Source organism: Selaginella moellendorffii, unplaced genomic scaffold (genome assembly GCF_000143415.4).
Source record: "Selaginella moellendorffii unplaced genomic scaffold, v1.0 SELMOscaffold_46, whole genome shotgun sequence".
NCBI classification, from domain to species: domain Eukaryota; kingdom Viridiplantae; phylum Streptophyta; class Lycopodiopsida; order Selaginellales; family Selaginellaceae; genus Selaginella; species Selaginella moellendorffii.
Window position 1 is genome coordinate 402686 of NW_003314307.1, and position 66007 is coordinate 468692.

The window sequence follows — 66007 nt, forward strand, 5'->3', positions numbered from 1 at the left end:
GCTCCCACCACAGGGATCAAGTTCGACTACATACAAAGCACCCCTTGGCTCATATAGACTAAGATGTAGATGTTTATATTATAACCTGTGGAATCAATTATATTTGCAATAATTTTACTTGAAGTATGTTGAATCTGGATCACCAGTCATGTTTAGCGGGTAACTAGCGGCCCAGTGTTGAAACTCCTTCATCCGGCACCTCTGATCTGAGGGCGTCAACTGTGTCACCCAAGCCGGTATAAAGTCGGGTATGCAGGTTGTCTCTGCTGCGTAGTTTTGGAACTTTGTCAAGCGAGGGATTCGAAGCTCTTCATACCTGTTTGAAAGAACCTTGCGTTATAACTTCTGACCGTCGTGAGACTTCACACAACTTTACCTCATCACTGCTCGCTTGAGATCCTCCGGATTTCCAGCCGCGAGGGCGGGGGAGAGAAGCTCACAAAGCTGATGAGCGTCTTCGAAGGCTGTTCTTGCTCCTTGGGCGGGGCCCCAATGCATCGCATGAGCAGCTAAAAAGAGAGAAGAGATTCATGTAACTTCTCCACGCAAAACTTCATAAAAAAAAAAAAACTTACCATCGCCCATGAGCACCACCCTCTGATCCAGATTGCTCCAGCTCTCGAGTGGAATTCGGTCCTTGATTCTCCGCTGGAAGATCTGCCCCGCCTCGGTTGCTTCCACCGCGATTTTGAGCGGCTCCCACGCGGGAGACGAGCCCAGAAGCTTGTCAATCTCTTCCAGCACCCTCGCCTTGCCGGATTCATCGCAAAACCCCCCGCTAGATTCCTTCGCGGTGCTGCGATCCTCAACTCTAAACACCCACAGCGTGTAATCCTCGCCTAGAGCAGCAAGAACAGTGTCAACTTCCGTACAAGAGCTAGATCATCCAGACCGGAGGACCGTACCGGCGTCGACGAGGTAGCATAGCGATGGGCCGCTCCGGATGAGTGCGATCTGGTCTCGATCGTGCACCGAAAATCTCCCAGGATTGTGGACGAGCGCATTCCAATTAATGAGGTGGAGATCCCGTGGACGATCGGCAGGATACATCGCTCGCCTCACCGCCGAGTTGATTCCATCGGCACCCACCACGAACTTGGCACGGATTATCGTGGCCTCACCGCCGCATTGGAATCGCAGCGCCACGGACTGATCGTCCAGGAAGTAGTCGAGGAGCACGTGAGAGCAGTGAATGTACCGAGCTGGGACGCGCGAGGCGAGGATGGATCTGGCGCTGCGCCATTTCACGACGTAGAGCTCGTCCTTGCCATAGCTCGTCACCAGGGTTTTGTCACCGGCGCCATTGCGCGATCCACACAACGTGGCCTTGGTCGTCTTGGTGAGGCTCGCAACCGACTTGATCGCCGCAGAGAGGCCGACAATGATCCCATCCAAGGCGCGGCTGGCTGCGCATCAATTCCATCGGGGAAAGATTGAGCGAGGAGATCTAGAAGAGATTTGGGGAGTATACCATTGGGGCCGAGGCTGACCGCCGTGGCTGTGTCCGCGATGAGGTTTGGGGATTTCTCGAACACGTGAGCTTGGATTCCTCGAGAATGTAGGCCCGCTGCGAGAGCAAGGCCGCCCAGCCCCGCGCCAACGATGGCCACTTCCATCACCGGCTTATCCATGCTCGAAGAACTGCCAGGAGAGGGCTTCGTACTTGGGACTTGTTCTTGTTAACACCGGGGTCGTGGGCTCGAACCCATGTTGGCCGAAGCTTGATTTGAGATATATCCGTTTCAAAACTATTTACTTAGTTTTTAGTTTTCCTCGCTTCAATAGCAATAGTGCCATCTTGACTCTAACCTAAAGTGTTGAAGGATAGCTCTTAATATCCAGAAGAAAGAACTTTGCAAAAATATTGTACATACCTTTTTTACACTCTTTGAAGTTCTATTGGACAACTTATCATAGTAGAAACTGATTCAGGGATCTATTATTAAGCCCACACCATAATTGATACTTGTAATCTAAAATTACTTTAGTAGAGAGAAGAAAATAAACACATTCACTCATACTTATATATTGATTGGTGGCTCTCACCTTGCTTGCTGTATCTTAGTGTCAAGAGCTTTTAGAGCAACATTGGATTTTCCAGAAACTATTCTCCGTCGTCATTGTGTGCTGACAAATGTGCAAGTTGAGCAAGCATTGGGATAGATTGAATGGTTGATACTTCTAATTTAAGAGTGGGTAGCATTATTTATTTGGATATCTTATGTAGCTCATAAAACTTTGTTTTAGCCACATGTGTCGCGAATGTGACTTCGGGTATTGAAAGTTACCTGTCGACTAGTCCTTACGGACACTCTTACCTTACTGCCACGATAGCAGGAGGTCAGTATTGCTGGTCCCTTTTATGGTCTTCACTCAAGCTAGTTGAGAAATTGGTCATCACGTGTGCACTTGACTAGATGAGCATAAAGATGGAATTCCTACGTGCTATTTTTCAAGCATACTTGACCTGGTTAGAGAAACTCATTCGTTGACTTACATTTGCTAGTGTTGAGAACCCTCGCGATATTGAGATTGGTCCCTCAATATCGCTAGATGATACCTTACCGTGTCTACTAAACACCCTCGCTATCATGCCCTTTGTGTTAGTCTCATTTCGGTCCCAAATGCTATTTATGGAAAGTATCCAAATTTGCTCATTTGGCATATCTACGGAATGTAAAGATCATCCTGAACACAATGGTGTTTGTCCTATGTCTAAATTCGCAATCTAGGGACATTCCATATTTAATAAGTTTCAAGCTTGTCCTAGAGACTAACTCTTGATACTAAGGGAGGCTTGGGGTGAAAGCCCAAAGTGTGTGTCCCTCAAGGGGGGGGATGTGGGGGGTTTTAAATGTATAGTAGGGATAATGGGTAGGTCAGGCATGGCTAACTAATCTGAGGCATAGTCTAGCTCCCACTTGCGTGCCTGTCCTTGTTCTGTGTCCGGCTTGGGTCTTAGTTGGTGGAATACCCATATCCTCACGTTAGACCACCGGTATGCCGAAATAGCGCCAGACTCCGTTTGGCTCCGTTTTGCATGCTGGTCCTAGCATTGGGATGTTGGTTACTTTAGGACTGTTCCAAGTCGCTCCGGGCTCCTATCCCTTCGCTCCTTGGGCTGTATGCTCGGGAGTTGCTCCGTGGTTTGGTTCCATCACTCCTTGGCTCCATGCTTGGGAGTTTGGCACCGTTGCCCAAGGCCCTGAGCCTCGGGTTCCTATAGACACGTGGCATGGACACGTGGCATGTGACACGTGGCATCTGTCACGTGGCACAAAGAGGGTTTAGGTTCTGCTTTGTGGTGTTATCCTATGGTAAATCACCATAGGATAAAGGGTCAAAACCATGTGCGCTACATTTGGTATCAGAGGATGAGTCTCAGCGAGTACTATTCAATGAGATTGGGCAACTAGTCTCGTTGCATACGCAGAGATGAAAATGATGATCCGAGTGGGTACACGTTTGGGTGCAAAGGCTTCGCAATTGTCCCTTAGGTATGGTTTTTGTTACTTTTTTGTACCATATTCTGTGAGCTTGAGCTTGGGCTCACAAGAGAGATTGAGTTGTTCCGTTTGCACGAGTTTGAGCTTGGACTCGTGAGTGAGGCATATTAGCAACTCAAGGTTACACTTTGAGTTGGCAGAATTAATGTTAGCCTATCTGTGGTTCCATGAGTTGTTCTTTGTACCGTGGGTGAAAGCAAACCTCCCTAGGTTTGCTATGAGTGGCAAATAAGCTGGTCTATAGCTGTTTAGCACGGCACTGGTGGAACCTTTCTAGGGATGGTTACAAGTGGATCAATCAAGACTGTAGGGATGAGTCAATTGATTCAAGTAATTGTTGCCGTGCTCTCTCATAAACTTTTCTTGGATTGGACTGAAGGCAGTGTGAAAGCAAGTTTGAGGTTTAGTCAAGATAAGACCGAAAAGAGAGTTGTCAGGGACGAAGGATCAAACACGTAAATCATTTTTTCTTGGAGAGATGATTTGCAACGAGGTGTTAACTCATTGCTCATGTTCACAATATGCAATCGAGAGTCTCTACCTTGGTGCATCTTGGAGATGATGGTCTTACAAATGGTGAGTTGTGGGATGGATAGTGGTGAAACACTATACCATTTTGTCTAGACTTGGTATTGGAAGACTTGAGTTACAATGCTCAATTCTTTTCCCGGGAACCTTGCTATTGCTTCTTGAGTAGCTTGGTGTTGGATTAAGTTTTGAGTTTAGTCGGATAGCGAGTGGCATGAGCTTGTCTGTGTTGTGAACACAAGTTAATGGTATTGGATGTTGTAAATCTCTATCAGTGGAGTGTGGCATTTATGTTGCATTTTGTCGAGTTAAGTTGGCACTTGATATTTCATGTAAACCTTTGAAGTAATGACATTGGCATTGCTCGTGGTGTTACTTAATTGATGATCAAGTCATTGTGATACTTATATCATATCCATGTGATAATGAGCAATGTGTTTACGAAGTTGCTTGGTTAACAATGATCAACCCCAAAAATGGTTGATGGTGAAGCTAGTCTACTTGCACGAAGTAGCATTGTAGTAGCTTTGACTAAATTCTCAATGGTGGTTCATTATGCTAAGCTTAAGTTGGTTCCTTGTTTCCTTGAGGGTTTGCCCATTATGGTGTTGGAAAAGGGTTGTAGCATTCATTTGCTATAGCCTATCAATTGATCCGTTAGCACTGGGAGTAAATTATTAGATGGAGAAAATGTGTAGTTGAGGCATTGACATCGCTAGCACTTGTGTTAGTGGAAGTGGCATTGTTGATTCAAGTGATGAGGATTTTCCTTAGAGCTTGATTTTCATGTCATTTTTCTTGTTAGTGTTTTAGCTTCACATTAGATCTTGAAGGTGGTTGAAGAAAAGTGTTAAGTGCAATATGGATATCCGAAGATGTGATCTTCGTGATCAAGCCTTGAATGTTCACTTTGCATTTTGCGGATGTCGGAGTTGGATATCGGAAGTATGGGCAAAAAGATGTTCGAGGCTTAAGCATACTATGGGTCATGAGAATTTGTGTTAAGGTGAACCTTTGTGAAGTTGTTAGTAGGAGGAAGTTGGTTGAGTCTTGGAAGTTTGTATTCCTAGACCGAAAGTCATTCTTTCTCTAGGATTGGAAAATTTTCCACAAATTTTCTTAGACTTTTCCAATGGCTGATCTGTTGATCACTTTGCCCGAAAACCATTCCGTTTTCGTAAGCCAGTACAAACTAGTGAAGAGGTTGAGTTAACTTTGGTTAGCTTAAACCTTAGTAAGTAGTTTGTATGATGCAACCCGAAAGAGATGCTAACTTTTGAGGCTAAGGCAATTGAGTTGAATAGAGTCTAGAGTTGAAGTAGAAAAGTGGCCGTTGCACTTTTCTAAAAAGGGTGACCCTTGTACCTTTCTTCTGTAGTGTTATGCTTGGTGGCAGGTTGCACTTTGCATTTCATTAGACTTTATGAAAGTAATGAGCTCTCACTAATCTTGACTTGGTCTTGGTGGCCCTGCACCTTAGCTAAGGATGGTGATGTCCAACTTAGTTGTTTGCGGTTGAGATGTTAGTACCTGTACTATAGCTTTGTCTATAAGGAGGTTGTGTACTGATATGAGTCCATTTCATGGTCTTCACTTGAGTTTCGACTTAGTGTTGGTCATGTATAGCTAGCCTTTTCAAGGCATGCTCAGAGCTATTAGCTAAACATGTTGGTGAGCTTATTATAGTTGAGTTGGATTCAAGTGGTCATTTAGTTTGTACTTGTCTATGAACCTTTATCTCGTGCTTGGGGTATTATGTTTATATTGGACAAGTATATAACTTGATGGCATGAGTTTAGTATTTGGGTCTTATGAAGGCAAGTTGAAAGAGTGATTGTTAATTGCTTTGCGACTAGTGATTACTTGTAGACTTTGTCAAAGACCATTGACACTTGCTTCACTCGATGATGATTTAGTAGTGATGGGTTTGCCTTATAGGATGGTGTTGCAGAGGATCGTGTCGTTAGACTTACATGGGTTTTCCATGTTGGTATGTCGACTCTACCTCTGGTGATATTATTTGGTTGCATTTAGTTCGTGGTGTTAGATTTCATTAAGTCTTGGATGTGGTGAGAATCACTCCTTGATGATGTGTTATCTGTAACTGAGTATTGTTGGAGGATTAGTCTCAGATACTAAATATAGTATCTTTGACTTTGGTTAGCTTGGTTGCAAGAGAGTTTTGAGTGGTGATTCACTCGTGCTTTCTTTTAGCTTTGTTATGGTGTTGATGACATTGAAGTGATGCCTTGTCGTTAACAATATTGATGTTGAGATTCAAGTGAAATGAGATATCTCTCTCTCGGATTGATATTGCATTTCATTAGTCTTGATAAAGATAGTATTGATGATTTGGCTATAGCTTTGTGTTATTAGCATTCCTGCATTGCTAGTTAGCAACTATATTGACGTTCAATGAACTGAGTGGTAAGTTTGAGTTAATTGTGTTCTAAACGAGATTATTTAGTAAAGGTTGAACTTTGAGCTTTTCCTTGAAAAGTGATTTAGTCATGGACTATACTAGCTTTACAAAAAGATGAGTTAATGATCAATATTGGAATGTTTGAATCCTTGTTGGATTTAAGTTATGATATATTGATCATTGATGATTCTTCTTGTGCTTGTTATGAAGTGAGTTACGTCTTGCTATAGATGGATTCATGGAGAATCGTTTGATGATCACTTGTTGAGCAGAGCTTCATTATGCTTGGTTTTTGGATTGATGCAAATCTGCTCTTCATTAGCATTGCATTCTAAAGTTTAGCTTATGGATGTGTTGAGGAGGATATTATGGATTATACCATGATTTTCTTCTTAGCATTGAAGTTAGTTCATGCGAGACTCGTGATCATTGCTAGGCATGACTTGGCTATAGACTTCTTTGAGCTTTTGGTTCTTTGAATTTATGCTCATTGTTCCATTTGTTAGAAGTTGTTAGGGAAGGCATTTTAGCTCATTAGCTTCAATGTTGAAGTTAATATTTGCATATGGCAATCATTGGTGATGATTGACTATCATCTAGGATAGTTGATTATCCTTATCAAAAAGTTTTGCTTGATTGTTGTTGATATAGAATGATTCACTATTCTTCAGGGTAGTGGATTCCTTCTTTAATGATGATTATGCATATCTCTTTTTGATGGGATGATTGTTAATCTTTCATGATGGTTCATTATTCTCTTTGATGGCTTTTGACTTTTTGCAATACCACATGTTCTTTGTGGTTTGCTCTGGATTGGTCTCTTGGGTTTGAGACATCGATAGGATGTTGCTAACACTTGCTAGAGCAACTCTGGTTCCTTGGTATTGTTGACCAAGGTCTATTCAGATTGGCTAGTGTGATAGTTGGCATGAACGAGTGTTTGTTAGCCATGGAACATTCATTCTATTCTGTTGATTATTGCTTGAGTTCACTTTGATAGATTCGGATGTTATTTCCTTCGGGTGATACATTTGCGAGCATTTTACTTACCAGTCGATGATCCTTTATGTGCTATGTGTTATCTTTAGTAAGTTATTTGGCATATTATCTGCCATCTTCGGTAGTTAGATTTCATCATTGAGTTTCCTTGATGATATACTAGCTATTGAATTTTGTTGGATGGTGCATTCTGTGTTTACCAATTTTGATGATCTTGGTGGTTCCTATCTACTATAATACTGGTTTATCGAATGATAACTTACTTGGAATACTTTTGTGTTCTACTCTAAGATTTCATCATTGGTAATTAAGTCTCTAAGATATCATTGTCTCTGACTTTGATATTGTCCATCTATTGATCTTTGAGTTTGGGCCAGTATAGGCAGACTGGCTTCGGCACTTCGTGTGCATGGTGAAATCTCTAGTCATGGGGTAGCTACTGTCGACTGGTCACATAACCCGCCTCTCTGTTGATGTTCTTTATTCCATTAAAAAGGGCATGACCGTGTAAACAACTCTAATTGCCTGTTTACAGTAGTCTATCTAAACCTTACCGACAGGTTTGGTTTTTTTGCTCAGGAGGGTTGGGGCCTTTGGCTTCTCTCTCTATGTCCCTGCGGGCAGGGGCGTATCACACTTTTGTAAGTTGGGTGACTCCCAGAGCAGCAAGGGTGGCTAACTCCGTTGGTCATTTCCTTGTCGGCGACGGCCGGAAGGTGTCTGAGCTGGTAGCGCATCCGTGTTAGACAAAGAGGTTACCCCTAACTCATTTAAGTTGGTGCATTTTTCACATAGTGTGAGTACCGTGAACTTTTTTTGGAGTTGTTTCCTTGGTGGTATTCTAGACTCGAGTATGCATCAACGAGGACGTCGATCTTCCCTAGGGGGAGAGTGTCGCGAATGTGACTTCAGGTATCAAAAGTTACCTTTCGACCAATCCTTACGGACACTCTTACCTTACTGCCACGATGGCAGAAGGTCGGTATTGTTGGTCCCTTTTATGGTCTCCACTCAAGCTAGTTGAGAAACTGGTCATCACATGTGCACTTGATTAGATGAGCATAAGGACGGAATTCCTACGTGCTATTTTTCAAGCATACTTGACCTGGTTAGAGAAACTCATTTGTTGACTTGCACTTGTTAGTGTTGGGAACCCCCACGATATTGAGATTGGTCCCTCAATATCGCTAGATGATACCTTACCATGTCTGCCAAACACCCTCGCTATCATGCCCTTTGTGTTGGTCTCATTTCGGTCCCAAATACTATTTATGGAAAGTGTCCAGATTTGTTCATTTGGCATATCTACGGAATGTAGAGATCATCCTAAACACAATGGTGTTTATCCCATGTCCAAATTCGCAATCTAGGGATATTCCATATTTAGTAAGTTTCGAGCTTGTCCCAGAGACTTAACTCCTGATACTAAGGGAGGCTTGGGGTGAAAGCCCAAAGCGTGTGTTCCTCGAGGGGGGGGGGGGGGGGGGCCTTTGGGGGGTTCCAAATGTATAGTAGGGATAGTGGGTAGGTCGGGCATGGCCGACCAACCTAAGGCATAGTATAGTTTTTGCTTGCATGCCTATCCTTGTTTTGCGTCCGGCTTGGGTCTAAGCCCAAGTTCCATTCCATGCTAGTTGGTGGAGTACCCATATCCTCATATTAGGCCACTGGTATGCCGAAATAGCGCCAGACTCCGTTTGGCTCTGTTTTGCATGCTGGTCCTAGCATTGGGATGTTGGTTACTCTGGGACTGTTCCAAGTCGCTCCGGGCTCCTATCCCTTCACTCCTTGGGCTGTATGCTCGGGAGTTGCTCCGTAGTTCGGTTCCATCATTCATTGGCTCCATGCTTGGGAGTTTGGTACGATTCCTTCGTTCAGTGGCCTAAGGCCCTGAACCTCGGGTTCCTATAGACACGTGGCATCTGTCACGTGGCACAAAGAGGGTTTAGGTTCCGCTTCATGGTGTTATCCTATGGTAAATCACCATAGGATAAAGGGTCAAAACCACGTGCGCTACAACATGGTTGAGGCATTTTAACGGTAGAAGGTAAAAGAAGTACTTATAAGGTTTATGTTGGGTTTGGTATTTCAAAATGTTATCCCAAAGTTTTGGACTATAGAAAGATAAAAGAGTGGTCTTTTTGCTTGGTGATTGTAGTGGGATGAGATTTAGATATATTATCACTGTTATGGATCTTTAGAACTTTGGGAGATAAATAAGGATAAAATAATCATTAAGGGCTCTCTCATTAAGTAATTACCTTTTTTTCAATTGGTTTAAGGGGAAAACAATAAGGTGCATTACAATGACGAAAGATATGTTTACATGGTAAAGAAGTCCTAGAGATTAATGGGATTTAGTAGTTGGGCTTTTGGGCCTTAAACTAATAGTGGTGTTGGCGAACACTACCATGAATAAAGAAAGCTTTAATAAGGATCAAAAGAGGGATATTAAAGGATGGTGTTTCTCATATCTTAAAGCATTTTAAAAATGTTAAATTGTGGTTATAGAATGACCACTTATGAATAGATGGCTTAATCTTGAAAAGATAGGACTATGTTGTATAAGACAAGGGTGAATGGATAGCCTTAGCATAAAGGCAATAATGATACCTTTGAGTGTTGAAAGTGAGACTAGGTGAACTGGAGGAGTATAGGCTAAAGTCTTTTGTAGTCCATCTATGCATTCAACAACAACACACCATCGGCCAATTAGCCTAGTGAGATGAGATAGCCACAGCATTAGCAACATTACAAGGTCAAGGCTAATTGTGCCTTCACTCACAAAACCATGAGTCAGTCAAGTGAGCTAGCAGTTTGAAGCTTTATGGAAGAGTTTGCTCAACACATCAAAGGAACAGACAAGTAGCTAGTCGACAAGCCAATGAAACTAGTAGAAGATGAAGAAACAACAAAATATTATATGTAGATCTTGAGTTACTTCAAAACAATCAGTAAGAAAGTGGGTGGAGTCATGGGCCAATAAAATCATCAATGCTATATAATCCAAGAATTCAAAAGTGCAATCCTAGCTTTCACATCCACCGATGTAGAATGCATCAACCACCAAGACTAGCATATTGTAATGCTTAACTAGGAAAATTATATTATACATCAAGAACTTGACAATCTACATTGAAGCGTTGAGCTTTTCACTATGAAGACTAAGCTTAGCAACCTAGAGTAGGATTTGGAAAATCCGACTGCCTGAGGATAGGCAGTAGTTTTGTGGTGGAGTGATGAAAAGGTAAATGTTTTATCTTGTGTATCATCCCAGATAGAACAAAAGAAGAAAGCTTAAGCAAAATGAAGTTATGTCTAAGCTTAGACATCCAAAAAAGAAAAACCTAACCTAGGCAATATTTGTCATAGACAAGTGAGAAGCAATTAGAAATGGTTATAAAATCATGTAATATATAAATAACACTTAAACGTGTTGGAAAACAACTCTCACTCACTGTTGTATGCATTTGCATTGAATTAACTATCTTTTCTTTTGCCTATAATTGTTTGTGCAAAATAGAGTTGAAAAAGTGATATATACTTATCATTACTCATGCATTTGGGGTTCAAGTCTAAATTTTATTTTATTCTCTTCCCAATCTTCTTCTCTTCTTTTTCTTTCCTACGTTTTTAGCTTTGTTTGTCACTGTTTTATAGGTAGAGGTAAGAATGTGAGTAAAGACAAGAAAAGCTTTAATGAGTTTATGCTTGGGCTTATGAGTGAGGCATATTAGCAACTCAAGATTACACTTTGAGTTGGCAAGATTAATGTTAGTCTATTAGCGATTATCATGAGTGGTTCCATATACCATAAGTAAAAAATAAACCTCTTCTAGGTTTGCTATGGATGGTGAATAAATAAATTAGTGGATCCTCTTAGGCATGATTATAAGTGGATCAATCAAGATTGTAGGGATTAACCTATTAAATCAAGTAGTCATTGCCACACTTTTTCATAAATTTTTCTTAGATTGAATTGAAGGCAGTGCAAAAGCAAATTTAAGGTTTGGTCAAAGTAGAGTTTAAAAAGAGAGTTGTTAGAGATGAAGGATCAAACATATAAATCATTTTCTCTTTTTAGAGAGATGATTTGTAATAAAGTGTGAACTCATTGCTCATATTTATATTATGCAATCAAGAGTCCCTACCTTAATATATATTAATCATGATGGTCTTAGAAGTGGTGAGTCATGGGATGGATACTAGTGGAGCATTAAACTATTTTGTTTAGGCTTGCTATTGAAAACTTGGGTTATAATGCTTAATTCTTTTTTGGGGAACCTTGCTATTGCTTTTTGAGTAGCTCAATGTTAAATTAGTTTTGAGTTTGGTCACAGAGAGTATAACATGAGCTTGCTTATGTTGTGAATAAAGTTGGTAGTGTTTGGTGTTGTAAATCTGTATTATTAGGGTATAACATTTATGTTGTATTTTGTTAAATAAAGTTGGCATTTGATACTCACATAAACTTTTGAAGTAATAATATAGGCTTGCTCATAATGTTACTTGATTGATGATCAAAATATTGAGATTTTTATATCATATTCATGAGATAATGAGCAATATGTTTACGAAATTGATAGTAAACTATTAGGGCTAAGGCAATTGAGTTGGATAGAGTTTAAAACTTCTTCAAAACATACTTAGAGTTGTTGGCTAGATGTATTAACTAGCTTATTATTGTACGATTGGATTCGAGTGGTTATTTAGTTTGTGCTTGTCCATATTCCATATTTTGTACATGAGGTATTATGTTCATGTTGGAAAAGTATATGAGTTAATAGCATGAATTTAGTGTTTTGGTCTTGTGAAAGGTAAATTGAAAAGTGATTGTTGGTTGCTTTGTGACTAATGATTTCTTGTAGACTTTATCAAAGACTTTTGATTTTTTTTTTGCTCGATAAAGATTTATTAATGTTGAGCTTACTTTACTAGATGGTGTTACAGAGGATTGTGTCATTAAACTTCTATGGTTTTTCTATGTTAGCATATTGATTCCATCTCTGTTGATATCATTTAGTTGCATTTAGTCTATGGTGATAGATTTCATTAAGTTTTAGATGTGGTGAATCACTTTTTGATGATATGTTATCTTTAACTAAGTTTTGTTGAAAGTTTAGTCTCGGATACTAAGTAAGATATATTCAACTTTGGTTAGCTTGGTTACTAAAAAATTTTGAGTGGTGATTCACTCTATTTTGGTGTTAATTATAATGAAATGATGCCTTGTTGTTAATATTGTTCATGTTGAGACTTAAGTGAAATGAGATGTCTCTTTATAAAATTGATATTAAGTTTTATTAGTCTTGATGCAGATAGTGTTAATAATTTAGCTGTAATTTTATATTATTGGCATTTGTGCATTTGCTAGTTAGCAACTTTGATAGTATTCAAATGAGTTGAGTAACAAGTTGAGTTAGTTGTGTTCTAGATGAAATTTTTTAGTAGTGATTGAGCTTTGAGGTTTTCCTTGAAAAGTGATTTAATTGTGAATTATGCTAACTTTATGAGAGGAAAAGTTAGTGATTGATATTAAAGATGTTAGTTTTTTATTGGATTTGAGTTAGGATATATTAATTATTAATGATTCTTTTTACACTTGTTATAAAGTGAGTTATGTCTTGGTATAAATGGATTCATAGAGAATTAGTTTGGTGGTCACTTGTTGAGTATAGCTTTTTTGTGCTTGGCTTTTGGATTGATATAGAAATGCTTTTCACTAACTTTGCATTATAAAATTTAGCTTTTAGATATGTTAAAAAGGATATTGTGGCTTTTACTATAATTTTTTCTTTAGAATTGACATTAATACAAAACTTTTGATCATTATTAAGTGAAATTTAGTTATAAACTTCTTCGAGCTATTGGTTTCTTGAATTTTCATGCTCATTATTTCATTTGTTAAGAGTTGTTAAGGAAGGCATTCTGGCTTATTAGCTTCCACATCTAGCAATTATTGATGATGAATAATTATCATCTTGGGATAGTTGATTATTCTTGCTTTGAATTTATTTATTTTATTGTTGTTGGTAGTGAATGACCTGTTGTTCTTCAGAATGGTAAATTCTTTCTTCAACAATGATTATATATCTCTTTATTGATTGAATAATTGATAGTTTTTCATGATAGTTAGTTGTTTTTTTTTATAGCTTTTGGCTTTCCGTAATATCACATGTTCTTTATGGTTTATTTTAGATTGGTTTATTAGGTTTAAAACATCGATAGGATGCTTGCTTACTAATGCTTACCTAAGCAATTTAAATTCTTTCATATTATTGACAGGATTTATTCAAATTGGTTAGTGTGATACTTGGTATTAATGTTGTGTTTGTTTACTTTGTAACATTTATTCTATTCTGCTAATTTATTTCTGCTAATACTTTTATATGTACATACATTTATTCTATATGTATGTATATATATATGCTTGAAAGCTTTTGCCTTGGGACTGAATTTGGTCTACCCCTTCTTATAGGGGTTTAAACCCTAATCAATATATTTATTCCTATACTTTGAGCACTTATACTAATATTTATATATAATTATAAGAAGTAAGATACTTCTAAAGCATAAGAAGAATTATCAATAAGGAATTATTCATCTAAACCTTAAGGTTTTCTTTCTAATACTCTAGTATTTACTTAGTTATTTTAATGAATATATATAGTAGAGTATAAGTCTGAATGAAATTTGTGCTTTATGCTAGAACTTTTTTTTTTGAGGGGGTAAGAGAATATATAAAAAGAATTGACTGAGTTCAATCTTCTTTTTTATGAAAGGGACCAACCTTTTATATACAATAGCAGACAAAGAGGTTGTGAGTTTAAGTTAATGTAAATGTTGAAGGCTGACTAGAGATAAAATATGTCATTTACTTATTTCAGTTGAAAGTTATGGTAAGTTCAAGTATTTAACAACTACACAGAAGGTTGTAACTAATTCATCACAACTCCATAATTGGCTAATGTTTTTTCCAACTATGCATAAGTTATTGGTGCCATAGGAGTTTCAAGAACATGAAGTATTAGGTGCCATGGGAATTTCAAGTTTTTGCAGTGGTGTGCAATAAAGTAAAAGCTCTAAATGGTCCACTAATCATTAAGCTTTGTCCATCTTCTGGAAGGGAGAATGGTCTCATGTCTACGTATGTCAAAAATCTATAATAATAAGAACAAAGAACCCAGACCCCCGCAGCCGTCCGATCCCAGGCCCAGGGCAGCCTCAGAAGCCATGGTCCTCGGAAAGGGGAGGCCACCCCAGGCCCGGGCCAGGTTCGGTGGCCATGGTTAGCGGGAATATCAGCTCAATGTTGTGGCAGCCAATGGGCGGGATGCACGTGTGGCCGGGAAAGGAAGAGGGCGTGGTGACAGGTGTTATGCCATGCACTCCTAGGGCTCCATGGCTGCTCTGCTGGGACACAGTTGTGTGGGCGTTTCCATGAGAGTCTGTGCATGGTAAGTAACAGAGGCGAGTAGAATGGTAGTTGAATCCAGGCTCCTCTTGGGATCAACTCAGGACTGTGAGAGGCAAATTGGCTCATCTCCAACTCAGCAAAGCTTTGATCCCTGTTCGCCACTACCTCACGAGCTCTTTGGCCTACAGGAAAGCAATTATCAAGGACACTCCCTCTTCATCCCCAGATTCTCTCGAGGAATCCCTTGCTGCTGGGCCTGGTGAGGGATTGTTGTTTCAGCACATGCTCGGGATCAACTTTGTTTGTAAGAACCAGGTGTTTTGAGTTGACGTAGGGCTGTCGAGTGGCTGCGCCAGCCAATACTGCTCCTGAAGTTTTGGAAATCTGACACAGCATTGATGTCTGGGTTCTCTCAAAAGAGAAGGAGAAGCAGAAGGTGCCACCGCAAGCATCACCTGGTTTAGCTTCATTTTTAGATCGAGGTAAGACATAAGTTTGAATATCTTTGTATTCTATGATGTGTAGCAACTGTTGGGAAAGGATGGGAAAGCTGGCATCAATCGGTTTGTTGCGGTAGCCCATGGATAAAACTGTAGTCCATGGATACATTATAGTCAGCATTCCAGAATCAATCCTAAGATAAATTTGTTTAGTATGACCATGTTAAACTAACAAAGTTCACCTACATTGTCTGGAGTTCAGTCAAGCCTGCAAATGATGGAACTGGCTGAGGAGAAAAGGAGTTGTTTCCAACGCTTCTATTATGCATACACACATGCATCAGGTCAATTCCAAGTTAAGAAGAAATATTACATTAGTTGGAGAGCTTTCAACCCGCTTAGATCAGGTAACGTTCCAGTAAAAGCGTCATCATTGATGTGTCTATAAATGAAACAAAACTTGAGTGCAAAGTAGTTACCATATTAGCTATTTACATTTCAAAGAGGGTTGATATCCGCCCCAAACTGCTCGGCAGTGATCCAGCAAATCGATTTTTGTCAAATCTCCTGAAAATACACTATTACACGAGATCGTATTCTAGCCATCAATGACTTACATGATGGTCAGCTTGGAAAAGTTTCCAATTTCATCGGGAACTTCTCCAGAGAAGCCGTTATCGTCCAGTAACCTGAAGGACAACAGGTCCAAAAACCTCCAAGAAAATGAGAAAGATACATAGACGTGCTTGAGTTCAGGTAAGAAACATATTTCTGGTGCGTCCACCTCTTTGTAAACCACCCAGCATTTGCTGGGCAAGTACTTGTATCATATAAAATTCTAAACTATCTATGTTCTTCTATGTAAATCCTACAATTTTCTCTCAGAAAATTTAAGGAATACAAGCTCTGCAAGAATACCATCTAGGACACTGCTTAGATTCTAAGTCGAAGATCGAAACAAAGAACACTATAACAGCATTTTACCAAGACCATTCGCGTTTGGAGTTCACGGCCTTGACACTGGTTGCAACGAGCGGCATGCCGCCAAAGAGTGTCGTGAAATAGTTGAGGCATCTTGATCTTTTGTGGTTGTGATCCGTCAAGCTGCTGATTCCAGAAGAACCAATCTCCACAACGCGGCCTGGAGCAAGCAATCACTTACAAATCCATAGCAAAGCATCCTGTGATCTCGCACCTTTCACCCAAATTGGAGGACCACCCGTTGCGTTTGCCACGAGAAAAGACATCGCAATGTCTTCGCAGTTCCTGCGAGTTGATCATCCATCAAAGTCGCACAAGTGAAGAAGAGCCAGGAAAACGAACCTCTCGTTGGCGACGTAGTTACGGATGATCCGAGGCATCTGGTGCGTGTAAAGCTCCAGATACTTTTTGTGAAAGAACGCGACCTTGGAAAGAACCATGCTGTATGATCCAGTCCACCAAACAGTCCACCACCCTCCATACTTGTAAGTAGTTTGCGCTGGATTTTGGCTCTAGAGAAAAACCAAGGAAAATGTGAGAAACTGTTGAAAGATTTTGTTTTTCCTTCCCAGTACCTTGGATTGTACCCAGTGCATTCGTGGAACAAAGCCGACCATGGTGTCTCGAGCACTGAGCCAAACGTGAAAGCAAACGCCATGGTGCCGCAAGAAACAAGGACGTCATCGTCCACGGAGAAGACGGCGTCGGTGGTGAGGCCTTTAATCGGTTTAAACCTGTTGTTGAGATTGTCTTCCCGGTTGATGTCAAAGTGGAGCTCTGGAGCTCGGGAGCTCCGGCGGTTCTTGGCGATGGAATCCAGCAGAGCCAAATGCAGCTCGCTGCTGGGCATCTCCGGCTCGCTCCACACAACTCGAAACGCGTCAATCCCCTTGCAAGTCGAGTAGTGCGCTACCGATTTCTTGAGCAAATCGTTCCTCTTCCAGGTGTTGATGAGCACCGTGTAGCGCCGCCTGGACCAAAGCGTGGATGTGTAGCCAAGAACATAACCGAGAAAGAAATCTCTGTTACCTCATGCGATCTTGACACTCTGTCGTTCCGTGCCTCCATCCCATCAAAGAAGACGCCCGGCGCGCGAGCAGCGCCGTGGACAAGAGAATCGCGACGAGCACAAGCAGCTTGATGTGATACGACGAGTGGCCGGAGAAGAAAATCCGCCATCGCTGGAGCAGCAACCGATGCTGATCCCTCTGCCCCTTCATTCGAGCCAAGAAACCCTCAGAGATCGACGATTCAAGCGCCGCCTCGCCTCATAGCGACCGCGACAGCCCTGGAGCTCGCAATGCCATACCCTAGATCGATCCAGCAGCGCTCCGCCAGAATCTCCCGGGCCAACGGGAGAATCCATGCCTCTTCTCTGTCTAACTGAATATTCCTCTGTGGATACGCAGGATCGTAACGGTTTTTACCGGTTTTACATTTTATTTTAACTCTAGGGTTTAGGGTATGGCGGAGCTCCGGCATCGCGCGCACAAGAAGGTGATCTCTGATCAGCAGCGGCGCCGCGATGTGGCGCTCGATCGGCAGAAACAGCAGCGCCGCGATCTCCAGCTGCATTTCCGGCAGCTCGCGACGGCATTGGAGGATCAGCGCGTTGTGGAGGAGGAGGAGCACGAATGGGGTCTCGCAGAGGGGGCGAGATTACAGGGGAAAGACGCCAAGAAATGGTTCTCTGGGCAATTCATGCTTCCGGAGTGGCTGATTGACATACCCCTAGGCCTCAAAAGTGACTGGTAAGAACAAAATTTCTAGCTTGCGAAAATTCCTCTCACTGCTGCTTCTTTCTTCGGTGGAGGTATGTCATGGCTAGACCAGCAGGAAAGCGGTGTATCGTCGTGTCCTCTAGAGGGACTACAGTTAGTAGGCTTCGCAATGGACGAGTCTTACACTCTTTTCCTTCGGCTCTGCCAAGTGGCGCTAAAGTTTCGAGTGGTCCCATTCAAGGAAGTTCTTCGTTCACAATTCTGGACTGCATTTTCCATGAGGTAGACTTTGTGAAAAGACTTCCTTTGTTTGTTGATCTTATCCGTGCAGGCCGATGAAACGTACTATGTTCTCGACATCATGTGTTGGCGTGGGTATTCGCTGTACGACTGTAACACGGAATTCAGACTCTTTTGGAGAGATTCCAAAATCGTAGAGACGGACGCGCTCAAGCCGCCTTCAACTCATCACCGTTATCGCTTCAGCTTGCTTCCTGTTTACGAATGTAACGCAAAAGGTTTGGAAGCTGCCTACAGGGAAGAACAGACTTTCTTAAGAGATGGAATTCTTTTTTATAACAGGTTGCAGACAGGTGTTTTTACGTTTCTCCTTCTAATACAATGCGTGTTCTGGACAGGCATGCGCATTACACAGTGGGATACACACCGTTAGCGTTGCTTTGGAAGGATTCTCAGTGCAGCCAATATTTGCTCGACACTGATGCCAAAGGCGAGGTTCCATCCCTTCAACAGGTTGGTACTACGGCGTTTTCTTCCTGGGACCAGCAAGCTAATGTTTTTTTTTTCCTCTTTTTTCGTGAAAAGGTAGTCCTCGAACTCAAATCTGATGGCACTGTTGGTACGAGTGATGATCCTTCTGTCATACTGGGGACCATGCCAAGACAAGTCCTTGAACAGGTTAGTTTAGCAGGTTATGGCTTTGGAATCTCTACAACCTCTATATAATCTCTACAAACTTCTATTCTCGTTCAGAATCCTACATTTCTGAAACCGGGGACATTACTTCGCTTTGCAATTGGAACGGACGGCTTGAAAATTGTCGACGGGAAGCCTTTTGCAGCAGACATTAATTACCAAGGACCTGCGAATAAATATCGCCCCTGTGCTGATAGCTGCACCAAGGTTTAATCTTGCACAGTTCTTGTTTTATGATGTCCTAATGTCTCCTTTTCCTTTTGCCTTTGCAGATTCTTTTCCAGTATGCTGCTCGGCACTCACCGATCAACATATCGGACATAGTGGCAGCTATAGAAAACCAGGACGTGGAGATGCAATGACGTCGTCAAAATAGGTGAGGCTATCTTGTTTTCTCCTTTAAAAGAACGTTTTTGCAATCCAAATCTTAAAGTGATGAGACTTAACAGGCTTCTTGGAGACTGCTCGTTCGTATTGCAGTCCGGAGATTGTCAAGTTCGTTGAAATGAGCTTTATGTTTATCAGGTATTTTTGATGTTTAGGTGGGATCCTGATGCTAAAATTGAGCGCTTTAGATCGGATTAAAGCCAAGAAAAGGAAGCGATCGTTCAAAGTCCTAAAAAGAAATGGTTGTATAGCTTGACTTGAGCAGTGCCCGAAATCTTATCCCGATCCAACGGTGGGCAAGACGACCATATCCACAATCTTTTCCTTTCCACGGCTTTGGATCCACGTGGCAGCAAGGCTGGTTCTTGTGGCCGGCATTCCACTCGAGGGGATTTCCGCACGTGACATGGCTGATATTTTGGCTCTCTTTTTTCCATCCAAGCGTATAGAATAATCACGACCCATTTGCTGTGGATAAGTAAATGCCATGTCAGCAATATCGGTCATGAACCCCCGTCGTTTTTTAGATTTCCTGCTACTTTATTTTATTTGCCGTGCCACAATGCATGGCTGGCCGGCTGCCACGTTGCGTCGCTTTATCTTTTACTTTTCTCGTACGCTTTGGTGAGTAATTGGGTCATATGACATGGCCGTACAAAATATCATGATATTTGCGTCACTAGCAGGGCCCTTTTGCTAAAGTGCCAAGGTATGTGAGCCAAGCATTCAAAAAACTTTACTTCATGTTGTGGGCGAGCAAATGCCACGTGGTTAATGTGGTTATTACCTTTATCGAATGGAATTCGATAGCTTAAATTAACTTAGTAATTTCATAACAGCAGTTAGTTAAGGCGCGCAAACTAACGACGAGTGGGAAAGCGGGGTTAAGGGTAGTAGGGCTTTGCTTTTTGGAAGGAGGAAACGAAGCTTTTTCATCGTCGGCACCACAAGGGGCAAAATGCGAGCTGCGCGGGACGAGTCGAGCATCGAGGAGCAGATCCTATCGTCGGAAGACCAGGTTTGCTCGATTTTCCACAGACCCAATGTGTAGATTTGAGCTTGGGGAGATCGTTTTCCCCCTTTTCATCCCTCTGAGAATCAAACTCTCTTTTTTCCCCTTTTTAGGTGCAAACAAATCACAGCGACGAGAGCTCGCAGTTGGATGATCTGGGAAGCTCTTCCGGAAGCTGTGAAGAGGACAAGCCGGATGGAGGGGGGAATCGCCGTGGCGACCAATTTCTCCTAGATCGCCCGGCGCCGGCGACGAAGAAGAAGAGAATCTCCAAAGAAGGAGAGACCAAAGATCGCGAACGAGAAGAAGAAGCGAACAGAGGAGAGAATGGCAATGGTGGCGAGAGAGACGAAAGCGAAGAAGACGGAGAGAGGAAGATCCAGAATTTGTCACAAGTACCACGAAGTGGAGAAGATCACCACCACCACCACCACCACCAGCAGAATCCCTTCCAGCACGAAGAGCAGCAGCAGCATCACAACTGTTCCAAGCCGGTGTTGAAGAAACCGGACAAGCTTGTGCCGTGCCCGCGCTGCAGCAGCATGGACACCAAGTTCTGCTACTTCAACAATTACAACGTGAACCAGCCCCGCCACTTCTGCAAGAACTGCCAGCGCTACTGGACCGCCGGAGGGACGCTGAGGAACGTCCCGGTGGGAGCCGGGCGGAGGAAGAGCAAGCACTCGTCCTCCTCCGCTTCCTCTCACCACCATTCTCATCCTCACCCTCATAGCAGTGACAATTCCTCCTGGAACACCACCAGCACAAACAATCACAACCACAGTCACTGTCACAACCAAAGTCGCTCCATGAACCACTCCCAGGAACAACACCAACATCTCCAAGATCGTCACCATCACCAGCAGCAGCAGCAAGAGAAGCAGCAAAAGCAGCAGCAGCAGCTCAAGAGGGATCTCGCGTCGGAACTCAAGCAGCGAGCTGGATCGCGGATGCGGCTACCACCCGTGATCCCTCAGGACCAGATGTGCCACTTTCCAACGCCCGCGGAGACGAGCCCCTCGGGGAGCAGCATACTCACATCGCTCAACTCTCCGGGTGGTCCGGGCAGCATCGGCTCCATCTTCAACATGCACCTGGCTGCGGCCGCGGCCGCAGCAGCCGCCGCAGCAGCCGCCGCAGCGACAGCAGCGGACAACCCGAACTCGCCCGACGCAGCAGGCAGCCCGGCCGGGAACTCGTCGTCGGTGTCGAGCAGGATGAATGCCTGGGTGGCGGATTCATCTGAAGCAGCTCTGACTCAAGCTGCATCGGACGTCAAGGAAACCAACAGAAACGGTCCAGGTGCAGGTGCAAGTTCAGGTCTAGGATGCGGTGGTGCAGCTTGTGTCGGAAATGGTGGTGGCGGATACAACATGTTCAGCTCCGCAACTCCGGCTTGCTTCCCGTGGATTCCATTCGGCAACAACGCGAGCAACGCCGAAGGTGGCGGCAATCCGGCCGAAGTTGCGAGCTGGCTGAGCAACGTCTGGGCCGCCAACTTTCCGGCCTGGGCTCCGTTCGCGGCAGCGCTTTGGGCTGGCGGAGGAGGCCCCGCTTCTTCTGCTTCTCCGATGGGATGGAATGTCCCGTGGGCGGCGGCGGCGGCTGCTGCGTTTGCGGCAGCGGCGGCGGCCGCCACCTCCACCACCACCAGCGCCGCCGCCACCCCCACGAACTGTTCGTTGAACTCCGCAAACGCGACTGTTCTTGGGAAGCACCCGAGGGATGGCAGCGGAGGGCGATCGCTCTGGGCTCCTAAGACGCTGCGGATCGATGATCCTGGAGAGGCGGCCAAGAGCTCAATCTGGGCGACTCTGGGGCTGGAGAAATCGGCGGCGGTCTCTCCGAGTGGTGGCGGCGGCGGCGGCGGTGGGAGGACTTGTGGATCTTCCGGCGGCGGCATTGTTTTCAAGTCGTTTCACAAAGGCAAGGAAGGCAGCGAAGACAAGGCGCACGCAAACCCGGCGGCGCTGTCGAGGTCTCTCAGCTTTCACGAAAGGAACTAAAAGAAGAAACGAAGAACAAAAAATGGCCACCACCGGCGGCGCCACCTTTTGTACAGAGAAAGCGAAAGTGTAACTTAACTATATACAGGCTTTTTTCCTAATGGTGAAGTTCTCTTGTTCGTACGGACTTGTACAAAATGTTCCGTTTACATTTTGAAAATTGTCCATCGAATATTCGTTCCACGGCTTTAGGGCTTGAGGTCTAGGCTTGGCAGGAGCGCGAGAATCTCGGCGGAGGTATGAGAAGGGAATGCGAGTGTGAGCGTAGAGTGCCCGGGATTTTGCGATGACAAGGAGGAATTCAGTAGCCGGGGCCGTGGGGAGGGGTATGGAGGAGGATCCGGGCAAGCTCGTCGCGCAGATCCTGGGGAATCAGGTCCGGGTGAGCAAATCCGTGGCCAAAACCCTACTCTCCAAGAGCTCGGGCGATGGCGCGATCGCGTTGGCGGAGGCGCTTCTTAGGGGCATAGTGCAGGGATTACGGTGTCTCGAGGCAGGCTTTGATGCTGGGCCACGAGAGGCCGATTGCTTCAAGACGCCATCGCCTCCCAGGAGGAAAAGAAAGAGACAGGAAGAATTGGCTGGGCACAGGGAAGAGGAACGAGGGATTCCTTCTAGTCGGCAGCGGGTTATGGCAGGATTGAGAGGCTGTGTTCTTCTCTTGCAAGCTGGGCTCTCGCAGTGCAAGAAATTCTTTCATCCGGCTCGGCTACTTCCAGTGGTTCAAGGCCTTCACGAGAAACTAGTTGTGCTGGAGGATGACCCCGAGCTCCAGGACGCCATCTCCGAGCTCTGCGAGTTGTGGTGGCGAGAAGGATTTGATGGAAAGGAGTCGCTCATTGCACAGTCCCTGCCATTTCTCATGTCAAGATCGCTCACTTCCAACCGCAAAGTGGATGTTCATCGCGTGTATGCTGTGAGGGAGGCTTTCTTTCTCTTTGACTTCCTCGACGGCAGTATAGAGGATCTGAGGCACTTGCTCATCCGGTCGGTGGTCACTCCAGCGTTTCTGCGCTCCGCAGAGGGTCGACGTTTCATCTCTTTCCTGTTTGGACTCAATCCTCAGCTCGTCAAAGAACTCAACGCGCTCATGCATTCGCAGATCCCGTTTGGGAGGAAGTCGATACTGGAGGCCTATGGAGACATTTTATATCGGGCTTGGAAGGGAGCGGCCGGAGAGATCTTGGTGGAAATCGAGAAGTCGTGCTTACAGGTGCTTGTGGAAGGAGCGATATATGCGGCTAGCAAGACTTTGAGCTCGGCTTGCAGAAAAGTGTTAGAAGGATTCATTTCACAGAGGGCGGAAGCTGGTGTCGAGGGAATGCTCTTTCGCCTTCAAGAGCCACTGCTTTTCCGTTCTCTACAAGTAAGTTTGGTTGCTTCTCATTCTGGCGTGATCTAGCGCATTCGTCTCCTAGGTGGCGAATTCCAACGTCAGGCGCAATGCTATTCTTTTATTGATTGACATGTTCCCTCTTCAACATCCCGAGGCGTCCAAGGAGGAAAAAGAAGCATTGATCGAGAGGCAGTTTGCACTTATAGAGAAACTTCTGCTGGATCCTTGCCCTGACGTACGAAGTGTTACTGTCGAAGGTGCGTGCAGAATTTTACGTTTATTCTGGGAAATCATACCTGCAGCAAATACCGCCAAGCTCCTCACCAAAATCGTGAATGATATTCCAAGTGATCAGAGCAGCAGCAGTGCACGTCTAGCGGTTCTGGAAGGGGTGACTTATTTATTGGAGAATCCTCACAGTCATGATATACTAAAGATACTGCTGCCGCGACTCTCTCCTATGCTAAACGATCCCGCAGTTACAGTAAGAACAGCTGCCGTTGATCTTCTCTTGGCGGTCAAAGGTATACGAGGCATTCCTTTTCACAAGGTTCGTAATCAAATTTGTCATCAAAACTTAGAAACTGAATTTGAATCTCAGGTGGCGCGTTTGGACTCGCTTCTGTCTATGCTTGCGGATGACTGCGATACCGTTGCACGTCGACTTACGAGGCTGCTGATACCATCATACTTTCCGACCAAAGCTCGTATAGTTGAGGCATGCAACCGATGCTGCACACTCATAAAGCGTTCTCCATCGGCCGGTGCAAGATTTTGCTCTTACGCTTCAGCTGAAGGAGTCCCTGCCGAGTCACTTTTTGAGCTCCTGAAGTTCCTTTGTGGCCTAGCTCTACCGGATTCGGAGTTGGATCAAGAACATCGAGAAGGTGTACTACTTGCAGTATCAGAGCTGGGAATGAGCTTAGTCAGTTTGGGACAGTGGAAGATCGCGGTTGGATCCCATCTGACTGGACAGCTACTCATGTCTCTACTAGGAGTAGCGGCTACATCCCAAACACGGAGCTCCATCGTCAGGCTTGCCTCATCGCTTCCTGCCAAGGACATCCCAGAGCTTGCTAAGTACTGCGGGGACCTTGTTATAACTTCGGCAAAGGATCTCACCGTTTTGGACTCCTCCAACGAGATCAGGGCTGTCAACTCGTTTGTGCTTTCCTGGGGAGGTTTCGAAGATCTAGCCGGCTCCCTTGTAGACAAGCTTGCGAGGTTCCGTGAGAACACTTCACTACAAGAAAAGCCTGGCTCTTCCAGGAGAAACGCAAAGGCCAAAGCCAGCAGGGTGAAGACTAGAAGCAGTCCGAGACAGAAAAACTGCGACACACTTTTTACTGCTGCTGTTGGAGCGGCCTGGCACGTACAAATATTTCTGGCCGAAAGTGACACAAGGAAAGCGTTGCTAGCATACCGCGGTCTGCAGGATCTTATTTCTCGCCTGAGGCAGCTGGCGGAATACTGCATGAAAAATGTGGAGACGGTCACCAATCACCGACTGATATCGTCAGCGATTACTGCTTACGCAAATTTGACGATTCATATTTGCCTCGAGCGGAAGAAAGACGGGAACGTGAGGACCTCAACGGGAAGAAGGAAGAGACACCGGGTGGACGTATCCACCACAACTCCAGTATCAAATCCTTTGGTAAGTGCCTGCCTGCTAACATCTAATCCATCTTTGATTTGTATTGTAGGACGGCTTTGAAGACGTTTCGGAGGATTTGATTAACTTGGCACTGGAAATGCTTGACCGGCTGCAGACATTACAAGGTCTCTTTTTCTTCTTTGTTACTTTTATTTTATTCATCATTCATGTTTATCGTTTCAGGAAATATTGCTGTCTATCCGCTTCATGCAATGAAAATGGCATCGGCAACGTTGCGTTCGGTTTTAGAAGCTTTGAACCTTGGACTTTCAAGTAATGGAACTCTGCATTCCAAGACGATGCGCCTGGCTTGCTCAATTTTTACGACAATCCAAGCAGTGGTCAGAGGCGGAGCAGCAGCAGAAAACTTACAGGAAATACTACCTTGTCTCAAGGCTTCGGCATCATATACAGGAAAGCTTCTTTTCCTGTGTAGAAGGGACAGGGGTCCACACTACGCTGAGGAACCAACGCTTGCTCATGACGTCCTGGATACTCTCGCCGTCATCGAGCAACACAACGTGGGAAGCTGCGTTTCACTTTTACCGGCTCTAAGGCAGTGGATTCCAGATATCGTTGCTGCAGTTTCAGAGAAGGTGGACTCGTCGGATACGGAAACTGTCCCCGCCTGGGTCAAGCATGTAGCTGCGGCATCGAATGAGGCTCCTGAAGGTTCCGAGGAAAATAACAGGACAAGAGACGATGGGAATCCCGACAACCAGGTTGGGAGTGTCGATCTGACGCAATCCATTCTGAAGGCTCTTCCGAAAGCCAGTAGAGAAGTACAGGAAGCCTTCGTTTGCCTTCTAGCACGACATACAGTCTCGTGCTTCGAAGGCAGTGATTACGACGAAGGCGTTGGATTAGTGCATCTAATATGTCGGAGGATATTGCGCTCCAAGGCCAGCTTGAGCGGCTCACTCCAGGACGATTTCACAAGGGTTTACAACAGGCTCTCGTCTATGGATGACGAGAGATTTCAAGCGACAATATTGCTTGTGAAGGAGGTTCTATTGCCATGCGAAAAGTAATGGCATGTAGCATACTGTCTTACCATTTACACTGACCTCGAGAAGGCGAGTCGATGGTGAATTGGCTCCATATACTCAGGTAATGCTCAAAACTAGCTTTCGTTGTTATTCACTTACACAAACTTGGCTATTGCATGCAGAACAAACCAACAGACTTCTTTTATGTTAAAGCTGTACATCAACTTCATTTTTTGCTCTCAGTAATAGTTGAATCTCTGCGTTCCACTGTGCATACTGAACTTTGGACCGCCATCCTGGTGACGGACTCTGTAGTGTCCCGGTCCGGGCCCGTTGTTCCTTCGGTCGTAGTCTTTGTCGAGCTTCCTTCCAATCGAAAAAGAAGGTGCGTTTCTAGCCGTCGCTTTGTTTTGACCGTATTCTCCCGGTCCTGGGGTCCCGTTCTTTGGACCACCACCTTTTCTGTGCAGGATGCTGAAGGCCGGGCCTCCCGAAAGTCTCGGCGAGTAAGACCCGGGACCGGGTCCAACAAAACGAGGAGCTTTCAGAGGTCTGTATCCCATGGTGTATGCTGGCGTCGTCCGAGGCCGAGTATGCTCGTAACTTCCAGGTCCGGGTGTTGGCTTTCCATTTCCTCCTCTTCTCTTACCTCCAATGGTGTATGAAGGACTGTTGGAGCGCTGCTCCGCGTTGTAGTGCCCGGGCCCGGGATTAAGGTTCCTCATCCTGGAACTCGCTCGCCCGAGCATCGTATACGCCGGCTGCCTGTGAAGAGCTTGAGACAAGCCGGACTCAACTTGATACTGTCCAGGGCCGGGGCTTCTCTCGACTTTGTCTGCCTTCCGGTAAGCCATGGTATACGCTGGTCCTTGAATTCCTTCGGTGGGTCTGTATGCTCCAGGTCCAGGATTCTTGTTCAAGACGGCCTTTCCAGTCCGATAACCCATGGTATAGCAGGGACTTTTCGGCCTGTTATTGGGACTGTAAGCTCCAGGCCCAGGGTTATCCGCCCAGCCGTGAGGATGCCTCTTGCCGGAAATGGTGTACGAGGGGCCAGTCATGCTGCCTGGAAGACTATACTGTCCGGGGCCGGGGCTGATTCCACGGGGGAAATTTATCTTCCGCGAGCTCATAGTGTAGGCGGGCTCATTGGGATGAGTAACGAGGTGCTCCATGTTGTAAGTTCCAGGGCCGGGCACAGCGATCTTCTCCCGGTCGACAGTGGAGATTTTGGCATGGATGGAGTAGGATGGACTGGATCGGCCAGTGTCTGGGTAGTATGCTCCAGGTCCCGGGCTCTCCAAGTTGGGCAGTCCGGTGTGGGGCTTGGGAGCGATGGTGAAGGCCGGTGGCGTGGGTGTCACGGGGCGGACGCTGAGATTGTAGGCTCCCGGGCCGGGAGTCTTCTCCTTGCGCAGCATCTCTTACGCTTGGTGGTGATATCGTCTCAGACAGAGAGTGGTGGACTCGAGAGAAGAGGGTGCCTTCGGCCGAAAAGAATGCTGTGCTTGGTAGTTGGGCTCGGGTTTCAGCTGAAATGCCAGCTGGCAGTCCATGTCAGGGTAGTTAATTTTCATCTACCAGGTCATCATGGTAAACAAAGGATACGGACTCAGGACAAAAGCAGGGCGACACAGCAAATAAATAAACAATTTAGAGCAACATTATATGATTGCAATTTAAGACATTATTGAAAAACAAAGTACTTTTATGCTTCTTTGATAATGAGAATATAATATGGAAATACATCGTCTAACCATTGAAGATAATGGATACTTGATCCTACATTAATAACCTTAAAACAATTATTTGGAGAACTATTCATTTGTTATGATTCATGAATTAAAAATTGGTATATAAAAAGACATAAAACAAAAATTATTATATTCATTCCTTATAGATGTTTGAAAGCACTACATATGTTGCTCCATGTCCTGGATCCCTGGCGAGAACATGCTCTGCTGCCATAGCTCCATCCTTGTGGCTTCTACATGCCGCAAGCAAGCACACCCATTCGCGAGCAGTGGGAACAAAGGGCATGATTCGAATGAGATCTTTTGCCTCATGCAAGAATGATGCTCGAGCCAGCATGTCAATCAAGCAGCAATAGTGCTCCTTTGTTGGATCCACGCCAAAATCCATCCCCGTCGACAGAAACAATCTCCGTCCTTGGAAGAGATCGCCGTCATGGCTGAATGAAATCAAAACCGAGAGAATGCTCGTTGCATCGGGGAGATGTTCGAGTTTCATGGCGTGGAATGCATCGATCGCTGAGGAGTGATCGCCGCTGCGAGCCAATCCGGAGAGAACCGCACCCCAGGACACGAGATTTCGCTCTGGAATCCCATCAAAGAGCTTCTTGGCGGCGATCATCAGGCCCTGGCGGGTGTAAGCAAAGAGGAGAGAGTTCCAGGTGATGATATTTCTCTCTGGAATGCAATCGAACAAGAACCTGGCGTGATCGATGGATTCGGCGCCACTGGCAGCGGCATAGGCGACGAGCAGAGCACTCCATGACAAAGAATTCCTCTCCGGCATCGCATCGAAGATCTTCTTCGCCTCATCCGTGAAACCCTGGCTTGCAAACGCCGAGACGATCGCGTTGAGCGTCACGATATCCCTCTCGGGCATCGCGTCGAGCACCGCAAGGGCACCTTGAATTTTCCCGCCCTGCGAATATGCCGTGAGCATGGAGTTTGAAGATACCAGATTCCACTCCGGCATCGCACGAAAAGCCAGCTCGGCACTCCGTACGTCTCCGTGCAGTCCGTACGCGCCAACGAGAGAGTTCCAAGAGACTAGGTCGCGCTTGGGCATGGCGTGGAAGAGCTCCACGGTCTCTCGGAGATGGCCGTTCTGCGAATAGCCGGCTAGCATCGCGTTCCAAGAGACGAGATCTTGCTGTGGCATAGCGTCGAAGAGATTCTTGGCGTCGCGCAATCGTTGGCCCTGCGCGTAGGCGGAGATCATCGCGTTCCAGGCAATCCAGTCGCGCTGCGGCATTCGATCGAAGATCGCCGCCGCGCGCTCGACCTCGCCGCTTGCGGAGGACGCAGCCAGCAGCGCCGTCCAGGAGACCAGATTCCTCTGCGGCATCGACTGGAAGATCTCCAGCGCGCGCTCCAGTTGCCCCTTTTGGGCATGCGCACTCAGCAATGCGGTCCAGGCGATGGAATCCCTCTCCGGCATTGCCTCGAAGATTGCCGCTGCTCCAGTGATCTCTCCTCGCTGCGTGTAGGCCGAAAGAATCGCCGTCCACGAAACTAGATCGTGCATCGCCATGGATCGAAAGATTTCGTCGGCGCCCGGCAGATCCCCAGCATGGGAATGCGCGGAGATCATCGCGTTGCATGCGATGAGATTTGGGCTCGGCATCGCGTCGAAGATCGATCGCGCCTCGTCGAGGCGGCCATTCTTGTAGCAAGCGGAGATCATGAGCACCCAGGTGTGGGAATTTCTCATGTCGATTGGCATGCCGTCGAAGAGCCGGCGTGCATCCTCCACGCTCGCGCAGCGCAGGCCATACATCTCGATCATCTTGTTGCAGACGAATGCATCGCCAGCGATGGTGTCTCGGATCGAGGAATGCGCGCTCCTCGCCGCTCCCAGATCTTTGCAAGACTCGATCAGTCTCACACATTCTCTGTGGTTCATTTAAGTCGTGCTAGCGTATTATTACCAGTGTCCGCTTTGATAGATCAACCAAACAATGCTAGTGTCTATCCAGGATCTCGAGCTGGATTGATCAAGATCGCAGGAACTCTGACAAAGTCACACTCAACATTTTTTGATCGAGACGAGTCCCGATTCCTTCGACACGGCTGTGATCGAGGCGGCCACGTCCCTCCGCAAAGGATCGTAGCTCAATCCTGCGAGGAAAACGAAGAGCGCCGCGGAAAAGGAGAATCGGCTCTTCAAATTTGGTTATCTCGAGCTGGAAGGCCGGGAGTTTTTCCATTTTGCAAATCTTAAACCTGACACGAAATACAAGGTGGCTTCCACGCGTGAACTATAGCGGCAACTTCAGTTGCAACAATGTCTATATCACCATTCCAATTTTGTATCGTGCGTGAGCACCAGAAAGGCTGACTATCTCATCCATCTCGTGCGAGTAAGACCCGGGCCGTGGTCCAACGAAACAAGGAGCTTTCAGAGGTCTGTATCCGATGCCGAGGCTGGGGGAAGTTTATCTTCTGCGAGCTCATAGTTTAGGGCGGGCTCATGCCGATGTTGTAAGTTCCAGGGCCGGGCACAGCGATCTTCTCCCGGTCGACAGTGGAAATTTTGGCATGGATGGAGTAGGATGGACTGGATCGGCCAGTAGCTGGGTTTAGTATGCTCCAGGTCCGGGGCTCTCCAAGTTGGATAGTCCAGTGTGGGGCTTGGAAACGATGGTGAAGGCTGGTGGCGTGTGGGGCGGACTGAGATTGTACGCTCCCAGGCCGGGAGTCTTCTCCTTGCGCAGCATCTTTTGATGATGATACCTTCTCAGGTGAATCTGGACATAGAGTAGTGGAAGTCGAGAAGAGGGTGCCTTGGGTTTCAGCTGAAATGCCAGCTGGCAGTGGATGGCAGCTTTTCCTAAACCAACTGTTGCGGTTAAATTATCTATAATATTATTATAGTTTTAAATAAAGTAGTATATATTTTAACTTTAATTTTTATCATTAGTTTAAAGAGCTCACCCATAGCCCTCAAATTTGCACCTTGCAAAACCTTGCAAGAGCATGTTTATATAAATTTGCACCTTGCAAAGCCATTTGTAAATCAAGATACTGTACTTCTGCAGAAAACACGCATGGCATAGTCCAAGTGGCATTTTCCAATAGGGTGGAGTCCAGATGCCAATGAAATAGGCATATAGGTATTTCAAATGGTACATGACTACGAAATTATTCACATGTGAGTGGCATGGATGACCTATAGGTGATCTCATTCATTATCATTGTCATTGTCTAAGTGTGACTTAAAATTCTTGAGGAGTTGTTCTTAACCATGTTGTTTAATTTCAATAGCATGGCAGGTTGTTATGGTAGCTAAATTGGTTTGGATTTTGGCACTAACTAAAGAAGTTTACAATGAGTAAGTCTTGCCCAAAGCTTAGATTTGTGAGATTGGACTCAAATGAAAATGTTGAGAATAGGTGGAGAAGGGTGTACCATATAATACTAATAGAGGAAGGTTTTAACCATGTCTGGATTAATATTCCCATGAATCATGCAAGGACATGGTGGGAAATTATTAACTTTTGCTCTTGTTATCAAGCAGTTGGTTACCATATTAGTAGGTGCTAAATTTGTGAGGCATTCAATTTGTATTCACCACCTGCATATATTTATACAGTGTTGATTCTTAAATAGTTTGTAAGATAAGCCATGGTCTTTGTGTCTAGAATCTTCAAGTGCATCCATATGTGAAATGCTGTTGCACTAGCAAATCCCCTCAACCTTAAAAAATTATTAAATTCTTACAAGAAGTACCATAATAAAAACCCTCCAATTCAAAGATTCATCCACTCACCACTGGAATGTCACCATTTCCATCTTATTGAAATTGTAGCCGAATAGTAACCCCATACATTTTTCATCTTCCACTAATACAGTTTTATATGATTAAAAAAGGTTGTAATGTAGACATCTGTCATGAATTCATCAATAGATTTATACCAACAAGGCAATGTTATATGGATTGTAAGTGTTTTTCTTCTTTGTTTTTCCAACCATTATTTTTGTGCTTTTGTAGCATACTACAAACTTGTAATTTACAGGTTTTATGTCCATGCCATGATTTATAGAGCACTTTATTGTGGTTTATAAGCTGTCTATGAGGAAAAAGGCCCATGCTATTTTCAACACATATGCACAACTTGTATATTGCTTTAGGAGGCCGAAACGAATGAGTGATAATGCTTCAAAACACAATGGTATGTAAAATTGTATGATCTAGTGCTGGGGTGTAAAGGCAAGAATCATATGCAGAACATCAATATGAAACTAAGTAATTTATTTTTGCTTAAAGTTTACCTTTCTAAGACTTTTTTTTAAAGTGCATTAAGCATTTGTGGCAAGAATTATATTAGTGAGTGGTGTGGTTTTACAAGCATCTCTTTGAGTCTATGGAGGATACTGGTATTCTTAATGTAAGCAATGCGTGGCATAAACAAAGCTTACAAAGTGTATTTTCACTTTATTTCGCAAAAGACATTGTTGATTGGGTTGCAATATAAAATTTACATGAGGTTCATCCCTTTAGATGTGGTGAATACTTTAGAGCATCCCACATCCCTACTAATTTATTTCAATTGATAGAGTGAGAACTCAAGTAAAATCAAGACTTGTTTTGCCAAACATTTTGGCATTGCTTAAATTATTTTCTTTTTATCCAAGATAGTCCAAGCTCCTTTGTGGAAGGATATTAAAGATTTGCCAAGGGAACTCATTTGTAGTATCGATAGAACAACTTTAGGACATATTAGTTTATTTCAATTTGCATTTGTTTTTCAAAGCCATTTTGTTTTAGGAAGTTAATTTTGTAAAAGACCAAGCATTTGCAATACATAAGGAAGGCTTAAACCCTGATAAGTAATATCTCCTTCATTTGGATTTGTCTATAGAGTGTGTAATAGTTGAAGTGCAAGACCTAGATTTTGCAATGTATATCAATACTACACTATCAACCACAACTCTAGTGAAGAGAAGAGATTTACAAAAATTACATTTAGGTTTAACTAGCACCAGTTTCATTCTTCTTATACTCAATATATTGACTCTATATCAAAGATTTACTTCTATAAGTAGTAGATTTGATAATGTGAGTATTGATTTTATAATATTTTTAATTAAACTTCATATTAAACACAGAACCTAATCCAGAAAATTTAATCTTATTTGTGAATATTTTAGGCATTTTAAATTGAAAATATAATAAGCATTTAATATACCCTAAGGCTATATTAAATTTAAGTATAAATTTAGTGCTTTATTATATTATTTAAGAAGTAGAATAATTAGGGTTTTTATTATATTGTATTTTAATGATTGGTACATAGTTGGCTACCTGTCCAGCCTGTTGCACAAGATGGAACTCACAATTGAGTTGTTCATGTTTGGATCTTCTACATGTGGATCATCTACACTCAGATCTTCTACACTTGGATCTTTTATGCTTAAATATTCTACAACATCACTCAACACACACAAAGTTGGTATTATGGTTGCAATGACAAGGAGCCTCCTAGGACTCAACATCCCATCTAAGCATATCCACCATGTACCACAATGGAGCAAGGCTACTCATTGAAAGACTCAACAATTTTGAGAATGTTGATGTACTTACACTATAAGTCATCTGTTAATAACTTGCTAATCATTTGCTGAATCTTGCTGATCACTTTTTTAGAAGTTATCACTTCTATGAATGATGCCTTTTGCCAATATACCAACCTAGAACATAATGGTTTCATCCTGTCCTCATGGTTTATAGTTTGTTCTTGGAAAGTATTGCTAGATGTGTTGAGAGAACTCATGAAAGATAAATTTTAGGTTAATGGTTAAAGGTGGCCAAAGTTGTTAAATTTAGGGTTTTTATATCGGTTTAGGGTAGGGATTTAGGGCATAGTGACACGCATAACCAAATTAATTATGCCTTGGATTTCAAATGATTTTCCCTTATTTGATAACTCCAAGATTGAACTCTGCTTTATTGAGAGAGTTATGGTGATTTAGCAAAAGTGCCCATCGAGTGTTGGAAGAATCATTATGATTGTTCTCTATGGCGAGTATCATGCCTCTATTTTAGTAGTGATTGATTGTTTCACTGATTGTGCCATCACAAGTTATACCACCAGGTCCTGTAATGTAAAGAGGTGGACCCCCAACTCCACTAGGAACTTGCCCCTATATGGATGGTGTTGTGGCTGTTTTGCCAATTGCCTTTGAGCAGGTAGAGCACTATAATGCATTCCATACATTGTAACATATGAGCAACATTTAGTAGGTTATGTTTTCATCTCCTTAATGTCACGGCTCTGCTAATAACATTTCCTCCCCACCACAATTAGGGCTAACACCACATCAATAAGTTATTGGGCAAAATGCAAGACCTTTTACTCCAACCCTAGTTTCCACATAGGCTTCTAGTGCCATGTGAAGCAGTAACAACTGCAGCCCTAGTAGAAGCACTACAAAGATCAAGTCTGTGAGTGCTTCCCCAACCCCATCCACCTCCTAAGAAGTGACCAATGAGTGTAAGTGTTTTGTCCATCTTATTCTATTAAATGACTCAATTATACCTTTGTTACCATGATGACTTGAACACTCTATTAGCACATTATCCATTTAATCACAAAGTTGCCTCTCCCTTTCCAATCCATGTTATGGCCACCTTCATCATTGTCCTTGGCACTTTCAATCACACCATTATATGCTATATTGCTTAGCTACCTTCCCATGGAACCACAAGTAATCTCACTATGTTGTAGCCTCCTATATTATTACTATAGATACATAGTGTTTGGCAATATAAAGTCTTTCTCCACTTGTTGTAGTAGTGCAAACCTTTGTTGACAACAATCAATAAAGTTTGTCCTCTCGACATGGATATCCTAGAAAACACTCTAAAGTTATAGTTGGTATTGTGTAAGCAACTAAATTTTCCATTCTACTTTAATCACTTAACCACACCTTTGATCACATGGAAAAGTCTCACTCATGACCTTCATAAATCTTATTCCCGACTTGGGGACATGCTAGCCCCAAGAAGGGCATCTATGCCATTTATCCTTTCCACTTGGTCCAAGTGCTCCATGTGTCCAATCCCATGACCGACACCCAAAAGTATTAACAACATATTAGCCCATTATGCTAAAGCCATACCTATTCACTTTTGTCATACTAGAACAAGTGCATACACAAGTCCTACTAGATCTTGATGAAGTGCTAGTCACAACATTCTCAGCTTGATCTAGTCCGACATATTTGGCTCTGCACAAAGCAAGAGGCTTAAAAAACAAATGCCAAATTGCATCATCAACTCAGATGGTCCTTAACAAAAATGATGCAATTATTGAAAGGCATTATCACAATCGTTGGTATGTCCAAATGCACATTTGGAGACATCTGGGAAAATACTACATTTAAATTATTGTACCATTGCAGTGCCATCCCTTGGAGACACGTGGGAAACTCACATAAATGTTAAACATCATCCCAAAAATGATATGTGGCAATCACTATGAAGTGATTAAACTAATAGTACACATGATCCCTAGAATTCCCATAGAAGAACTTTAGCCGGACATAAGGATTGATAGTAAAAGTAGAAAGGAGTTGTACCACACATCATGAATATTACCATTAAATCTAATTAATTGCAACCATATAACATTGAGCAATTGCACTAACTACTACTCTAGAGTTAAAGGAGGAGGAGGCCGCTGCTCTGCCATGAAGATGAATGAAAAAGGAAAAAGCAAAAGAGATAAAGGAAAAAGAAAGAGCAAAATAGAAAACTTGAGAAAAACAGTAAAAAAAAGGAGATCTAAACAATGCAAAAGTTAGATCTAAACCAAAATCCCAAAAACAATTAAAAAAAGAGATCTAGACAATGCAAAAGTTAGATCTAAACTAAAATCCCAAATTTTAGCACTCCTCAAGGACAATCAAAGTTGCCCCTCACCTCTACCAATATGAGTGCATAGAATATGGAAAAAGAATATAAAAAATATGCATATCAATTAGCCCAAAAACCCTAGTTTATATATAAAAGCGAGTGGTCCGAATTGAAACCAATCCGATGGCTACTAAAATTCTATTACGCTAATATTAGTATATGGTATTGTAGCCATACATTTGGACTTCACAAACTAAATATATAATATAGAAATTCATTTGATCAATTAGATTAATAAATAAGAATAACACTACTATTAAGTAAACTAAACATTACTATATGGAATGCACAACAAATTATTGCTATAATTGTCTTTTAATAGAGTTTGGACACCTCAAACAATATCCAGGTTGATAAACTTGGTGGTGTCCTTGGCCTTTTGTTGGTACTTGTTGGGAAGGGGGTTCTAGCATCACAAGGGAGAATATCATCAGCTAGTCACTAAAGACATTAGCCAAAGAGTCTGATAAACTAACTTGTACTTATTTCTTTTGTTCTCCTGTCTCTCAACTTTTCAAGCATGGGGAGATCATTTGATGGAGTATGGTCATAGCTTGCTAGGGCAGCCATGGATGCACACTTAACATTGGCATTTCCCCTAGGCAATTATAACAGCTGATTGAGCTTCTAGTGTGACCAAGGCATCCAGCCAACATGCAGATATGTCTAGTTCTATGGATGGAGGTAGCTCTGAGGAAGATAGTCCATAAAGAGTTAGGATATTGATGGGAGTGTGGAGATTGTAGAGATCAGGCTTGGAAAATCCAAGCTTTACTTTTGCAAACAGGTTAGAGACTCAAAAGAAGCTTGTGAATTTTGTTAGACATTACTTGCTGAGATATTTGAGTATGAAGCAGATTGCCAAGGCTCTTTCATGTCTTTAGAAGTTATGGTTGGAGCAAGTGTTTGACCTAGAACTCATTGCTGCTAAATTGCACAAGCTTATCCCTCTAGACGCAGTAGGGTATAAGAATGCTCATAGGACCTTGAGGCAGGCTAGTATAAAAGTAAAAATTGGGCAAGCATTACAAGCTGATTGGTGCTTTAGGTAGGTGATTGACTGGCATATCAAAAGTAAACTATCATGTGATTGAATTTTTTATTTTTTTTTTGAGGTTGGTGAAAGGTTACACCCTAGAACATCCAAGGTGCATGCCAACTTGTTTTAACCAACCCTAGATAAATGAGGGTTTTTCATTTGAGAAGCAACTATAATTAGGCTATGATTACTTATTTTTAAATAATTAACTTTTTTTTGAGGAATATTTAACAATTATCACATAACCATCATTTGAGAACAAAACTTGTATATAAGGCATATGCTCCATCTAGATTTACCCAGGAATTGCAAGAGCACATGGAAATTGTTCATATTTTCAACAATCCTTGATCATCAATTTGCATGAAGCTTTTCCAAGTATTATATTATTCACTATAATGTTTTATATATTCACTAACCTTATGATAAGGATTTTCTCAAGCAAGGGCATCCCATAGTTAAAGAGGATATAAAAGATTGTGGCTTGAATAGGAAGCTTCATTAACCCCAAAGTTTTTGTCTCTTTTAAATGCAAGCACTAATGGAGATTGATGGCAGAGGGTGTACCAATGCTCAGAGGCATTAGTTTTCAATCACATATAGAGGACTTCAAGGTATATAGTCTTCTTTGTTTGCTTCCTCCCCTTAGTTTTCACCGTTATGTGTTTTCTTCTATTGTAGCCAATGCAATGCTCAATGACAAAAATGAAGAGTTAATTAGAATCCAAACTAGTGATGCATAGCTTGATCCACATATAAGTGATGTCGATACTGCATAGTATGCGGCGGCTTACCAGTGTGGCTTGACATGCAGTATAATGTGGCTTATACAAATCATGAAGTGCAACAGGTACTGCCTGGACTCTGGTGACCTTTGTGAGCCTTCTATCGGTTTCCGGCCACACGGGGCTCTTGGCTACACTATCAACAAACCAGTTACTTCTTTATCTCAGAGAACCAGAAGGATCCATAGAAGGATCCAAAGCTATTTCGAAAGAAGGATTTGGAGATGATGGTTCAGGAACTTGTACAATATCCTCCATCATTTGCACCACTTTCCCCATTGATGGCCTTGCATTTGCATCGTGCTGAATGCACCACAATGCAACTTTGAGCAGCCTCTTGAACTGCACCACATTCACTTCCTCCTGTACCAGCTTCTTGTCAACAATGCTTTCCAGATCTCCTGCTTGATACATGTTGTAAGCCCAGTCCGAGAGACACCAGCGATTGTTTTCTGAGTTTATGGCCGATATTGTCATGAGATACTTTTCCCTGCCGCTTATAATCTCGAGCAGCACCATTCCAAAGCTGTAGACATCCACCTTGGTTGTGATTGGAAGGTTGCTGATCCACTCAGGCGCAAGATATCCCCTGGTTCCACGCACAGTTGTCACACTCAATGCCCTTTCCCGTTTCATCAGCTTGGCCAAACCAAAATCCGCTACCTTTGGACAAAAGCTTTCATCAAGCAGGATGTTTTGAGGTTTGATGTCACAGTGGAGAATGCATTCCTGACATTCGTCATGAAGATATGTTATCCCTCTTGCAATCCCCAAAGCAATGTTGAATCGGCTGGCCCAGCTATCCAGAAAAAGTAGCTTATCCAGTGAACCATTAGGCATGTACTCATAAACCAGGAGCTTTCGATTGTCCTCGTAGCAATACCCCAGCAAGCGGACGAGGTTGATGTGGTGAATCTTGCCGAGGGTCTTCACCTCGGCTTGGAACTGTTTATCGGCTTGCATGGCCATTTCCAGCTCCTTGACTGCAACAAGAGTGCCATTTGGAAGCCGCCCCTTGTAGACTGTCCCAAATCCTCCCGAACCAAGCTTGTCACAGAAGTTGTCTGTGAAATTTTGCAGCTGCTGATACGTGAATCTTGCAGGCCCACTTCCAAAATCGAGATCCATTATGTTGTTACGTGCTCTAGTGCTTATGATCCAGCTGAGCCCCAAAAAACAAGTAACCAAGAGGAATACCATCAAGACGAGTGTTGTGATGAATAGCGCAACTCGAGGAGTATCTCTGAAAAATGACCGATGGAGCACCAGCCACTGGAAACCAGGAACGACTGTGGCATTTGCGTTTGTCACGTATATGTTTGCATCCGGACTTTGTCCTGGATCTTTGGCAGAAACTTTCAAGAAGAAAACGTTGTCTACGTCCACGGACTGCTTGCCATTAAACAGACCCGAGGGATCTAAGCCCTTGAGCCAGCATATTCCAGCGCCACCCATCTGGAAAGCAGCTCCGAGACATTCGCACTCCCTGAGGCACCTTTGGATACAATCCTCCTGGGAGGATGGACTTGGCAGCGGGTGGCTATTATAGTCATTGTATTGGAAGTCTGTGCGTACAAGCTGGATCATCTTGAAGTTCCTTGGATCCGTTGAGTTTTGGCCTGTGGGACACTCGGTCAACGGAGTATTGTAGGCACAATCCTGTGACGGATCGGAAGCATTTGTGGGGTGAAATCCCGGAGGACAGATGCAAGTCGCAGTCGGCCGGTACGCGCAAATCCCAAATCGCCCGCACTTTCCAAAGATGTCACACTCGAGAAGAACAGCTTGCCAAGTTATGATCCACCTCTTCTTAATCTCATCAAGAGTGTAGATTCTCAAGTTGCCATCATCATCCAAGGTCAGCCTCCGGGTTAGACCAACTTTAGGATAATCGAGCGCATACCTTTGTGCCGTGTCGTATACTTTGTCAGGATTTTTCCAGGAGCTGCCATTCCCATCAAAGAAAGAAAGCATCCCGGTAGTGCTGAAGTTGAGACGAGGAGGACTGACCGCAGAATTGGATTGATTGTCATTCTTGATCGTCCAGTATGGTTCAAGCCAATAGCCCTGGGAGTAAAGCGCAACTCTACTCCCATCCATTTGAAGGTCATATTTTCGGTTATTGGAGACAAGTTGGGCGTTTCCAATGAGCTGCTGATCAGGAAGAATTGTATCCGTGGGACGGTCAAATGACTGCCAAACAGGCACTCCGTTGCTCGTTAGCAGCTGTAAGTTGGCATTCTCCTGAAGCAAAGCTTTTGTAACCCCGAGAGTTGATGTAGAAGTCCCCCAGATAATTCCAGCAGCATTGGAGGTGAGAACCAATCGACCATCAGTCTGGAAAACGAGCTGGTCGCCTTTGATAAGCCCGATTGGAAAACCTCCCGTGTCATTAGACATTGCGCTCCAGACGACTGTGTTGGGCATTTTGGTGTACCATATCGAGAAACTATAGAGGGGAGATTTGGGGTTGAGATGGCTGAATCCTGTAGAAAAGGTAGCGTTGGGAGATGTAATCCATGTCTGAGGGTCTTCGCCTCTCACATTTATGGTTGTTCCTGGACTTCCACCATCAGTTGCCACTGAAGTTAAAATGACATAGCACAAGCAACACAGCAGGAGAATTCTAAAAGCGAGAAACATCGAGAGCATCTGCTATTTTTTAAATGAACTGAAAAGGTCTGCTCTAGTACACAAAGTGAAATGCATGTATCTTTTTATAGCTCGAAGTGTCTTGCAGCCACTGTTATTGAACAGTATCTTTTGTGTCCATTAAAGCGCGTTGAGGTTGAACAAGCAAACAAGGGGCAACAGGGTTTGGCTGCTATAGATTTATACGTGTCAATGCCATGGAATCTTTAAATTTAAAGTCAAGAGTTGAATTTGGATTTCAACTTTGAGTTTGAGTTTGAGTTTGCTTTGAATTATATTTAAAAGAAGATATTTATTAGCTAGCAGGGTTTGACTTCCCTAGGGGCCACATGCTCCAAAAAGGATAGTAAGGGAAAGAGTGTTGCACGTAACCAAGGGTAGACCTCGGGTGCCCAGCTCCACACTCCCTGCTGGTGTTCCAGCTCAGGCTTAAGCCCTCTTGTTCTGCTTCTTACTTGAATTCAGACTCCATCTGGCTTGGACTTGGACATGGACATCTAGAGTTGAAGCCCAAAACTTGCTTGCAAAAATTAACTATGGCTGCTAGAGGAATCTGTTGTTGGTCGATTTCACCACGAAATATTAGTGTTCTTGGCCAGGGTTCATAATTGTTGTGGATAGCTACTTGCATCTCTGGGGTACAGGGCCACACTCAAGGCGTTATCAGCTAGGAGAGGTTTTAAGTTTCTAGTGCTATTCTTCTCATTCTCAATCTCAATGTTTCAATGCAGCTCCTTTCAGTTCATACACTCGGTCTGGACAATTGTTGGCTACTGCTGAAAATTTTGCCATGGATTTGGATGGTATAGTTTTTTTTGTAGGCTCCTAAGCAAGGAAGAAGTAAAAAACAGGGTTTAGTACCAAATGGCCAAGGATTTGGCCTGGATTTGAGGAAGTTGCAGAAGTTGAAATATCAAATTTAATTTCTCCATGCAAAAGAACTCTTGTGTGGTTCGAAAAAAAATAAAGTTCATCACACAATGCGATTTTCACAACCCCACCCCTTTTTTTTTTGCAAAACCTTAAAATTACAGTAAAAAAAAAAAACAAATTGCCCCAAAAAAAAGCACTCTACCCGAGTACGAACACATGCAAACCGGAATAAACAAAACTGGTTTGCTTACAAACCAGTTCGGTGAAAGCCATTTCAATTTCAAACCAGTTTTTGCCTGAGGTGAGGTGGTTGTAAGCTCCCATGAGGCCTGAACTTCCTTTATGTGAAGCTCCAGTAAGGCCAAGCCACATCATAACTTAAGAGGTTTAGGTTTAGTTTGCCATGGAAGATTAATGAATATCTATAATAGTAGAAGGGAATATTTTTACAAAGTGTGACCAAGGATATAGAATCCATACTTCTATATATTAGTGATTTTGAGAAGTTGGCTCTGAGTTTGCCTCATCTAGCATCAGAAACGCTGGATCCTTGATCACAGCCCTGGCAATGATGATTCTTTGCTTTTGTCTCCATGGTCAAGGTAATGTTATCTTTCTCCAACCTCGGTTCTTGTCTTTCTAGGGCCGAGGCCCTACAAAAGAAACCTGGGAAGGACCTGTACAAGCCACTGATCCAGTGCAAAAAATTCACATGGTACACAAGGTTTTTAGAGCTTGGCAAAAATTCCTCGCAGCTTGGTTGACTCTGCAGGCTCAGCTTCTAAAGAGATTGTCTAGAGCTACTGTCTCCATCATGTTCGCCACCTTTGGGCCTCAAATTTCACTGAGTGAGAGTTTTTTTCTGTGCATTGCGTGAATATGGTGTGCCAGCTCAAATGGTGTTCAACATGCCATCGAAAAATAGAGCCAAGTTCTTGCATGTTTTCAATTTATACTTTCTGTTTTACTTTGGATTACTGTGCAGGTTCAGCTGAATTGTTGTCGCAACAACTATCACCCGTGCCCCAATCGGTCCTTCGCCCAATAGCAGCCCAATCACCCACTGGGTTGTCACTCACTTTCCCCCAAACTGGGTCTCTCTCTTTGGCCAGTGTATGGCCTTCTCTGGTCCCACTCGGGCTGCTGGGGGGCATTGGGTGGTAGAAACACAGTTGGGGCCCAGCAGATCAAAGAATCTCCCTCCAAACCCATCCAAGTGGTGATCACATTGGTTCAGTGGATCAGTGGGTGTCAAACAGCTCAAGCCAGAGTGGTGAATGTTGTGGTATTATGAAACGGTGTTGTGTTATTATTATGACGGTTGATACATGGTTAAATGTATGGGTTTATCGTGACGATCCGTGGCGGCGTCTGGATCGCTCACGTGGCTGTGTGCTGACGTGGTCTTGTTCACTCCCACACTCCTCCTCAAGGCCAACGTCTAAAGTCAGCCCAAGAGCCTTCGTGAAGACTTCATGTTTAACACGAGGAAGTGGTTTTGTTAGCACGTCCGCTAGCATGGAGTTTGTCGGGCAGAACTCCAGCTCGATCATTCCTCTCTGGATCTGCTCTCGTATGAAATGGAAGCGCAGCTCAATATGTTTAGTACGAGAGTGGAACCTGGAGTTCTTGGTCAAAGCTATTGCAGACTGGTTGTCACACAATAGCCTAACCACGCCCGTGTTGATTTGTAGATCCTGGAGAAGTCCCTTCAGCCACGCTGCTTCCTTGGTTGCAGCTGCTGCAGCTATGTACTCAGCCTCAGTACTCGACATCGCTGTAATAGCCTGTCGTTTGCTGCACCAGCTTGCGACATTTCCATTTAGCAGGAAAACGTAGCCTGTGGTTGACTTCCTGTTGTCTGGATCCCCGGCCCAATCAGCATCAGAGTAACCAACCAGCTTATTGCCGCTCTCGCCTCTGGAGTACTTTAAAGTTAGCTGGTTAGTCCCTGCCACGTACCTCATAATACGTTTCAAAGCCTGCCAGTGTGCTGTGGAGGGACGGTCCAGGTACTTCGCCACTGTTCCCACAGCATACGCAAGGTCAGGCCGAGTGGAGATTACCAGGTAGATCAGGCTGCCGACCATAGAGCGATAGACTGCTCTAGATGCTTTCTCCTCCTCGGGAGATTGATCAAGGTACTCTCCACTCTCAGCAGATAATTTCGTGCCTGTTTCCATGGGAGTAGCAACCGGATTAACATGAGCAAGGCCATACCTCTGGAGCACGTCGGAAACATATTTTGCCTGGCTTAGCTCCAGAGTGCCTCGTTCCCTGTTGCGCGTCACCTGGATACCGAGGCAGAAATGCAACTCACCGAGGTCTTTCATGGCAAATTTAGCGCCAAGGTACGTTTTAAATTTGTGGATCAAACGTAGCTGATTTGCCACGAGAATAGCATCGTCCACATATAGCGCAAGGAACAAATAGCCCTCAGCGTCAAAATATATGTAGAGGTTACAATCAGCAGCACTGCGCACGAAACCAAGGGAAATTAGAAAAGAATCTATTTTCGTGTACCATTGGCGTGGCGACTGCTTGAGTCCGTAGAGAGCTTTGTTAAGCTTGCAAACGAGGTGTTCTTCTCCAGGCTGGATAAAACCAGGAGGCTGAGCCACATACACCTCTTCATCGATGTCGCCAAGGAACGCAGTGCAAACGTCAAGTTGATGGAGCTCGAGATCCAATTCTGCAGCTAGGATTAGTAGCATACGAATGGTTGTGAGTTTCACCACCGGGCTGTAAGTCTCCGAGTAGTCCAGCCCATGAACTTGAGAAAATCCGCGTGCCACAAATCTCGCCTTGTAGCGCTCAATGCTTCCATCAGCGTTGTACTTTTTCTTAAACAACCACTTGGATGAGACGAGCTTTCTGCGAGCTGGAAGTTCAACCAGCGACCAAGTGTTGTTTTTCTGGAGAGAATCATACTCATCCTGCATAGCTGCCTGCCAGTGCTCAGCTTCTGGTCCGTGTAGAGCCGCCTGGGGACCGAGAGAGGCAGGTGGAGCCGACAGAGCCCAGAAGTAGGCACGCTTTCCTATAGGCATCGCCTCCTTGGCTTTAAGAGATGGTTTCACGACACGACCCGAGCGTGTCACCACTGCTGTGCCGGCTGGAGGAGGTGGTAGCTTGGGAATGCTGGGAGGAGTGGTGGCATCTTGATATAACTCGTCGCCAACGAACAGGTCAGCCACAAGCGTGGAAAGATCTGGCTGTTCATTGGTGCTTGAGGATGCAGCCGCTGTGGCCTGTGGAGTCGTCAGAGGAGGTGTCGAAGGAAGAGAAGTATGCCAGATCGCCTCCTTCGGGCGCTCCTTCAGCAACTCCTCCTGGCTCTGCAGCGGCTGGATTGTCTGGTGCTGGGTGGAGATGTGGAACGTCGTCCAAAATCTCAGAAAGATCCACCAGAGATGGTGGAGAAACAGGAGGGAGTCTCAGGGTATCTCGATAAAGATGAGCTTCATCAAACACCACATCTCGGCTCACCACCAGTTTCCTGCGCTGGCAGTTATAGAGTCGATAGGCTTTTACCTGGGTGTGATAGCCCATGAAGATGCATTTCTCGCTCTTGGGATCCAGCTTCCGCCGCTGAACATCGGGGATGTGGGCGTAGGCTATGCAACCAAACACCCTCAAGTGCCCTAATTTGGGACGCTTCCCAGTCCATACTTGAAACGGCACCTGTCCTGTGGAACGTGTTGGCAGCCGGTTCCGGAGGTACACTGCTGTGTTGAGTGCCTCTCCCCAAAACACCTTGGGCATGCCAGCGTGCTGGAGAAGGCAGCGTACACAGTCCATAAGTGTCCTGTTCAGGCGCTCGGCGACCCCATTCTGCTGCGAGGTGTGGGTGTACTCGTGGTGGATGCCAGCCTGAGCAAGAAATGCCAGAAACTCATTGCTCATATACTCACCGCCGCCATCTGAACGTAGTGTCCGGATGGTACAGCCAGTGGCATTTTCTGCCCAGCTTTTGTAGACCTGGAAGTGATGGTAGACCTCTCCCTTGTGTACCATGAGAACAGCCACCGCATAGCGTGAGTAGTCGTCAATGAACGAAACGAAGTACCGCTTGTGACTGAGAGTTGCTTCTGGGACATGGCACACATCCGTGTGTACCAGCTGAAGAAATCCTGAGGCGCCATCTTCTGGACTTCTGCGTGGAAAGGGTAGTCTTGGCTGCCTCCCCAGTTGGCACGTCTCACATACTCCCAGTTGGCCGGCACCGGTGAGGGTAAAGTCATCAGCAAGCTTGTGGCTAGCAAGTAGCTGGATGTCGTGAGAATTGGCATGCCCTAGCCGAGCGTGCCAGAGTTGGAGAGAATTGGCAGCCCAGGAGCTGGGGCGAATTGCAAGCAAATGCCCCTGCTCGTGAGTTGAGAGGATCAACTGAGCATTGAGCTTGTAGAGAGTCTCAGCTCGTCTACCAAAAGCTACTGGATGGCCAGTCTCGTCAAAGATGGTGCATCCGTCTGCGTTGAAGAGTGTTGAGAAGCCTTGATCTGCTGCTACACCAACTGAGAACACTGTCTGTCCTGCTTCTGGTACGTAGTAGACCTGGTTCACGAGCTTCTCAGCTCCACTCTCCAACTTTATGATGACCGTTCCTTGTCCTTCCACTGTTAAGGGGCGTTTGTCTCCTACAAAGACTTGCTTCTCCTGCTCCAGTGGGCGGTACTTGTGAAAAGCTCTCTTCAATGGTGTGAGGTGCATCGAGGCTCCAGAATCCATCCAGAGCACTTCGGCTTCGGACACAGTGGATGAAGATGCAGCGAGCGTCATCATCAACATCGTGTCAGGTTGGCGTGAAGAAGAGCTTCTTTCAGCGCGAGCTTTCTCTGCGGCTTTCTTGATCCGGCATTCACGCTCCACGTGGCCAGCTTTGCCGCAGTAGTTACATGGGCCCTTGCGTTTTTTATTGGTTGCAAATCCAGGGCTGGGAGAAGGGCTCTTTTGTCCTCGAACAGGGCCATCTCGTTTCTTCCCACCCGATTGCTTTCCCATGATCAAGGCCTGCTCCACCCGAGCAGCCTGAGAGGGCGCCTTTTGTCTCCGCTCGTTCTGCTTTCGTTCTTCCTCGATCAGGTCCGAGTAGAGCGAATCCAAGTCCTTTCCAGGCACAGCCGAGAGCATTGATGCGAAAGGTTGGAGATCAGGGGAGACAGAGCTCAGAAGGAATGCCTTAGCTTGATCAATGGTGATTGCCGCTTCCGCGTCCTTCAGCTCGGTGATCATCGCTTTAAACTTTCCAATGTAAGTGGCCATGGTGTCATCAGGTTGCATTCTCATCGTGAAGAACCTTTGTGTTAGCACCACCTTAGCATTGGCAGCTTTGGCAGCGAAGATTTGTGTAAGGGATGTCCAGTTCTGGTGGGCTGTTTTGGTAAGATCAAGGAGATGAACGAATTCATCCCCAAGACCTAACCCGATGACAGAGAGCGCTTTTCGATTCTTGGAGTCCCAGTCGAGCCGTTGGGTTACATCCGCAGCAGCCGGACGTTGAGTCGTTCCATCCACTATAGGCCAGCAGTCCTTGGCCAAAAGGATAAGCTGTACTTTTGTTTTCCAAGTCGAGAAATTCTGTCCCGTGAACTTTTGGAGAAGTTTCTCCCAGCCCCCAGAGTCCCAAGAATTTCCAGCAGAAGACATTCTATCTATTAATCTAAGAATAGATTAAACAGAGAATTTAGAAAGGACGGCGTGGAGAAGAATCGTGAAAAACTCGGCCGCAACAAGGGCACACCTTCCGGCAGGCTGGGCAAAGAGCTTGTTGGCGCTTTCGCTCCTGGATCTTCCGCTCCACCCGCGCCAGCACTGCCAAAGCCCTCGCGCGCTCCTGAGCCAAGGGTTCCTGGCCCCTTTGATTCTTCATGTGCCACTGTCCTCTGGCCATTAGATCGTTCGCTGCTCCGATACCATGTGGTATTATGAAACGGTGTTGTGTTATTATTATGACGGTTGATACATGGTTAAATGTATGGGTTTATCGTGACGATCCGTGGTGGCGTCTGGATCGCTCACGTGGCTGTGTGCTGACGTGGTCTTGTTCACTCCCACAAATGTGTCTCGACCCGTGGTGCTGCCAAGGTTGACTAGGGCAGAGTGCACCGATTGTGGCAAGGCCACACTTGATGGGTGTCCATCTAGGGCAGGTACAGTGCAGTGGGTCGAGTGCACCCACAGCACATACCCAGAAGAAAAAGAAGAAGAAGAAGAAGAAGGCATGCCGCCCCTTTAGGTGACAGCTATTAGTCGTGTGCCCCTTCTTGGGTGGGGTGGGGGACCATAGAATCAGTGTGCATGCACTCCGTCCGGTGGAGTCCCTCTCATTGCTGCTTTGGTGGATACCCAACTTCATGGTGCATAGAAAAATAGGCTTGAACAAAAGTCAATGGTTAAAGACTTTCATGCTTATGCATGAAACCATGTTATGTTAAATCGAGTGACTTGATAAGTGAGATTGACAAATTGGGGGGAATTAAAACCTTAGTTGAAGGTGTTGACTTTAAAAAGGGGTAACTTATGGGGCTAAGTATTGAGGAAGCCATGCATGATCACAGATTTGTCAAGTGAAAGGACTTAGTAGTTTGAAGGAATTAGATTCCTAAACTGTGATCTGTAACACGCTTTAAGTATAAGTTAGTGCACTAACATAGGGAGTCACACCAAGCATCATGGGTAATGTCGCTTGTAGATGCATATATGGAGGTTGGGTTTGAGTCTCAACTCTCTAGTGTTTAGGTTCGAGTCTCAACTCATTAGAATGTGGTGATGAATTAGATTATGAGGACACTTATTTTTCGATGGTCATGGACTCTCAGTGAGGAGACTAATTTGGGTACACCATCAAGTAAGGGATGCCCTAGAGTTGTGAGACATAATTAAATTATTTAGTGTGAAAACTCGGCATATCTAACTTAAACACTTTGGTGCAAGTGATACTAAGGACATTGTGAATGAGATGGGGATACCTAGTCTTAGTTGCTATGAACCCTTGGCCGAAAGGGCCAACTTAGGCACATCACTAAGTGTGGGGGATGTGGTCAACAAGTTAAAGGTCTAAAAGATTTAGTACTTATTGGCAAACCTGTTAAAGTGTCAAAGTTAGATCACTAGATAATCTTGTGGCTAAGCAAGGACAAGGTTTTTATAATAAAATTTCTTAGTTCAAAGTGTTAATTTGAACTGTTGGTAATGATGTGGCTTGATTAAAGTGACCAAGTGGGAAAGACATTTAAGGGAAATGAACTGCAACAATGCAATGGTATTGTGAGTTTAGGAAAAAGACTCATGGATGGGTTGCTAAGTTAAGCCGTGCATAGATCCCATAGCAAAAAATGTTAAAGAGACTTGTTAAGGGTGAACACTTTCTAGACTTGGCAAAATAAAACTTTTGCCATTGAACAAAAAGGATATCTCGAGGATAGAGATAGTAATCTTATATTACTTGGTTCAACAATCAACGGGTAGGAGCAAAAGACTAATGGCTAAGTTTAGGCCATGGAAATCATTAAAAGAAATTTAAACAACAAAGTTGAACAAGGAACATTTATGTGTTGGATGCTAACACATTGTGGGAAAGAGAATATGTTTTCAAGGATGAATTCCCAAATGGTCCAATTTGGCAAATGTGAAAGTTCCAAAAGAAAGAACGGCAAGGTAGCCAAATGATAGGGTTATAGATAGCCTTAGCACAAATTATGGAAAAATGAAACTTAGTGCCTAAAGTGGCACGAAATAAGAGAAAAGATGATGGTACCCTCAAATAAAGAACTTCTTAGGATGGGAAAATGGAATTTGCACAACAGATGCAATGCAAGATGTTAGAGATATCTAGGAAATTGACTTTGAGAAGTCAAAATTGGTTATATTAGTAGAGGCCAAGACTACTCCTGAATGAGTAGTCAAATTGAAATAAAAGATGTCTCTAACTAAATAAAAAAAAAGGGAAGAACCACCATAAGTGGCCTAATGAGTCTCTAAGTTGGAGAGATTATACTTTTTAGAGGATAGTAAAGGGATGGTAAGCCCTCAATGTCAAACTATCGACAAACATTGGCTTGGTGTTAAGGATGGAAAAGGTAATATATGCTAGTGTTACTTTATAAAATGGTTTATCATTCGATGAAGATATCAAATTTTGTTTATGGGTGGTGGAGTTGTGAAACACAAATCCTAGAGCCCCAAAAGTGGAGTCTAAAATGAAGTCCAAGATGGATCCGAGGTGGAGTCTAAGATGGAGTCCGAGATGGAGTCTGAGATGGACTTGAGACCAAGACCAAGTCTGAGTCCAAGACCAAGACCAAGACCAAGACTGAGACCAAGACCGAGATTGAGACTGAGTCCAAGACCAAGACCAAGACCGAAACCGAGTCTAAGTCCAAGACCAAGACCAAGACTAAGACCGAGATCGAGACCAAGACTAAAACCAAGATCGAGACCAAGACCAAAACCAAAACCAAGACTAAGTTCAAGTCCAAGTTTGAGTTTGAGTTCGAGTCCGAATACTAATACAAGTGTGAGACACAAAATCCCTAGGCCCCAAAGTGGAACCGGAAGGGTGCCATGTGGTAGTGGCCGAAGCAGAAGCCAAATGAGTGCAACACGTTTGGACTGAAAGCTCCGACTTGAAAGGTCGAGAGCGAGAGTGGGACTTCTAGCAAAGGGCTCGAGGAACGAGTACGAAGCGAGCAATAAGAAAGGCTCCAAAAAGGGACCCAAAAGGACCAACACATGACACGTGGAGGAGTCCAAGATGGAGTCCGAGGTGGACTAAGTTGGAGTCCGAGATGGAGTCCGAGACGGATCCGAAATGGAGTCCGAGATGGACCCGAGTTGGAGTCCGAGATGGAGTCCAAGATGGACCGAGATGGAGCCCAAGATGGAGTCCGAGATGGAGTCTGAGATGGACCCGAGATGGAGTCTGAGATGGACCCAAGATGGAGTCTGAGATGGACCAAGACGGAGTCCGAGATGGAGTCCGAGATGGACCCGAGATAGAATCCGAGATGGAGACCGAGGTCGAGACCGAGACCGGGACCGAGACCAGGACCGAGACCAAGACCGAGACCGAGACCGAGACCGAGATCGAGGCCGAGGCCGAGACCGAGCCCGAGCCCGAGTCCGAGTCCGAGTCCGAGTCCGAGTCTGAGTCCGAGTTCGAGTCTGAGAGGGTGAAAGCCCAAAGCATTCGTCTCCCAGACCCTGGGGGGTTTGGTGAGCTCCAAAAGTATAGTAAGGGGGAGGACTGCAGTGGAGCCAATTTGGCCAAAAAAGGCCAGTTTGGCTCAGAAAGGCTGTACCCAAGTGTTGGGTGATGAGCTGACCATTGGGAAGTCCAAGACTAGAGTGAATACAGACCGACAAGCAGGGTAGCTTGGTGAAGTATTCAAGAGCCAGCTCTAGTTCCCCCGGGAGATCGACTGGCCGATGCTCCCAGTCCAAGTGTGGGTGGCACTACCTACTTGGGTACCAAGTGTGGCTCAACAAAACCTCGCTCTAAGCCCATGGCTAGAGCACCCAAAGGCGGAAGGCAGGGAGAGTACCCACGAGGCTTGTGTAAGGCTACAGTGTTCCGAAACGTTGTCCCAAAAGCCCAGACTGTGGAAAGGAAGAGGAATAATCCTCTGGTGTAATGACCAAGGATACAGTTGTGTGGTGAGGAAGTCCCAAAGTGGATTTAGTGGTCGGGCCTGTAGGCCTTGATTCAGTGGCAGTGTTGGCGAACACGGCCATAGGCAGAAAGGGACTTGGTGGGGACCGGAAAGGGGATATTGGGGAAGGCTATTCCCCATGTCTGTGGGCATCCTAAGGATGCTAAGGAGTGGATCTAGGATGATCACTCGTGGACGGATGGCCCAGTCTTTGAGAGACGGGATTGTGGTGTAAGTGGTGTCAGACCACCGATGTGACCAAGGTGAATGGGCATGGCCTTAACGTAACGGGCTGATGTGTCGGTGGTACATTGGGGTGTCGGTCATGGGACTGGACACGTGGAGCACTTGGACCAAGTGCAAAGGTTGAGTGGCATGGATGCCATTCTCGGGGCTAACAAGCCCCAAGTCCTTAGAGGGACTTATGGAGGTTGTGAATGAGACTCCTCCAAGTGGTCGGAGGTGCAGTTAAGTGACTAAAGTAGAATGGAAAAAATTTAGTTGCTTACAACAAACTATTGGGTGAAAGCCCAAAGCAATCGTCCCCTTGGGGGGGGCGGGGTTCCAAAACTATAGTAGGGAGAGTGTGGGGGTTGGGCCTTAGTGGAGCCAATTTGGCTAGGAAAGGCAAGTGTGACTTAGGAAGGCTATACCCATGTGTTGGGTGATGATATATCCACTAAGGAATCCAAGGTTAGAATGAATATAGATACATAAGTGAGGTAATTTGGTGAAATGTTCAAAAGTTGACTTTAGTTCCCCCAGAGGATTGAATGGTTGATGCTCCCAATCCAAGTGTGGGTGGCACTACCTACTTGGATACCTAGCATGGCTCATCAAAACCTCACTCTAACCATATAACTAGAGCACCCAAAGGGGATGGTGGGAAGAGTACCCACAAGGCTCGTGTAGAGCCATAATGTTTCGAAATGTCATCTTAGAGTGGAAAAAAAGAAGAGCAATCCACTTGTGTGGTAACTAATGATATGGTCATACAACAAGAAAGTTCTAGAGGACATTAGGACATAGTGGTTGGGCCTATAGGCCTCAACCCCATAGCAGTGTTGGCAAACATGGCCATGGACAAAAAGGGACTTGGTAGGGACTGAAAAAGAAATATTGGAGAAGATTGTTCCCCATATCTATGAGCATTCTAAGGATATTAAGGAGTAGATTTGGAACGATTATTCATGGATAGATGGCCCAATCTTTAAGAGACGGAATTGTGATACAAGTGGTGTTGGACCATCAGTGTAACAAGGGTGAATAGGCATGGCTTTAGCGTAACGGGCTGATATGTTGGTGGTAACCTTAGATGTTGGTCATGGGATCGAACACATGGAGCATTTGGACCAAGTGCAAAGGTTGAGTGGCATAGATGGCATTCTCAGGGTTCCCAAGTTCAGAATAGGACTTATGGAGGTTGAGAGTGAGACTCTTCTAGGTGGTTAAAATTATGGTTAAGTGACTAAAGTAGAATAGAAAAATTATTCGCTTACACCAAAAACTAATCCATCTATTCAGGAATGGTCATCCCGTGACCACACCTTAGCATCTTTAGGATGCCTAAAAATATAGAAAACACCCTTCCCCAATATCCCTTCTTTAGTCCCCATTAAGTCCTTTTTTTTCCACAATTATGCTTACTAACACCACCACTGGGTTAGGGCTTGAAGGCCTGACCACTAAGTCCCATTGACATCTAGGACTTCTTTGCCATATGGCCATATCCTTGATCATTACACAAGAAGATTGTTCTTTCTTTTCCACAGTCTAAAACTTTGGGATGACATTTAGCCACGCCAGATATGCAAGTAGGTAGTGCCACCCACACTTGGATTAAAAGCATCATGAGCTAAAACTGGCTCTTGAACTCTTCACTAAGTTATCTTATTTATCTATCTATATTCACTCTCCTTCATAATGGTTATATCATCACCCACCATATAAGTATATTTTTCTTTGATTACATTGACCTTTCTTGGCCAAATTGATTCCATTGGAGTCCTCCCCCTATTATCCTTTTGAAGCTCACCAAACCCCCTATAGTCTGGGAGATGATCACTTTGGGTTTTCACCCTTAGACTTGGACTTTGACTCAAACTCAAACTCGGTTTTGGTCTTGGTCCTCAACTCGAACTCTATTGTAAGCTCTTGAATTTGGATTTCCCAGAAAGTCACCCGACTCAGTAATATTCAAACTTAAGAATGCTTAACCCCAAGTATCCTAAAAACTTTAACCGATTGGAAAAAGGGGTGAACTTTTATTCATGAACCTTTTTCCTTTATATTTGAACCCTTATGAATCGTCTTTTGAATTGTTCCTTTTAGTTGTTTACAATCCACCATGCTTTCCTGCAAGTTGACACCTTCATGAACTGAAGCTTACAGCTAGTGGAGCAAATTGGATTTGCCAGATGTTACTCAATATATGGTGTAATTCCCCTAACTAACCAACAAAGTTAGACCCAAGACCAGATATCAATCAACATGTGGTGCAATTCTCCTAACCAACCAACAGAGTCAGACCTAAGACCCTTCTGATACCAAATGTAAGCTTTTGGATTTGGACTTTCCAGGAGGTTACCCAATATAGTAATATTTAAATCTAAGGATGCTTAATCCCAAGTATCCCAAAACCTTTAACCGATTGAAAAAAAGGGTGCACTCTTATTTATATGCCTTTTCCCTTTATATTTAAATTTTTATAAATTGTCTCTTGAATCATTCCCTTTGGTTAATTACATCCATCTCGCACTTTATCTCAAACTCCATTTTAGACTTCTTCTTGAACTCTATCTCGGACTTTTTCTCGGACTTTTTTTCGGACTCCTTCTCAGACTTTTTTTCAGACTCCATCTGGGACTCTTTCTTAGATTCCTTCTCAGACTCAATCCTAACACTTCTATGTGTCATGATATTTGCCATATGTTAGTCTTTCTTGATTCCATTTCTAGAGACTCATTCATCAATCACTTTATGCTCATCCCTCAAATACTTCCATTTTGACCATTGCCATATGACACCCTTTCGGCTCCACTTTGGGGCTTAGGGATTTATGTTTCACAACTCCACCACCCATAGACAAAGTTCAATGTCCTTATTGAATAATAAACCATTTTATAAAGTAACCTTATTATGGATTACTATTTTCATCCTTAGCACAAAGTTAATATTTATCAATGGTTTGACATTTAAGGCTCATCATACTTTACCCATCTTATAAGGAGTATAGTTTTTCCAGCTTAAAGTCTCATTAGATCATCAATGGTAGTTTTTTACCTTTGTTTATTTAGTTCTCATAAAATCTATTAGAAACACTTTCTCTATTTCATGTAAATAACTAAAGAGAATAACTCAAGAGACGATCCACAGGGTTTAAATATAAAAAGAAAAAGCCCATAAATAACATTATACCCCCTTTTTAATTGATTAAGAGTTTTAGGATACTTAAGGTTAAGAGTCCTTACGTGGATAACTTTCCGAAAAGTCTAAATTTAAAAGTTTACATCTCAATTTTACTACTCATTCTAAGAAAATTGACTCAAGATGTCAATATTAAAGTTCTAGAATGCAATAGTTATGTTGGTAGAGGCTGAAACTACAAGTGTGTCCAACATCTTGTATTTCACCGGTTACGCAAACTCCACTTCCCCATCCTAAAAAGTTTTGGAGCATTTAAGAATCCATGAAATTTCTTTTCTTTCATTGTTGTTTGCTACAATGTTGATCATCCTATTACTACTAGACTATTTTACCCATGCATCAAAAACTTCAAACTTATTCATGGTGATATGTGTTTCATAGCAACATGGAACAAAACAAATTAGATTATTACTAAAGGTAAAAATTATTTAATTCAATGGAGGATAAAATATGAAAATCCAAAAATGGAGATATAAGAAATATTAAATACATTTTATTGATATAAAAAAATTACAAATAAAATATTTTATTCTTTATATTCACCACCATTTGAAAATTTAATAAAAAGATAAAATCTTTAAGGAACTTTGAAATTACATTATATGGACATTAATTATGAATAAGGATGGAAAAGTTTTTTCACTTGAAAATTTAAAATAATAACATTTTAAAGAGTATATATTAAAGAAGTGTGTGTGTGTGTGTGTGTGTGTGTGTATATATATATATATATATATATATATATATATATCACAAAATAATGTCATATTAAAAAGTGAAAATTTTGCTAGTATTTAAAAATATTTGTAATAAATACTACTCATAGTTATGCTTTCTCATCATCACACACCATAAGGAAATGGTTTCTTGAAATGGTGAAGAAAAGTATACAGCTAAAATTTAAATCCCAAAATGTAATTAATTATTAAAATTAATATTTTAAATAATATTCTAATAGATTTTTTATTTTTTATTTTTAGATTTAAATTACATTATTAAATTATTAATAAAATGATAAATTGAAATCCTTTTAAAAACTAGTACTTTGACAAATGATATTAAAACTAAGGTATAGTGAAAAACTAATATGCAATTAAGTAGTATTTAGTATTTTTTTACCAATTTTTTCCTATATTTTTTGCAATTTACGGATAACCACAATGCAAATCTATTTTGGAAAAGACTTTTGCATCTCTAAGTCTATGCAAAATATTACCTACTGATGATATATGCACTTTGTCCTTCATTGTCTTCTTGTATAAAGCTTTATTGTCTATCCCTGCATTGAGTCATCCTTTTTCTTGGCAAATGAGATAGAAGCACCAAAAGAAGATTTGTTGGGTTGGATAAACCCATACTCAAGCAACCCAGTCATTGGCCCTTGACCTTTATCTCATCTGCATGACTAAGACAAAATGGTTGTCTATAAATTGGCTTTATACTAGGCTTTAGCAGTTAACTCTACTGGAAACACATAAGTAAATTCTTCAAGCTTCACCCAAACAACCTCTTCTCCTGTGAGAGAACTTAAAGTATCTAACTCTCTAATGAACATAAAAATCATTCCCTTTATTATAAATAGCTCCAAAGACATGGTTGACATCATCTGTGTGATGATTGGAAGATCACTCCACTAATCCAATTTGACTTGGTGAAGACTCCACTTGATCTCGGGATCAATGGGGCAATTTTGCCCTTCTTTCTTGATCACATAAGCCAAATTATTCCAAGATCAAATCCACATTCTTCATGGCAGCCAGAAAAAAATCCTCAACGAACTCCATTTTTCCCACCTTTATGAGAAGTTGCATGATGTCCCACTTCTGAGTTTCTGTGCCAATAATCTTATACAGAGGCAACTTCCCTAAACCCTCACATTCCTTTACCAATTTTGAAAAAATAAATTGAGCTGCCAATCAATTAGGATCATCACTAAACACTGCTTAGCTATCCCTCCACTTGAATTAGTCAAGATTTAGTCATCAAGCCACCAATATCATCACACTAGATTTGATCAATAATTCTACAATCACTAACAAATGTTCTTTCAACTCAAAAGCCTCATTTGTACACTACACTTCCTAGATCTTCTTGTTGTTAGAAGCACCAACTCCATTGTTGTTCTTCAGCAATATTTTCTTCTAGTGATCCAAAAATCCACACTTGAAGCATTGATAGGATTAGTGATGCAAACCGTCTTTGAAATTTGGCCATTATTCCAGTGGCTTCTACCATTTTTGCCATGCCCTCCACCATTGCTACTATAGAAAAATCCTACCATATGGAAATTTGAGTAAGAATTCTTGCTATTGCCACTATCACTATATCCAATATCATCTTTAGAAACTCCTATTACACTAATTCTTCTTGGTGTTATCAGGCTACTACTCTTGTGACTCCTCATCCTCAAGTGCTCCAACATCCATAAAAAATTCCTCCGGCAACTTGGAAGTTTGGGTAGACTTCGTAGATTTCTACATGTTATGGTTGTGCAAACCATCTAGGAAGTAATCCTTCTCCACCTCCTCCATATAGTCACTTCAAATTCAGCTAAACAACATTCCAAACCAATTATATACTCATTGATCAAATTGCCCTTCCTCTGCTGTAGCTAACACCAAGCATGCCAAGCATCATAGGTGCAAACTCCTACTTAAAAGCTACTACAAACTTTTCTAAGGAGGTAAATGGTCCTTTCCTAGTGCTTATTCATTAGTTATTTGCATCCACCACTGTGATGCCTTGATTTTCAAGGCAACCTCCAGAAGGATCAGTGGTTAAGTATCATCAAAACCTTGGACCTGGATCAGCCTTGAGATTTTACCAAGGTTTCATCTGCAATACCTTGTGATTAGATTACCACTACCACCTCAAGATTGATCAAGCTTTTCCATGCAAGTTTGCATGTCTTGCTGGGAGTCACATCTCTTGCCAAAAAAACCTTTTACATAATCCTTCAAAACCACAATGCATAGAGCTACTAGACTATAGTGGGTTGAATAAAACTCCTTTTTGCTTTTTCTTTTCTTAATTGTTTAAAGTTTTTAGTTAGATACGCCATTTTCTTAGACACTCAATGACCTAATCCTCTAATTGACCTACTAATCCCATACTTAGCCTTAAGCGGATAATAGGGTGCTCAAACTTGGAATTTGCCATGTCAAGTTTCCCTCGTGCATTACACACTTAGGCATATAGTCTATCTGCTTTTGAACGTATGTTATGACATTAGCATGTGCCCTTACTTGGCGGCCATTTGTTGTATGGATTACTTCGTGCCTAGGATCGTGCAGGCAGAGTCTTTACTGGTAAAGCCTATGCATCCCTCAGCAGTAGAACATCTCTTCAATTCAGATGCGGCCAGTGAAGGTTAGTTTGCCCACATAGTGGTCATGATCAATTGAGGTAAGGAAGCTCAGAACCGTGTTTGTATTGCTGAAATGGTCTGGGCGTAGAGCAGATTGCAACTGTACTCCAATTAGTCTGCAAAAGTTTGGATAGAAAAGTTTGTCAAAAGTTGCTTTCCTTGTGCCGCAAGTAACCCTGTGGAAGTGGGAACTACTTGACCTTCTCCACTATGAAAATCGAAGAAACAAGCACTACAGCTTTGTGAACCTGTCCATGATCAACTGGATTGAAGGAAATTCCACTATAAATTGCTTGCAATACGCTTGTCCATGACCAGCAGAGTTCGAGAAATGCACGCTCCTCACCACCACCAGACTCATATATTGTATGTGAAAAGAATACCTTTATCTAAGGGTGTATGCGTTTGCCAGTAAGAGGTAAGGTCCAGGTACATGATGATCCAAATTAGTTGTCGCCACCTTTCCCAACCGTGCATTACCATGTAATTTACACTTTCCCAGGAGAATTGTCCATGCTCCCGGATCCGCACAAGAGGTGACCAGTTCTCTCGCCTCCTCCAGCCTCCCACTCCGCCCCAAGAGATCAATCAAACAGTGGTAGTGTTGGACGCCGGGAGCTATCCCACAGTCCGTACACATTACCCGGAAATAGTACAGCCCCTCATGCAACCGCCCACCGTGGCTGCACGCCGCCAGGATGGTCACAAACGTCAGGTCACTGGGTTCGACCCCCTCTCCAAACATTGTCGAGAACAATACCATGGCCAGCTCCACAAGACCATTCTGAGAATATGCGGCTACCATGGTGCTCCACAGCACGGGGCTGCCATGGTACGGAAGTAAGAGCGCGTGGAACTCGTTAGCAGCTGCGGTGAGGTCTCCGCATCCTCCGTACATGCTGATGATGAGACCCCCCAACATGAGCTCATTTGACACGGAGTTGAATTCTCTGAAATTTGCGTGGATTGATCGGGCATCAGAGAGCGAGCCAATGCAGCTGCACGCGAAAAACGCACTCGCAAAAGCGCTCTCATCTGGGTGATACCCTTCTTGGTTCATCCTCCGGAAGAGGGATATCCCCTCGATTCCATGGCCGTTTTGGGCATATGCCGCGATCATCACGCTCCATGTCACTGTGTTCCAGCACGGCATTGTGTCGAACAACAACTGGGCTTCCTCAAGATGCCCGTGCTGGGCATATCCAGCCAGCATTGCAGTCCACGTCACAACGTTGGGTGCTGAAGTGGACTCTAGCATGGCTTGTGCCTTGTCCAAATACCCGTTTCGGGCATATGCAGCGAGCATCGCAGTCCACGAGATGTCATCTTGCTGAGGCATTTTTGCGAAGACATCTTCCGCCTCTGAAATGTTTCCACTCTCGGAGAACGCGTTAAAGATGGCCGTGCAGGATATAATATCGCGCTCGGGCATTTCTGTGAACATCGCCATCGCTTTAAGAGTATGCCCAGCTCGGGCATATGCCTCCGTCATAGAGGACCAAGCAACAATGTCCAACGCTGGCATCTGGTTAAACAACGCCCGACCTTGTGTGAGTCTTCCAGTTGCTGCAAGCGCATTCAAGAGCGTCGTCCACGAAAACAGGTCTCTCTCGGGCATTCTCTCGAAGATCGTCCTTGCTTCGCTCAGATCCTCGCCCTGCGACACTGCTGCGATGGCAAAGTTGTACGAGGCAACATCGCGCTCCGGCATCTCCTGGAAAAGTTTCAGAGCTTCGGTGAAACGCCCGTCTCGGACAAGGGCACCCAAGAGGCCGTTCCATGACAGGATGTCGTGGCAGGCCATGTCATCGAACACCAACCGCGCGTCGTCGTAGTGTTTGCTGTGCTGGAGCATTGTGTTCCACGTCACAAGAGACCACCCGGGCATTGTATCAAACATGCTCCACGCCTTTTCCAAATGCCCACTAGCGGCATTTGCTACAATGATAATGTTCCACGAGATTATGTTCTTGTGTGGCATGCTGTCAAATATTTCATTCGATTCATTTAGAAATGGAACATCAGAATAGGCTTTGAGGATTGCAGTCCACGAAACCACGTCCCAACACGGCATGTTTTCGAACATCAATCTTGCGGTGTACAAATCCCCGTTACTGGCATATGCAGTGACGATGATGTTCCACGAAAAAAGATTCGGCTCCGGAAGGCTATCAAACACCTCGCGGGCTTTCTCAACACTTCCGTGCTTCCCATACATTTCGATGACAAGGTTGGCGAGGAAAATGTTGTGGCGGTGCTCGCTGGCGGAGATCGTCGCGTGGATCTTTTGGGCTTGCTGGAGACTCCGGCACGACTTGACCAGGTTGGCGTACAATGCTGGGTCCGATTGATCCATTGCAGCAGTGGTCAAGTGCATCGTTTTGACCCGTGTGAATCAATCCCAATCGCTTTGATTTTCAACTGTTTTGGATCGAGATGATCTAGCCATCTTTGCTACACCATAAAAACGCTTTGATTCTCCACTACTCAAAGCTGGGACTGGGACTGATGAGAGAAAGTCTGAATTGCTTCCATCGACTTCGACTTCTCGTTATGAAGATTCTACTCTCCACAGTCGCCGTCGCCGACATTGCGCAAGCGGAAAAAATTGGTTTGATAACCAAAAAGAGGAAACAAAGAAGGCCCGGCCCTACCCCGAACGAAAAAGTTCCATGTATAAAAACTAAAGGAAAGAAACACCCAGACGTGGCGGGAATGCAAAGTGATTACGTGGCGGACGACGTGGCATGGCATGGCATGGCTGCCGAGCCTCTCGAGCCTGCCGAGGCTGGACATCCGAGGCTGGCATTGCTTTTGCCGAGGCTGCCGTGGGTATGCCGCCCATGATGCCATGCTTGGGGAAGGGGCAAAAGAATCGAAAGCTCCAAGAAGAGGTTTATATTTCGGGATGGAGATGGAGGGTTTTGTGGCTTTGCTGTGGAGATGGAAGGCGCCCCGGCGACGATCCTGCCGCATTCCGTCTAGGAAGCGCAAGCGATCGATCGATCCATCGCCGCGGCGGGAAGGGTGGATCTTTGGTTGTTGATTTCTTTGTTTGGCCGATCACCTTGATCGCAGACTGAGCGGGCGCCTTGTGAGCTGAAATATTGCCGAGATTTTGGCAGCTATGCGCGATCGCCGGTCATGGGGATCGTCGCGCAGCTCGGGCTGGGCCTCGTGATTGTTCTTTGCGCTTGCTTCCCACGGTCTTTGCAAGGGCATGATGGATTACATTCCAGGCGCGCGTTCCTGCTGGATCGCGGTAAGCTTGAGAGGTTTTCTTGATCGATTCAAGCAACTGACATCTCTTTTTGTGAATTTCCCAGGTGCTGAGGCGAAATATCTCCGACACACACGGAATTTCAGCGATTCCTTGCCTGGGGAGACGCGCCGTGTGGATCCTCTAGATGGTCTCAAGCACTACCGAGGGGGATTTGACATCGAGAACAAGCATTACTGGGCGGTAAGTCGATCGTCTTGTTTGTAACTTGCTACAAAGTGAAAATTTGGTGACGCTCCTAATCGTGATGCTTTTGTGATGCTAGTCGGTGCTTTTTTCGGGGATATATGGGTACGCACTTGCGGTGGCATCAGTACTACTTGGCCTCGTTTTCCTGGTGCTGCTTTTTGTTCGATCGATGAAGAGGAGGGATTTAAAATTCCAAAAGATGGCTCCTAGTGCTTCAAATTCCCATCACTCTATTGTGTCTTCGGCGGCTTTGATGCTTTTGACACTGTTAGCACTGTAAGTGTTCTCCGTGCTTGGAAGTCTGTTTATATCTATGACTGACTTTGGGCTCGTTTAGTGTCTTTTGCTGCTTGCTTCTTGTCGGAAACAAGAGGCTACACGAGGACGCCAACGTTGTGAAAGATGTTCTTATTGAGGCTGCCAACAATGCCACTGCTACTATATACAATGTCACGACAGAGATGACGGATATAACGACCAAGTTGGAGCCATTCGATGGTAACCTTACTACTCTGTTCTCGTCGAAGGCCAGGCTCTACTTTGAAGCCGTGCAAATCCAACAAAAGGTTCAGGACAACAAGAAGATGATTGAGAGAACGTTGAAAGAAATGTGAGGTTAGCTCCATTGCGATCGTTAAGCGATGTGGTTAACCATTTTTTTCTCATTGCAGATACATCACTATCCTTGTTACGAGCTCGGTAATAATGCTCTTTTTGATAGTGGGACTAGTTATTTTGATCGGTAGGGTCAGATTTCTGTGATAAGTACTCGTATACTGAACATTAAATGGTGTTGCAGAGAAGACGCATCCGTTTTGGTGGTGGTTCTTTCCGTTGTAAGTAGTTTTTTTTGTCTTGTTCTAAATTTTTTGAAAGTATCTTATGCCTTTCGTTATGTTATGGCAGGATTACTGTTGCTCTTTGGCTACTGACAGTATTCAGCTGGATCGCCTTTGGATTGTCTTACGCGGCTCACAAGTAATCTGATAGTTTTTCTTTAATCCGCTTCTTTCTCAACTGAAATAAGTTGTCAGTGTCGTGGACGACTCCTGTACAGCTCTAGAGGAGTATCAACAAAACCCATACAACAACACAAACGCACTGGGCTTGCTCCTGCCTTGCGTCGATTCCAAGAATGGGAACGACTCAGTCCTCAAGATACGTGAAGGCATGTACAGAGTTATCGCACAGGTAAGCTTGTGGTGTTCCAGCCATGCATCTAAATCCGAAGCTTTTCTCTTGCCAGGCGAATAGGAATATATCGAAGCTACGTACGACGATGGATGGCATCGGGGACAACCGCGTCATCCCCCACATTTGCAATCCATTCTCCGGCCCTCCACACTACAAGCTTACAGGGCAGTGCCTCGAAGGCACTGTGGCGATAGGTAACGTTCCCCAGGTAATTAAGAGACGCTGCTTTCAGATCGATCGTCACAAACTTTGATGGTTTTTGATGGAAAAAACTTACAGGTGCTCCAGCCGTTTCGATGCTCGGCCAAAGACGAGCACGAGTGTGCTACCGCCGAAGGCGTGCAGCACATCCCAGACCCGATCTACAGGACCATTCTGGCCTACAGCGCCGCCGCGCAGACGCTCATCGACGCCACCCCATCGCTGGAAAGCCTCGCGAATTGCTCCTTTGTGGTGCGCGCTTTCTCGGTGATCGTGGATGGTAAGTGCCGCCCCGTGAGGAGCTCCATCCATCTCCTCTGGGCTGCGTACGCTGGGCTCGCCACCACCGCGTTTTTACTCCTCATTCTCTACGCCATACGGATTTACTCAAAGCTCAAACAATCCAAAACACAGGGTTAAAGTTTTTTAGGGCTTATTTGATTTTAGGGCTTTTATTCGATTAAAATTTTTAAGGCATATTTGATTAGTATTAAGCAATCTCTGCTTAGAATAAACTAATTGAAAAAAAAAAAAAGATTCCTTTCTCGTGTTGTATAAGGCTGCCGCTTGGCAAGCGTGGGCTCGTGATTGATCGATCGCGATCAAGAAAATATTTCGCTAGCGAGCGCGCAAGGTAGGGAATTTCTCGGCCTGGCGCCGCGATTGATCGTGTGGCAGCTCCGCAATGGCGTCCAATGCGAGCGAATCGGCGGTGCCTGCCATTGCGCATCCCACTCCCGGGGATTCTTTCGGTGTGGCGGCCAACATTGTCTACCATTCGCAGTTCTCTTCTCGATTCTCGCCGTTTAAGTTCGAGGTGGAGCAGGCATTCTATGCCACTGCGGCGAGCGTGAAAGACGCCCTTGTCCAGGTCTGTCTAGTCTCCTATTCACGATATAGAAATTTTTCTTGGATGGATTGTTAGAGGAAGAACATGATTCTTTTCTCTTGGTTGGATCCATGGATTTTTTATAGAGATGGAACGAAACATACAAGCATTTCCACGAGGAGGATCCCAAGCAAGTTTATTACTTGTCCATGGAGTTTCTGCAAGGAAGAGCGCTCACCAATGCCATTGGAAATCTCGGCCTCTCGGACGCTTACGCGGCTGCGCTGACGAAGCTGGGCCATGATCTCGAGAACGTACGAGAACAAGTAAGTTCTAAGTATCCAAACTTTGTGGTTTCGTTCGAGCTAAAGGAATTTTCTCTCCAAGGAAAAAGATGCAGCTCTTGGAAATGGAGGTCTCGGGAGGCTTGCCTCGTGTTTTCTAGATTCCATGGCGACTCTCGATTTACCTGCATGGGGATATGGCCTACGATACAAGTACGGGCTTTTTAAGCAGATAATTTCCTCTAAAGGCCAGGAAGAATATGCAGAGGACTGGCTAGAGGTATTTCCCTTGCTTGTTAGCGAAGCAATCGTTCGTGCTCACTTGATCTTCCTTGGCAGAAGTCTAGTCCTTGGGAAATAGTCAGGCACGACGTAACATATCCAGTTCGATTTTTCGGTGAGGTGCAAGTCGATTCTGATGGAAGGTGATTTGTTTTTTGCTTCTAGCGTTTACAAAACTCTAAGCTCTTCTACCATCTTTCAAGGCGGAAATGGATCGGGGGAGAAGTTATGCAGGCTCTGGCTTATGATATCCCCATCCCTGGCTACAACACAAAGAACACAATCAGCCTTCGAATTTGGGAAGCGCGCGTGCCCGCCGAAGATTTTGACTTGTATGCTTTTAACGCCGGAAAACACGAGGAAGCAGTTCAGCTACAGCTGAAGGCCGACCAGGTGTGTTCTTGTTCAAAACAAAACTTTGTTCGTATGACATATTTACTTCCTTCCAGATCTGCTCAGTTTTATATCCTGGAGACAGTACTGAAGATGGAAAGCTCTTGCGTCTGAAGCAGCAGTACATGCTGTGCAGTGCTTCGTTGCAGGTGATTGTGTGTGTTTTAAGCGTTTCAGCTTGAAAGTATAGTGTCTTCGTGATATAGGATATTTTCTCGCGTTTCAAAGAAAGACGTGGAGCTATCTCATGGGATGAGTTTCCAAATAAAGTTGCTGTTCAACTAAACGATACGCATCCAACGCTGGCAATTCCAGAATTGATGAGGATTTTGATGGACGACGAAGGACTTGGATGGGATCAGGCGTGGAACATTACTTCCAGGTTGGTTCTTCTTTTTTCAAACAAGTAATTCCCGGTCTATCAACTTTCTTCTATGTTGTCGATTCTAACAGCACTATAGCATATACTAACCATACAGTTCTTCCGGAAGCACTTGAGAAGTGGTCACAAGTTGTCATGGCCAAGCTTTTACCTCGGCATATGGAGATTATAGCAGAAATTGATAAGCGGGTAGGCATTCTCAGTCTCTCTCTCATTGAGTTTGTCTTATAAAATTGCTTGCATTTGCAGTTTCAAGTGCTTGTGGCTAGAACAAGGCCCGAGTTAGAAAGTAAACTGGAAGCTCTACAAGTTTTGGATAACTCCAACCCCGAAAAGAAGCTTGTGCGCATGGCACACTTGTGTGTTGTGTCTGCTCATTCGGTAACGTTTACAAATTTATAGCGAGGAAGGCCCGCTGATTATGCTTGCCAGGTGAACGGAGTTGCAGAGCTGCACAGCGAGATATTGAAGAAGGAGCTCTTTTCCGACTTCTATTCGCTATGGCCCGAAAAATTTAATAACAAGACAAATGGTGTCACTCCAAGGCGGTGGCTACGTTTTTGCAGCCCCGAATTAAGTGCGATCATTACCAAGTGGCTGAGGACTGATAAATGGGTCACAAACCTCGACCTTCTCAGTGGCCTGAGAGAGGTAAGATCTATATTTCGAAAGACAGGCGGTAAGTTTTGCCTTGAATTCAGTTTGCAGAGGACAAACAACTCCAGGAAGAATGGAACGCTGCCAAGCTAGCCAACAAAGTCCGGTTCGCAGATTACTTGCTCAAGGTTGTAGGGGTCGAAGTCAATCCACAAACTCTTTTCGACATTCAAATCAAGCGGATTCACGAGTATAAGCGTCAGCTGCTCAATATATTATCCGTGATCTATCGTTACAAAACGATCAAGGTCTGCCATAGTTATAAGTTTCCTCTCTCTTTTTTCTCGTTTCTAATAGCTGGTTGTCAATGTAGGAGATGAGTCCCGAAGAACGTGCGAACACTGTCCCACGAACTGTCATGTTCGGTGGCAAAGCTTTTGCAACTTACGCACAGGCAAAACGAATTGTCAAACTTGTTACTGACGTTGGAGCTGTTGTCAACAATGATCCCAACGTTTCTCCACATCTCAAGGTACGAAAGCTTGTGATGCTTTCAATACCAAAAACCGAGATCG

General features: G+C 44.2%; 11 protein-coding genes and 1 long non-coding RNA gene across 15 annotated transcripts in view; 5 read left to right on the plus strand and 7 right to left on the minus strand.

Moving 5' to 3' along the window:
• Window positions 1-54: 54 nt before the first annotated feature.
• Window positions 55-1687, minus strand: LOC9657315 (aurachin C monooxygenase/isomerase). Its single transcript, XM_024685903.1, has 5 exons — window positions 1472-1687; window positions 906-1406; window positions 576-839; window positions 377-509; window positions 55-316 (listed from the first exon to the last, which is right to left on the minus strand). Exons 1-5 carry the CDS (start codon window positions 1629-1631, stop codon window positions 115-117), a joined length of 1260 nt encoding a protein of 419 aa, XP_024541671.1. The 5' UTR covers window positions 1632-1687; the 3' UTR covers window positions 55-114.
• Window positions 1688-15558: 13871 nt separating this feature from the next.
• Window positions 15559-16009, minus strand: LOC112350164. Its single transcript, XR_002993665.1, has 4 exons — window positions 15930-16009; window positions 15808-15879; window positions 15686-15754; window positions 15559-15630 (listed from the first exon to the last, which is right to left on the minus strand). It is a non-coding gene; the product is annotated as an uncharacterized LOC112350164 (long non-coding RNA).
• A 49-nt stretch (window positions 16010-16058) lies between these two features.
• On the minus strand, window positions 16059-17656 carry LOC9657316 (glycosyltransferase family 64 protein C4). The gene is given in 6 exon segments (XM_024685900.1): window positions 16059-16453; window positions 16508-16578; window positions 16636-16805; window positions 16869-16933; window positions 16936-17264; window positions 17323-17656. Coding segments are annotated over 6 exon segments (987 nt in total). The 5' UTR covers window positions 17514-17656; the 3' UTR covers window positions 16059-16292.
• A 92-nt stretch (window positions 17657-17748) lies between these two features.
• Window positions 17749-19941, plus strand: LOC9657317 (snurportin-1). 4 transcript variants are annotated; one of them, XR_002993680.1, is made up of 9 exons: window positions 17749-18044; window positions 18107-18296; window positions 18346-18596; window positions 18653-18767; window positions 18840-18932; window positions 19008-19157; window positions 19223-19326; window positions 19400-19475; window positions 19526-19941. XR_002993680.1 is itself a non-coding variant. In XM_024685937.1 (8 exons), the coding sequence occupies exons 1-7, from the start codon at window positions 17758-17760 to the stop codon at window positions 19310-19312; spliced, it is 1176 nt and encodes a 391-aa protein (XP_024541705.1). In that variant the 5' UTR covers window positions 17749-17757; the 3' UTR covers window positions 19313-19326; window positions 19400-19941. The 4 variants fall into 4 exon arrangements, 3 of the variants coding, with proteins under 3 accessions (XP_024541705.1, XP_024541704.1, XP_024541706.1); XM_024685937.1 differs by having other exon boundaries at window positions 19400-19941; XM_024685936.1 differs by having other exon boundaries at window positions 19223-19936.
• Window positions 19942-20197: 256 nt separating this feature from the next.
• LOC9656978 (hormone receptor 4) lies at window positions 20198-22478 on the plus strand. Its single transcript, XM_002980758.2, has 2 exons — window positions 20198-20355; window positions 20463-22478. The coding sequence occupies exons 1-2, from the start codon at window positions 20296-20298 to the stop codon at window positions 22353-22355; spliced, it is 1953 nt and encodes a 650-aa protein (XP_002980804.1). The 5' UTR covers window positions 20198-20295; the 3' UTR covers window positions 22356-22478.
• An 80-nt stretch (window positions 22479-22558) lies between these two features.
• On the plus strand, window positions 22559-26609 carry LOC9656979 (condensin-2 complex subunit G2). The gene is made up of 6 exons (XM_002980759.2): window positions 22559-23721; window positions 23774-24241; window positions 24293-25348; window positions 25398-25473; window positions 25532-26458; window positions 26520-26609. The coding sequence occupies exons 1-5, from the start codon at window positions 22642-22644 to the stop codon at window positions 26377-26379; spliced, it is 3528 nt and encodes a 1175-aa protein (XP_002980805.2). The 5' UTR covers window positions 22559-22641; the 3' UTR covers window positions 26380-26458; window positions 26520-26609.
• LOC9656980 (outer dense fiber protein 3) lies at window positions 26577-28048 on the minus strand. The gene has a single exon (XM_002980844.2). The coding sequence runs from the start codon at window positions 27756-27758 to the stop codon at window positions 26577-26579; it is 1182 nt and encodes a 393-aa protein (XP_002980890.1). The 5' UTR covers window positions 27759-28048.
• Window positions 27762-29619, minus strand: LOC9657318 (pentatricopeptide repeat-containing protein At4g02750). The gene is made up of 2 exons (XM_002980845.2): window positions 28255-29619; window positions 27762-27914 (listed from the first exon to the last, which is right to left on the minus strand). The coding sequence occupies exons 1-2, from the start codon at window positions 29617-29619 to the stop codon at window positions 27762-27764; spliced, it is 1518 nt and encodes a 505-aa protein (XP_002980891.2).
• An 8370-nt stretch (window positions 29620-37989) lies between these two features.
• LOC112350136 (G-type lectin S-receptor-like serine/threonine-protein kinase At1g34300) lies at window positions 37990-42509 on the minus strand. The gene is made up of 2 exons (XM_024685814.1): window positions 42374-42509; window positions 37990-40412 (listed from the first exon to the last, which is right to left on the minus strand). Exons 1-2 carry the CDS (start codon window positions 42507-42509, stop codon window positions 37990-37992), a joined length of 2559 nt encoding a protein of 852 aa, XP_024541582.1.
• A 14956-nt stretch (window positions 42510-57465) lies between these two features.
• Window positions 57466-60444, minus strand: LOC9657320 (pentatricopeptide repeat-containing protein At4g02750). Its single transcript, XM_024685804.1, has one exon. It carries the CDS (start codon window positions 60176-60178, stop codon window positions 58187-58189), a length of 1992 nt encoding a protein of 663 aa, XP_024541572.1. The 5' UTR covers window positions 60179-60444; the 3' UTR covers window positions 57466-58186.
• Window positions 60445-60745: 301 nt separating this feature from the next.
• LOC9657321 lies at window positions 60746-63089 on the plus strand. Its single transcript, XM_002980760.2, has 10 exons — window positions 60746-61063; window positions 61128-61264; window positions 61347-61546; window positions 61608-61880; window positions 61942-62012; window positions 62070-62106; window positions 62177-62248; window positions 62305-62461; window positions 62517-62672; window positions 62744-63089. The coding sequence occupies exons 1-10, from the start codon at window positions 60946-60948 to the stop codon at window positions 63083-63085; spliced, it is 1563 nt and encodes a 520-aa protein (XP_002980806.1). The 5' UTR covers window positions 60746-60945; the 3' UTR covers window positions 63086-63089.
• A 158-nt stretch (window positions 63090-63247) lies between these two features.
• The window catches only part of LOC112350129 (alpha-glucan phosphorylase, H isozyme-like), a 4063-nt gene continuing 1303 nt past the window's right edge, over window positions 63248-66007 (plus strand). The window contains exons 1-12 of the mRNA XM_024685803.1: window positions 63248-63536; window positions 63641-63820; window positions 63882-64058; window positions 64118-64203; window positions 64264-64453; window positions 64510-64602; window positions 64660-64835; window positions 64907-65024; window positions 65085-65216; window positions 65268-65486; window positions 65537-65740; window positions 65806-65964. Coding sequence (XP_024541571.1) covers window positions 63351-63536; window positions 63641-63820; window positions 63882-64058; window positions 64118-64203; window positions 64264-64453; window positions 64510-64602; window positions 64660-64835; window positions 64907-65024; window positions 65085-65216; window positions 65268-65486; window positions 65537-65740; window positions 65806-65964 — 1920 coding nt within the window. The 5' untranslated portion in view covers window positions 63248-63350. The remainder of the gene's footprint in view (window positions 63537-63640; window positions 63821-63881; window positions 64059-64117; window positions 64204-64263; window positions 64454-64509; window positions 64603-64659; window positions 64836-64906; window positions 65025-65084; window positions 65217-65267; window positions 65487-65536; window positions 65741-65805; window positions 65965-66007) is intronic.

Coding starts and splice junctions, on each gene's coding strand:
- LOC112350136 (XM_024685814.1), bottom strand. CDS start 42,509: ATGCCCCCCAGCAGCCCGAGTGGGACCAGAGAAGGCCATACACTGGCC. Junction 40,413..42,373: donor AAGGACCGATTGGGGCACGG/GTGATAGTTGTT, acceptor TTTTAACTTCAG/TGGCAACTGATGGTGGAAGT.
- LOC9656980 (XM_002980844.2), bottom strand. CDS start 27,758: ATGCTGCGCAAGGAGAAGACTCCCGGCCCGGGAGCCTACAATCTCAGC.
- LOC9656978 (XM_002980758.2), top strand. CDS start 20,296: ATGCGAGCTGCGCGGGACGAGTCGAGCATCGAGGAGCAGATCCTATCG. Junction 20,356..20,462: donor TCCTATCGTCGGAAGACCAG/GTTTGCTCGATT, acceptor TCCCCTTTTTAG/GTGCAAACAAATCACAGCGA.
- LOC9657315 (XM_024685903.1), bottom strand. CDS start 1,631: ATGGATAAGCCGGTGATGGAAGTGGCCATCGTTGGCGCGGGGCTGGGC. Junction 1,407..1,471: donor GGTCAGCCTCGGCCCCAATG/GTATACTCCCCA, acceptor ATTGATGCGCAG/CCAGCCGCGCCTTGGATGGG. Junction 317..376: donor CTCAAGCGAGCAGTGATGAG/GTAAAGTTGTGT, acceptor TCTTTCAAACAG/GTATGAAGAGCTTCGAATCC.
- LOC9657317 (XM_024685937.1), top strand. CDS start 17,758: ATGGCGGAGCTCCGGCATCGCGCGCACAAGAAGGTGATCTCTGATCAG. Junction 18,045..18,106: donor CTAGGCCTCAAAAGTGACTG/GTAAGAACAAAA, acceptor TCTTCGGTGGAG/GTATGTCATGGCTAGACCAG. Junction 18,768..18,839: donor AGGTTCCATCCCTTCAACAG/GTTGGTACTACG, acceptor TTTCGTGAAAAG/GTAGTCCTCGAACTCAAATC.
- LOC9657320 (XM_024685804.1), bottom strand. CDS start 60,178: ATGCACTTGACCACTGCTGCAATGGATCAATCGGACCCAGCATTGTAC.
- LOC9657321 (XM_002980760.2), top strand. CDS start 60,946: ATGGGGATCGTCGCGCAGCTCGGGCTGGGCCTCGTGATTGTTCTTTGC. Junction 61,881..61,941: donor GAGAGAACGTTGAAAGAAAT/GTGAGGTTAGCT, acceptor TTCTCATTGCAG/ATACATCACTATCCTTGTTA. Junction 62,673..62,743: donor CGATAGGTAACGTTCCCCAG/GTAATTAAGAGA, acceptor AAAAACTTACAG/GTGCTCCAGCCGTTTCGATG.
- LOC9657318 (XM_002980845.2), bottom strand. CDS start 29,619: ATGGCGATGCACGATCTAGTTTCGTGGACGGCGATTCTTTCGGCCTAC. Junction 27,915..28,254: donor CAGGACATGGAGCAACATAT/GTAGTGCTTTCA, acceptor ATGACCTGGTAG/ATGAAAATTAACTACCCTGA.
- LOC9656979 (XM_002980759.2), top strand. CDS start 22,642: ATGACAAGGAGGAATTCAGTAGCCGGGGCCGTGGGGAGGGGTATGGAG. Junction 23,722..23,773: donor TGCTTTTCCGTTCTCTACAA/GTAAGTTTGGTT, acceptor TTCGTCTCCTAG/GTGGCGAATTCCAACGTCAG. Junction 25,349..25,397: donor CTCCAGTATCAAATCCTTTG/GTAAGTGCCTGC, acceptor TTTGTATTGTAG/GACGGCTTTGAAGACGTTTC.